This window comes from Phoenix dactylifera, chromosome 18, assembly GCF_051530095.1.
Source record: "Phoenix dactylifera cultivar Ajwa chromosome 18, Ajwa_hap1_PhDact_Kaust_v1.1, whole genome shotgun sequence".
Lineage (NCBI taxonomy): Eukaryota > Viridiplantae > Streptophyta > Magnoliopsida > Arecales > Arecaceae > Phoenix > Phoenix dactylifera.
In genome coordinates, this window is record NC_143207.1 from 15,707,248 (window position 1) to 15,779,336 (window position 72,089).

A 72,089-nucleotide genomic window follows, 5' to 3' on the forward strand; every position below is an offset into this window, starting at 1 on the left:
CCAGGCCGGATGGCTTCCCCCCTCTTTTTTTCAGGAGGTACTGGCATATAGTTAGGACAGATGTGACAGAGGCTATCATGTTGTGTTTTAGCTCAGGCACTGTTCCTAGTGAGTGGAAACAGACCCTTATTACTCTCATTCCAAAAAAGCCGGATGCTACAGAGCCGAGCCATTTTCGGCCCATTAGCCTTTGCACCACCCTCTACAAAATCATAGCCAAAATTCTGGTAAGGAGAGTGAGAGGGTTACTGACTGACTTGATTAGTCCTGAGCAGGGGGCTTTTGTTGGGGGCCGGAGTATTTCAGATAATATATTGATAGCTCAGGAGTTTATGTGTGATCTCAGGCAGGCCCCACGTAGGCGGGGGTTGATGGGCATTAAGTTGGACATGGAGAGGGCGTATGATAGATTGGACTGGCACTTTGTGGCACACTCCTTGGAGGCTTTTGGGTTTCATCACCAGTGGATCAGATGGGTGCTGAGTTGCATCAGGGACCCCTCCTTTGCTATTTTAGTGAATGGTACGCCTACGAGTTTCTTCGGGTCCTCTGTGGGTTTGCGGCAGGGTTGCCCGCTGTCACCTCTGCTTTTTATTCTCTGCTCAGATGCTTTATCCCGTGCTCTTCGACATGTTGCTGAGACCCCTGAGCTGGAGCCCTACTCATCGAGGTCAGGTACTTTTCAGTTGTCCCACTTGTTATTTGCTGATGACTGCTTCTTGATGTCACGTGCGAGTACGAGGTCGGCAGGGACAATCCGGAGGATCCTTTTTGAGTACTGTAGTGCTTCCGGGCAGAGAGTCAACTTAGCAAAGTCGTCCATCTCCTACAGTCCGAGGATTGATCCTCAGGTGAAGGCAGCCATCGCAGAGATTTTGGGGATTGAGGAGCAGGACGGTTTTATGCGGTATCTAGGGGTTCCCATCACCGGTCGGCGACTGCGCCGAGCAGACTGCTCCGGGGTGGAGCTCAGACTTCGACAGCGACTGGAGGGGTGGCAGGCGAGCGCCTTGTCCATGATGGGCAGAGTTTTATTGGTGAGGTCAGTATTGAGCTCTATTCCTTTGTTCCTGCTTTCGAACACTATGGTTCCGATAGCATGTCTACGGCATTTGGAGCAATGGATGCGGAGGTTTGTTTGGGGTGGGCGAGCACCGGGAGGCGGCATTCATCTGCTTGCTTGGGAGGTTCTTTGTCAGCCGACGGCTATCGGGGGGCTGGGCATTCGCTCCCTTATTACTAGACGGGAGGCATTGGCATCGAGGCATGTGGTTAGATTCCTTCTGGAGCCGGATGGGCTGTGGAGCAGGCTGATGAGAGCGAAGTATGGGGAGCGGTGTGCTGGAGACTCCTTCAGACCAGGGCGCCAGTGTTCCTACATCTGGCGTGAGATGTGCACCCGAGCTCCTCGGGTCCTTCCTTATATCTCTTGGGCGGTGGGCGATGGTCGCAGTATTGATGTGGTCGAGGATAGATGGTTGGCCGGATTATCGCTATCCAGATGGCCCACTATGTTTGATCCGGGAGCTATAGCCGGGAGCAGAGTGAGCGATCTTCTAGTGTCCGGGGAGCCCAGATGGGATGTTGATCGGATCCATCTCCTCTTCGGTGACGACCTAGCCGAGAGGGTACTGGCCACACCTATACCCCTTGAGGGGATGACAGATAGGAGGGTATGGAGCTCGACTGGGAGGGCGAGAGCTACAGTTAGTGATCTCCAGGCGATAGTGTACATAGGTTCTGTACGCCGGCTGGAGGGTCGCTGGATTTGGCGATTACGTGTGCACCCACGTGTTGCCCTATTTCTGTGGAGGGTGGCATGGGGCATTCTACCTACCCGTGGGACCTTGGTGAGGAGGGGGGTGCCGATACCAGCTGATTGTGAGGGATGCCCGGGGGAGGAGGAGACCATCGGTCATGTTCTGTTTACATGCCCGCGGGCGCGTCAGGTGTGGGGCCTCGTAGCGACCCGCCGCCAGTCTTTCATCTCTACTGAGGCCTTTTTGAGTCAGGTGAGGGACTCAGCTCGGAGAGTCGACATGGCAGACAGGGGAGTAGTATGGGCTCACGTGGCATATCACATCTGGCTAGATAGGAATGCGAGGATATTTGAGGGTAGAGGTTTCTATCCGCGATCGGTGGTTACTAGAGCTTTCGCACATGCAGCTGAGTTGGTGAGCGCTGCAGCTGACTCTTCATCTGGAGAGGATAGGGATACCTGGGGCGCCTTTTCTTCCCCGCATAGATATGCGATGATACCACTGGTATCCTGGGCGCCCCCACCCCCTGGTTCTCTCAAGGTGAATTTCGATGGCAGCGTAACGGAGGGCAGGAGCAGATGTGGAGTGGCCTTTGTTATCAGAGACTATGACTCCAGACTGATTGCGGCCGGAGGCCGGCGCACCTTTGATGGATCCGTCCATGTGACGGAGTTGCACGCGGCATGGGAGGGTCTTGTATATGCTAGAGTACACCTGGGTGCCCGACGGATTTTTCTAGAGGGTGACTCGACCACAGTAGTGGACTGGATTCGTTGCCGACATGCCAGGTCGGATTTGCACCCATTACTTCGGGACATCCGGAGCATGGGGGAGGAGCTAGACTTACTCCGGGTTTCACATGTGTTTCGGGAGGCGAACAGGGCTGCGGACTGGGTCGCCTCCTATGCTGCCCACCATTCTGGTTTTGTTTTTTGGGGTTCCCCCGACCATGTGCCGCAGGCATTTGATCGTGTTTTGCTTTGTGACAGTTCTGGGCTCTCTCATCGTCGTATGTAGTGAGAAGCCGGTTTACCAAAAAAAAAAAAAAAAAAAATGCTCATATATCATATATCCATTCATAATGCAATTACTGCAATTCTCTGAATAGTAGGAGTATGCTTCATATTATCCATTTCAAATGCCTTACATATCAAGGATATGGTAGAGGTCATTCACGCAATCTTCTTCAAGTGAAGCATGCATTTGAGCTGATCAGAGTGATATTTGAGCTACTTTTAGCATCAAAGTAAGCATGCCACCCCTTGTTCATGATTGCAGGGGTATTCCTCTAGTACTTTAATTTTCATAGATTATCGTATGATGTTATACTGATTTTGCCTATGCCTAAGCGTGGTTCTAGATCTTCAGATGATTTTTTGTTAGATTTAATTTGAGTAACAATAGAAGGATTTGGATCCAAAGATGATATTCGGTATATGTTTCTTTGCTTTCTTCTCCTTTAAGCTCCGAATGAATTACAAGATTGCAGAATATGACTTCAATAATTGGGTTAAAAATTCATGCATGAATCCCTCAAACCTTCCCTTAGTATTTCCATATATGTTGAATTTTGCAGGGATGATACCTTCATGGTCCTGGCAGCGGCGGCTTATGGCATGGTCTTTGCTGCTCACCATGAACAGCCTATCAAGAATGCAACGTTGGAGGCAATGTATGACCTCCCCACAAGATCCCAGCTCTTACAGATAGCAAACGAAGATGGTAGGTTCATGCACTTTGCACTTCATTATAATATCACGACTATCAATCACAGTCTTGGAATGAACTGGAGATGCAATTTTTTAGCACTAGAAAGTTTATATTTCATACATGTGCTTTACACTGATGCGCTAAGTGAATCAAGATTATGAAACGACGCATTGTTTAAAGCTTGCAGGGGAGTCAGCTATATTGATGAGCAGTTCACCAGCAAAGGATTGGGCACAAACTGGTGAAGAAGGGAGCTGTTGGCTTGGTTAGGTGTGGCAAATCGGTCTGACTTGATGTTTTAAAACTGGGTTATTTGTCCCCCTGCCCACGTTGTTATCTTTCTCATGTTTTAAATAAAGCAGTAGCCTCATCTTTCATAGATGCAGAAGAGCAGAACTTGGATGTTTGTGTTGCGGATCGTTTAGTTACTGTTAATTTCTAAAGAAACATCTACTCTATTGCTTCATTTGATGCTATGGTTAATTTTACTTGTCGATTATTTATTACTTTCTGTCAGATCTTTAACTCAGTAAACAACATTTTTTTTTGTTGAATGTTACAGTAAATAACAATATTAAACACTAACATAAATGAGTTTTCGTGCCAAATTAGCTATTAGATTAGTGCACTATAATTGTCAATAAGAATAGATGAGTAATGCGCAAAATAAGGGTTTAATATGGAAATCATGCAAGAAAAATATAATTATGAAAACAAAGTGGCTGGCCTGGGATCAAGGTGTGTATTCTGTGTCCTAAAAATTCATCGCTTCAATGACTGGGGAACACCTTATTATCATAAATTTCTCTTACACTTTGGAGGAATCTGGTCTAAACCCCAAGACTGCGGTCAAGTAATTAAAATCCCAGCTCTTTAATGGCCTCTGTCGCTCCTCCATTCCTGTCAGACTACAATTGCAGTATGCCCAGACCTCAGATGTTGCTGGCCGAGAAACATGCAAATAGGAATGTAACAACCCAGGATCTCGCCCAAAATGGCTAGCCGGAAGTTATTATTTGGGTTCCTTGATCCGATATAAGTATCCAAGATCTACCCAGCGAATAACCGATGTGGGATTAAACACACGCCCGTACGGGTTCTCACATACTTCCTTCGTTCAAGCCCTGACGTCCTCGTCAGACTAAGGGTTCAAATCTGTCACGCCCAGGATCCGGATCTGTGACACAGCCGTGCCATTGCCGACTATCGCTCACAATAGCACGCAGCCTCATATAGGGATAACAGGTAGCCATTAGAATTCAAACTTTCATATATTAAAATACTGCAGTACAACCTTTAAGGCTGATACAAAATACAGAACTTCTATACTATTCGGATACACAAAAGTATGTAGCCTTCTCCAAAAATAACGAAGCTCTGTTACAAAAGAAAAATACATATGATGGCGATCACTGGTGAGGATCTGAAAACAAAAGTGAAAACAAATGGGCATGAGCTACACGGCTCAGTAAGTAATTCTACATAATCCTATCGGATCAACTAAAATGCTAAACATGTTTAAACAGGGTTTGAGAAGCTGACATGCATACTATCTAACGATTTATCATGACAAAATATGTATGCTGGGTATACAAAGCAGTATTTTAAGTCAAACAAAATTTTCATAAAGTATACATATGAAACCGTGCCCCCGGCATGCCGTGGTCCATTCTTTCGGATGCTACTGCGAAGTCATTCTCGGCCACTGGCGGGGCCAGCTCAGTTATTAGTCAGTCACTGGCGGGGCCAGCTCAGTCATTCTCGGCCACTAGCAAGGCCAGCTCAGTTGCATTCGTTCAGTAGCATCTTTGAGCCCATTTATAGTGCCTTTTAGCTAAATAAGATTTTGCTATACTAACTTGCATGCATGATGTAAAAGATCAGCATAATCATGGTGCAATACATGGTCATAATTTATAAAATCAGGCAAGTTACTTACTTATCATAACATATCATCCATGACGTATGTACTTGAATAACACTTAGGAAATATTAATAAACATGACATGATCCAAAATAGGATTAGAACAGGTTACTTACTTTTTATAATACACCTATTCATGAAATATATACATGAATAACACTTTAAAAACTTAATAAACATAATACTCATATGATCCACAAAAAGATTAAAATAGATTACTTACAGTGATTCGCTTTCCAAATTTCTCGAGTTCAGGTGACAAATCCTTAATCACCTAAAACAACATCATAGGGATTATATTATTCTCCATTTATTTATTATAAAATTTCTTAGTTCATCATACTATGAACTTACTTGCTTGGATCCCATCCAAGGATTTAGCCCAAGTCCAATTTACCCAATTTAGAGCCTTTGGGGCTCAGTTTAAAATCAGATTGGATCCACATAGGTTAATTGAGTTTTTAATTAAAGGATTGGGCCTGGTTCATGATTGGGTCTAACCTTTTCTAGCCAATTGGGTCCTTTGATTTGGTCAATGTGCTTAATCCCAAGTTTAATTGGGTTCAATTTTGGGTTTAGGGTCAGTATGGCTTGTTTGGGCCTGAGTTAGGGTCAGTCCGAGGTCAATTTGACCTACTATCTGTTAAATCGGGGTTTGAACTGGGCTTTCTTTATGATTAATTGGGCCTGCTGAGACCCACATACTTAAATGGGTTCGGACCTGGTTTAAATTGGGCTCGTCCAGACTTAGCCCAATCTGATTGGGCTCAGGTTTATGTTCAATTGGCTAAACCAATTTCTTATTATTGGGCTTAACGGGTTTCGGACCCGAACCCGATTCCGACCCGTTAACCCACTCTTTTCTTTTCTCTTCTCTCTTTTTTCTTCTTTTCTTTTCTTTTCTTTTTCTTTCTCTTTTTCTTTCTTTTTCTTCACTGTTTCTTTTCTTCTCCTTCCCAAAGCTTCCCCTCCTCCTCCCGTTCTTTCTTCTTCTTCTCCCCTTCCCCTCTCTCGCCTTCTGTGACTGAAGAGGGGCGACCCCTTGCCGAGGCTCAAGAGGGGGGGGGGGGGGGGGGGGGGGGGGGTGGCGGGGCGGCTTGAGGCCGGCTGCGCCCGCGGCGGTCGGCCCTCTCTTCTTCCCGTGGAGGAGAGAGAAAGCTCGGGAGGAGAAGAGCCCGCGGCGGGGACCAACGATGCCGACGATGCTCACGGCCGCACGCGGGTGAGTCCCCTCTTCCTTCTCTTCTTTTCCTCTCCTCTTCTTCTTCTTCAATCTCCCTCCTCAAACCTCCCATATTCTCTCTCGCTCCCAAGCCCTCTCTCTTCCTCTCTCTATTCTTCTCCTGTGAAGGAAGAAGGGGAGTTTGGGAGGGCCGAGCCACAGCCGGCGGTGCCGCGGCCGGGCTCGCGGCGTCCTCAGCCGTGCCTGCGGCTGAGCCCACGGCCGTGCCCTTGGCCTGCCAGCAACCGACACCCGCGCCGACGGTGATCGCGGCCGAAGCCGGTGGCCGTCGCCGGTAGCCCTTGGCCTGCCAGCAGTCCCCTTCCTCCCTTCTTTCTTTGTTTCTTTCTTTGTTGTCCTGAATGAATCAGGGGGGTGAGAAGGCAGGGGGCTTACCTAGCTTCCGGGAGGAGCCACGAGCACCTTCTTTGGCGACGGATGTGGGTTTGGCAAACCCTCTCTCAGAGAAAAGTGGAAGGAAGGAGGAAGGGGTACAGTGAGTGAGAGAGAGAGAGAGCTCTAGGAATATACAATATTAGGGTCTTTAGCTGGGGTGAGGTGTCACCCCCAGCTTCCTCCTCGTGAAGGGCTTAATAGCTAGGTCTTCTCTTGATCCCCACCTGGCCCTAGTCAAATCCATGCATAAAGCGTGAGGTGGCAGCCATCAAACGGGCTGCCAACCATGGGCCCAGTTAGCCTATTAGATGTCATGGCCCAATGTTTAAATATGGGCCCAAAAAGGAGTAATTGGGCCCAGTTGATTTTGGGCCCAGGTATTACAAAATCTATTCAGATCTAATCACAAACACCACGATTGGCTCGTGGTCAGCCCCAATGGATCCGTGCTGCAGTGTCCCCTAGTGCACATAGGTTATGGGCCGAGTCCGCTCTGATATCATTTGTAACAACCCAGGATCTCATCCAAAATAGCTAACCGGAAGTTATTATTTGGATTTCTTGATCCTGTATAAGTACCCAAAATCTATCCAGCGAATAACCGATATGGGATTAAACACACGCCCGTATGGGTCCTTACATACTCTCTCCGTTCAAGCCGTGACGTCCTCGTCAGGCTAAGGGTTCAAATCTATTTAAATCTAATCACAAACACCACGATTGGCCCGTGGTCAGCCCCAATGGATCCGTACTGCAGTGTCCCTTAGTGCACATAGGTTATGGGCCGGGTCCGCTCTGATACCATTTGTAACAACTCAGGATCTCATCCAAAATGGCAAGCCGGAAGTTATTATTTAGGTTCTTTGATTCTGTATAAGTACCCAAGATCTACCCAGCGAATAACCGATGTGGGACTAAATACACGCCTGCATGGGCCCTCACAAGGAGAAGCAGCGAAGCAAATGGGGGATCCGCCCAGGTTAGTGGGGCTTGGAAATATAGAGAAAGAGCAGAGTTTTCGGCCGCGTCCTTTGTATCTTCACTCAATTTCTTAGATTTGGAGCATGGGGCCGGTTTCCAGAGGATATACTATTTGATGATTGACCAATTTCAGTTGGAAACAATTATTGAAGTCAATGTTTTTAACCTTAAACCCTTTTAGCCTTTCCGATCGCTCTTACCTTGCACCAACTCTCTTGATGTACTGTAACAGTTCCTTGCTGCTGTTTCTGAGTCTTGAGGGGTGAAAGTGCCATGTCTCTGCTGTAAATTTTTCAAATTGAACCAGTAATAATGAAGGCCGGGTGGCTTTTGCCTCCCTTATCTCGATATATATATATATATATTTGAAGCTTCTTGAATGATGGAGTTGCCTCTGCCTTTTTTTTCAGTTTTTTTATTTGTTATGGAATCATTTGAGCTATCATCCAACTAATAAGGTGGTTTAACATTCCAAGAGACATGATAACTGACAAAAATTCACAAGACTCTGCTGGAACAGGCCTTCTTGTTGGAGTCAATAAATATATATATATATATATATATATATATATATATATATATATATATATATATATATATATATTCATGGTTGGCTTCCATATCATTTAGACGGGCAGCCTTATATTAGTTATCTTTTATGTAAGATATGAACCTTGAATGAACGAGACATGAGATTTCTTTTTTTGTTTCAATGAAGAAACGAGATGTGAGATTCCCTTCACAAAGTCTGAACCTCCTATATATAAACTTGAGCCGCCAAGCAACTCCGTTCCTTGCGGTAAGTGCAACTTGCACCTTATCAAAAAGAGAGTAAAAACGAAAGAAAGAAAGATTCCGGTCTTATCTTGGTTGTAGTAATTTTTTTTAAAAAATTATGACTACGACTTAGAAAAGAATAAAGGAAAAGACAGAGGATGATCAGATGGGAGTTGGTAACCGGCTTTTTTTTATACGCGGCAAAGCTCGCTGCGCACCAAAAGATAAGGATCGAATTGATAAGAATACTTCCCATGAGTTGCCGATTGGATGCATTCATTCTTCATAAATGCATGCACGTTAGTTTGGAATCTGGTCATCGATTTCAGTGTTCAGCTGCTTCAGAACCCAAGTAAGTTCATGCGAATGATGTTAATGATCCAATCCATGACTCATGCATTCACCTGGAATGTTATTAATGTCACGTAGAAGTCAAGAATGAAACGTGACATCGTTGTGTGAGCTCTCAAGTACATCTCAGAACAACTTGATACTGATTGTAAATATATTGGCCACATAAGAGTCAAGTCAGGTCAATTGTGTTCTCACTGGACTTTCGACCCAGAGGCAAAACTTTATGGGTCGTCTCAAAAACTTCGGTTTGATCCAATGGCAGCGTGAGTCTGGACCCTGAACTCTGGAGGCATTCGTGGCAGCTTTATGAGCTATGGATTCTGAGCACCAAGTTACCAACTCCAAGGCTTCTGGTATGGCATATTTACTACTATGTTTCCCACTTTTCCTTCAACTTATGATTTTATCTTATTTTTCATCAAACGAGTTTCCTTCATACATACATGTTGAGATAGACATATCGAGAAAGTAATGACGTTTTAATTATTTTATTTAATTAAATATGCAAATGCTAAATATTTATATTATTCTCCTTATATAACAATCGTTATATTAAAATAATGTTTAATAATGGTGATAAAAAATAAAAATCATTTATCAGGTGTCCATCCTAGGCATTGAAAACTTCGTAGAGAGTGATCGAAGTCATTGGCATTTAAAATTCTATCAAAAACACAAGCGGACTTGAGGAACTGATGCCCTTGAGCTTAGTGTTTTACACGAGATAGGCCTTTACCCGCTGGAATTCTCTCAACGGGTTCCTCAAGCCCTAGAGCCGGTCGCTATCTGAAGTGTAGCCAGGGCCGGCCCAAGCCTTAGGCGACCGAGGCGGTCGCCTAAGGCCCCGGCCCAAAGGAAGGCCTCCACTCTGCATGCTCCTGTCTGGGATCGCCATCGTCGGAGCCGGTCGGAGGCCTACGAGCTGCTCCAGCCTGCAGCTGCCCATCATAGGATTCATAGATTAGCTGCCGCCTGCCAGGCATCCAGCATCCAGGCTTGGCCTGGTGGCCAACGGGCAACGGACAACGGGGCTATGGAGCCCTACGCCCCTACGATCCATAGCTGATAGCCTGTCTTCTCCAAGACTCCATCCGCCGTCCTCAGCAGCTCGGCTCGGCCGAAGACTCTTCTTCGGTGAAGAGTTTAAAACTTTCGATTCTAAATTCTTCTTCGTTCTTTTTTCCCTAATCAGCTAATCCCTAGTTCCTCCTTACTCTTCTTCGGTTCTTCCTGCTAATCCCTAGTTCCTCCTTATTCTTCTTCGGTTCTTCCTTCCCTAATCTGCTAATTCCTAGTTCCTCCTTACTCCCCAGTTCTTCCGAGTTCCGTCCACGGTCCATCGCCCGTTCGCCGTCCTCGGCAGTCGTTCGCCGAAGAGAGTGACGAGGGAATCACCGAATCAGGGAGGCGGCGTCGCCGGACGGCGTCTCTTCTCCTTCTTGGCAGTCGGCCCAACCCTCCGGGCTCCATCCACACCGGAGGTGAGCTTCCGCCTTTACTCTTTCGAGTGTTCTGTTTTCTTTTTTTAGCTATGGGTGTTCTGTTCTCTTCCGCCTGATGGGTTATTTATTTTTGTTAATTTATTCTGATTCAGTATATTGGTTCAATACCTCAATGGTTCTCTCCCTCTGTTTTGTTTTGTAGCGGGAAGGGAAATTATAGAGATCTTGGGGTTTATTTAATTGTTTTTTACACATATCCAGCTTTTTTGTTGTTTCCCCTCGTAACATTAACAGGGTGGGTAATGCTTGAAATAACTGATCTTTCTAGAGGAGCAAAATTAGACTCAAGAGATTGAATTTGGCAACCAGGCCTCTCAATGAAAAAAGAACATTTTTACGGCCGATCATCCCGTTGTTATCCATGAAAATCATGCAACTTTCGGAATTTCTCCATATAGAAGAAAGTAGGGAAAAAAAATAAAACAATAAACAATAAAACAACCACCCCTGGAAATTACACCCCTAAAATGAACCGGAGAACAAGATCACAAAGCAAATATCTATACAACTTCAAACCAAGGGCCTCTTTTCTTCTTCTTGTTCTCGAGATCCTTGCCGCTGCTGTTTGAATTTACGAGGAATAGGATTATAGGGTCTTTGTATTCTGGAAGAAGTTTCAAGATGATCCCCATGGAGATCAGTAAAAGCCCGGTGCTGTGCTGCCCCGTCAATGACTTTGTGAATTATCAGATAAGATAGCAGTAGTGTGACTGCCTTCCTTGCTGTAGTTACCTAACAAAACATGAACACAGGAAAGACTTAAAATGTGAATCATGTTTCTAAAATCAGCTGCACGGATACTACAAGATGTCAAAAGAGAGACTAAAAATACTGAAATGTACCATTGCAGTAGTTGCTGCCCCAAAAATTGCAATGAGGGAGAGCACAAAGATCTGACCCACAAAGGTGGCCATTGCTTCAAACACGAGCACAACATAGACATATAGATGCTGCATCCATTAACAATGAGAAGAGACTCTCATCAGACTAATAGTGTCCAGCTTTACATCTTCAATAACAAGCGATCCAAATCAAGCTAGTATTATTCAGCGAAAAAACTACAAAATGTTTCCCTTTGAGTATAAATATAGCACACAAACACATACGCATGGTTGCATTATTATTGATTCGGAAGACGGAGAACCTGCTGTATAAGTGATATTTGTATGGTTTCTTAACTTGGATTTTGTTGGTTGTTAAAAGTATTTGTAGGTTTAACGGGCATCTGACATTCCGCATATTTTTAAATAAATTTTTAAAAGTATTTTACACTTATTAAATTTTTTTATTTTTCTAAAAAAGGCCTCCTTTAGTAAGTTCGCCTTAGGCCTCCAAATACATTGGGCCGCCCCTGAGTGTAGCCAGTAAAGAACCACCAATCTAACCTTTATATTAGGGTTAGGGGACACCTAGTAGTCCCAACTGATCTCACCAATTCCAAAATCCTTGTAATTTTGAACAATGCTATAGTGTAAGTTAAAGGGCCTCCACAAATGGACACCTCAGTAGTAAGTGGTCCACTCTGTCAGAGTTGCTCCTACAGGGTTTGCTTATAATTTTTAAAAGAAAACAAAAGAATCATATAATTTATCGCATGAACTTGATATTATTAAAGGGGATTCCAGATCCCTACACTATCTTAATCTATCCAAACTTTGATTCTCTATTTACTGATTGATTTTCTATTTGCAAAACATCATCTTAATCCACAAATTTATTGAATTAATTAATCTAAAATTATGCTAATAATCCATAGATCGTTTCCTGAGGAATCGACCTCGGACTTTCGAGTTATACTACTTGTGCGATTCTTCTGCACTTGGGAGAATAATTTTTCGAGAGCACCAAGTTTTTGGCGCCGTTGCCGGAAAACGGCTGAGTTATTAGTATAATTTTAGATTTAATTTTTACCTTAGTAGTTAGTATTTTTCTTTTGAAAAAAAAATAAATCTTTACTACTATTTTTAATTCCCTGTACAGTTTGCATCAAACTCTGATATCATAGAAATTAGCCGTCTGATTGGACTCAAATTTGGTCAGCTAGTGCAAGACACATTGTTCGATAATCTGAACGGTCTGTTTAAAAATCTTGCTGATTAGATTAATATAAAACCTTGCTGATTTCTATTTTGAATTTTTCGTGTTTAAATTTTTAGAATCAGAATTTTATTGTTATTATATCTCGTTAACCCTTGTTGCTAATTGAAAATTGAAGAAAAAAAATTTTAAGAAAAAATCAAGGGTGATTATTCAAAACTTAAAAAAAGAGGAAAAATCTAAAATTTCAAATTTTAAATTTCAAATTTCAGAATTCAAATTTCAAACTTCAACTCATAAAATTTTTTAAAAAATAAATAATTTGCTTTATCACCTATTCAATGAAATTTAATGTTATGTCATAAAACATTAAAAAAATTTTTTTTTGATTGTTGCATATAGTATAAGGCATCACCATAAAATATTCTAAGGGCTGAACCCATTAAAAAAGATAAGGTCGGGATTTCATCACTCGTCCTTAGCCCAAAAATCACCCAGTGCATAAATATACTAAGCTTAACTAAAATCAACTAGACGTTGACCCCTAAGGACATTCGAGCTCAATAGGACGAAGACTACAGAAAATTGCACCAATTTCGCTTTATGGCCCAGTCGATGTCTAGGCAAGCTTTGTCCCTCTAAGGGAGACAGTCTCTGTTCAAGGAAAGTGAGTTTTAAGTGGGACCCTTGCTAAACATATCGTGACCCCTCCACTTATCTGGGAGCTTACCTGGTCGACTAGGTTACCAGACCGGATTGGAGGCTTAGGTGTCCTCTTCAAACCAGTTAGGAGCTGTCTAGAAATTTAAGAAAAACATTAGGAATTGAGGTGTAATGTTTTGATGCATGCTTGATTATGAATAGATTTTTGTTTTACTATATTAGGGTATCCTTTTAGATATCTTTAAGTGGTACTTATATTTAAAAAAAAAAGGAGAAGGAAATATTTTGCATGCTAAAGTGGAATAGGGACGACACTGGTCGATTAAGTCGTACAACTTTAGATCATCCCTTAGGACACATCCCTGAAATTCCTTCGCAGTATCTCACACCTTGTGAGATGGCTGATTTAAATGAAGATGCGGGGAGTCACCACAATCGAGAACGAGAATCCCATGTTATGACTCTAAGACAATACCTACAACCGGCTAGGACTAGTCAGCCTTCATGCATAATTTTTCCTGATAATGTAGGACATTTTGACATCAAACCAGGGGTAATTCAATTGCTGCCTAAGTTTCACGGGTTAGAGTCCGAAAGTCCGTATCTTCATTTAAAGGATTTTGAAGAATTGAGCATTACATTTAGAGTGCCGAACGTCACCGAGGATGTCCTCAAGCTGACATTATTTCCTTTCTCTCTAAAGGATAAGGCCAAAACATGGCTAAACTCCTTGCGACCTAGATCAATAAGAACTTGGCAAGATATGCAGAGAGAATTTTTAAATAAGTTCTTTCCCGCACAAAAGGACCAACTTTTTGAAAATATATATCAGCAATTTCCAACAAAAAGATAATGAAACATTTTATGAATGTTGGGAAAGATTTAAAGACCTTCTCTCATGCCCTCATCATGGGTTTGAAACTTGGAGAACTATTAGCTTCTTTTATGAAGGTCTATCTCCACAGTTGAAACAGTTTGTAGAGACCATATGCAATGGTAGATTCTTAGAAAAACAACAGAAAAACAACTTGCTGAGGCATGGGAGTATTTGGATTCCTTTGCTGAGACTGCCCAACTTTGGGATAACGGAGATAGAAACAATAAGTCTTTACCTAAGCCTACTAGCTCTGTACAGGAAGGCCTTTACAACCTCAGAACTGAGGATGATCTTCATGCTAAAATGGCAGCCCTCACTAGGAAAGTAGAAGAAATTGAGCTTAGGAAGGTTGAGCCTATCAAGACTATAGAGCTTAGAAACGAGTGTTGTGGTATCTGCGATATGTCGGGTCATACCACTACAGATTGCCCCACCATACCGGCATTCAAAGAAGTCTTGCACGATCAAGCAAATGCTATGAACTCCTACCAAAAGCCTTATAACGATCCATACTCGAATACCTATAATTCTGGTTGGAAGAATCATCCAAATTTTAGGTGGAGAAATGATCATCCTCAACAGTCACACCATTCAGCTCCTCCACCTGCACATCCTACTTTTGCATCACTACCCTCCCAAAAGCCGAATATCGAGGATACCTTGCAATCTATACAAACTTTTCTACAAGGTCAAGCTAATATCAATGCTCAAAATACTCGAAATTTTGAAGATATAAGGAACTAATTGTCAATGTTGACTACCGTCCTAAGTACCCAAGAGAAGGGTAAGCTTCCAACTCAACCCCAACTTAACCCACAAGTGCACGGTAGTAATAATACGGCTCCTTCTAGTTCGCATACAGAACATGTAAAGAGCATCATGACTTTGCGTAATGGAAAAGTCATTAATCAGATCGTCCCATTGAGACCGCAGGTCACTTCTAATTCTGATGCTCCCAAAGCCGATGAAAGGGACAAAGAAGAAGTTGAGGTCCCAACTTCTACCGAGAAAGTTGAATGTCCTTTTCCTCCACCTTTTCCACAACGGTTAAAGCCGTTGCAAAAGCTCGAACCTAATTCTGAAATTCTTGAGCTTTTTAAGCAAGTAAAGATCAACATACCTCTTCTTGATGCAATCAAACAAGTATCCTCATATGCCAAATTTTTGAAGGACTTGTGTACTGTCAAACGCCGATTAAATGTTAAGAAGAAGGCATTTTTAACTGAAAATGTGAGTGCTATTTTGCAGCACAACATGCTCCCTAAATATAAGGATCCAGGTTGCCCAACCATCTCATGCATCATAGGCAACTTTAGGATAGAGCGAGCATTGTTAGATTTAGGGGCAAGTGTGAATTTGTTGCCATATTCTGTATATGAGTAACTTGGTCTAGGTGAGTTGAAGCCAACCTCCGTCACTTTGCAATTAGCTGACAAGTCAGTTAAAATTTCGAGGGGGATTATCAAGGATGTATTGGTCTAAGTAGACAAGTTCTATTTTCCTGTCAATTTTATCGTATTGGACACACATCCGGCTTCGAACTTACAATCTCAGATTCCGGTTATTTTAGGACGTCCATTCCTTGCAACTTCTAATGCATTGATTAATTGTAGGAATGGCGTCATGAAGCTTTCTTTTGGTAACATGACCCTGGAACTTAACATTTTTAATATTTGCAAGCAACCCAATGATCATGAAGAGAATAAGGAGGTTGATTGGGTTGAAACCATCGCGGAGGAATATTTGTTAGCTGAAGCATTTAACGATCCATCCGGCGATAGTTTAATTGATTGGTCAAACTGATGACCCAAAGATTGATTCATAGATTGATTTTGATGATCACAAAACCTTGAAGTATAGATACTAATGTTTATGTTGCAAGGAGAAAGATATTTATTTTGCAAGGAACATAGCAAGTTGGGAGAACACAAGAAGGCCTCCAAAGCTCTCAAGTTGGAAGAAAGCTACAATTTATTGGCCCAAGCTTAAAGTTCAAAGGATTCAAATTGGAGGAGTAAAATCAAAGGAAAAAATTCAAAAGAATAGTCTTCGAGTCGACTCCTGAGGAATTCGAGTCGACTCCAATGTTTACCGAGTCGACTCCGGGAAAGTATGAGTCGACTCCTAGGAGTCACAGGCAGAAAAGTCAGAGAGCAGTTTTCGGGTCTGAGATTCGAGTCGACTCTAGTGGAACGCGAGTCGACTCCGATGGTTGGTAGGTCGACTCCAAAGAAAGCAAGAGTCGACTCTCAGCGGAACACAAGGAAAAAGTCAGAGAGCATTTTTGGGACTCTGAGATTCGAGTCGACTCCCGCATTGCACGAGTCGACTCCGAGACTCCGCGACCATCAACAGACAGAAAACCAAGTTACTGCCTCTGAGATTCGAGTCGACTCCCAGACAGCTCGAGTCGACTCCAAGGCAGCGCTACACCAAGATGGCAGAAGGCTGTGTTTCGCAAACTGAGAGCCGAGTCGACTCCAAGGAAGTTCGAGTCGACTCCAAGACTGGACGAGCCAAAAGACAGAGGATCGGGAGTTCGGGCTCTGAGATTCGAGTCGACTCCCAGGACAGTCGAGTCGACTCGAGAGGACAAAATTCAAAATTGGATCCACGGACTTCAGTGGATGAGCCGACTCCGAAATTGCCAAGTCAGCTCCAGAAGTTGGCGAGTCGACTCCAGGTTAAGACGAGTCGACTCCCAGTCGAGGCAAGCACATTAATTCAAATTTGGAACAGTGAGCGAGTCGTCTCCGGTAAAACACGAGCCGACTCCTGCAACAGGCGAGCCGACTCCTGATCGCGCGAGTCGACTCCGATCCCAACGGTCATATTGTCAGGAGGTGCAGACTGGTTCCAACGGCTCTATTTTTGTCTCTAACGGCTATATTCTTGTTTCCACGTTATCAAAAGCTATAAAAACAAGAAGAGAGCTAGGAGAGAACTTATGGAAGTGGGAGAGATCATCTAGGAAAGAGATCTCAAAGAGATTACAAAGGAAATCTCCCACAAGCACAAAAGGGCCATCCAAAACGAAATAGAGAGAAGAAGAGCATCCAAGTGAATCCGAAAGCTTCCTCTCCATCCGTGTGCTGCCTCGGGGATCCTCTACTTCATGCCAAATCAGAGGAGAATCAAGTAAAGAAGAAGCCGAGCTCCTCCATCTTCAAAACTCGTTTGAGGGCTTCTCTTTACTCTATTTGTTTATATTGTCATATCTGCTTGTTTAAGAAGCTTTGATTTGTTTTTATTCTTTGTTTTAATATCTTGTAACTTGATTCAATCAAGGAATTGAATCAAGGGGTTAAAGGTTTGTTGGTGAGCCAAAGGAAAAACCAACGGTGTAAGGTTTGTTGGTGAGCCAAAGGGAAAACCAACGGGGTTTAGGTTTGTTGGTGAGCCGAGGGTAAAACCAACGTGTAAGGGTTTGATTGTGAGCCCGGGAAAACAATCGGGGTTGGTTCTAGTCGGTGAGCCTGGAAAAACCGACCGAGTTCGTTGTGCGCTCGTAAAACAACAAGTTGGGTTGTGAGCTTGTAAAACAACCGGCTGTAATCGGTAGGATTATAGTGAAATTCCCAAGAGGTCTTGGGGAGTGGATGTAGGTGCTGGGGTGCACCGAACCACTATATGTCCTTTGTGTTTGTAATGCCTCTAGTTATTGTCTAACTAACACACTTAGTTACTTAGATAAATTGCTTGCTTAATTCTTATCCGCACATCCTTTAGTTGCAAGCATATTTAATCAATTCGAAGTCTATACATCAAAACCTTGCTAAGTTTAACTTTTACTGTGCATCTATACAACTTAGTATAGTTAATCAAAAAGTTTTAGAAGTAGCATAAAAGTTTTTAAAAGACCCAATTCACCCCCCCTCTTGGGTTGTATCTACTGGGCAACAAGTGGTATCAGAGCAGGTGCTCTAAGTGTAATTATTGATCTCACGATCAAGAGCCAAAGATCATGACAAGTCAAATAGATAGTTTTCTAGGAGAAGGACAATCAATTGATACACCTCCACTATTTAATGGCATAAACTATACACATTGGAAAATACGCATGCGCATTTTTATTCAATCACAAAACTATTATTTATGGAAAATCATAACAAATGACCTTCACACACTCTCACAAACTATTAATGAAAAGGACTTAGCACAATTAAACGCTAATGCTATGAACATGTTATATTGTGCTATTCAAGAAACGAAGTTTAATGAAATTTCTGCATGCTTATCTGCTAAGGAGATCTGGGATACTTTAGAAAATATTTATGATAAATCTCAGACTAGCTCACATGTGCTTCAAATATATACTAATAATGAGACTGCAGAAAAGGGTGTTGAATCTCCCTCAGTCGAGTCGACTCCAAGTATCTCAGAGTCGACTCTCAAGTTCACCGAGTCGACTCCAATAAGGTCCGAGTCGACTCCGAGGCAAATCAGCTTCCTAAAGACAAAGAAGAAAAGGAAGCAAGAAGAAAGGAAGAAAGAGATAAAAAGGAAGAAAGCCTTGACCAAGAAAGAGTCAAGCCAGAAAATAAAAGTTAGGAGCGACAATGATGATATTAGCTCCAAGAAACTACAAGAGGTAACTGACTTGTGCTTTATGGCGCAAGAAGACAAGGTAAAAACTGAATCTACTCTTACATCAAATAATTTTCAAGAAGAATTTTCTTATGATGAATTATTAAATGCTTTTCATGATTTGTATGGTGAATGTAGAAAACTAGCTGTAAAGAATAAAAATCTTAAGAAACTAAATCTGAAAATTTCAAAAGAAAGAAATTCTAATGATGAAATACAAGAGAAACTAAATTCTGAAAATGAATGCTTAAGGTCATTTTCAGAAGAATTGATTCAGAAAAATCATAGCTTAATTAAAGAAAATCAAAACTTAAGCAAAGAAATTAATCAATTAAAATCTTGCATTAACAAATTCACCGTAAGCTCAGAAAGATTAAAAATGATGTTTGAAAGCCAACATGCTGATTTTGATAAATCAAAATTTAGCTTGACTCCTTCACTTAGCCATAAATCTCTAGAGAAAAAGGTTATCAATTTACCAAGCAAACCATTAAATAAGATAACTTATTTCAAAAATGAAAAGGATGGGAATAACAACTTTACCTATCGTTCTAGTATAATTAAATCAAATGGTAAAGTTATTACTATTAAACAGATATGGGTTCCAAAAGGAACCATATGTCCTAACTCTCAAGGACTCAAGCAAGCTTGGGTACCCAAAATGAGAAAATGAGGATGTACACATAGGTGTACCAAGGTACCCATGGAACATAAAGAAGCTTAAAAAGTTATTAACAAAAAAATAATAATGAAATCAGTAATTCTTGCATCTCATCATTATTTGTGCTTTAGTATTTGATATGATTTGCTAGTAGTGATCAATTTTGTGATATAGAAAATACTTTTGGAAATATAATCAAATCATTTCATTTTACTCACTAGTGGATAAGGTGCTAAATGATTAATCAACTTATTAAGAATAACTCTATGAATTCTCTATATGCTTGATTGAGAGTTTTTATCTATGGCATTATTGTTTATTGATCATAGATATGATAATGTGTACTTGGTATGCTTTTGAATATATGCACTATGAATACCAAGATTAAAGAAACCATATTTGGCATATGAAATCAGCTCATGCTAGTATGTACTTAATCTCAAAAGACCTTGCCATAGGCTTACTTAGATTATCCTCTTAAAGGTCAAAGTTTTACTATGCATGCTAACTAAGGAAACAAACAAAAATAATTTCTAAATCTAGAGTTGTTGTTTCCAACACTAATTTTTTCAAAAGCTTACATTAGCCTTGTTCTTGGCACTCAAATTAAAATATTTTCTGCATTGGCACAAACTCACAAGAAGCGATCAAATGATAAAGGTTTGCAAACTATGAAATCATGGCATAGTGATTGAAAACCAATTTTGTGTTAAGTTGTGCACAGAAAAATAATATTTTCAGCACCAAGGACACCTTAAGTAAAACAGGATTAATAGAATTCTTGAAGAAATGAAAAAGACAATTGTGTATGATAGTCATCTACTTAAATGATTTTTTTTAAAAAAAAACTATCATCACTGCTTGTCATACATATGATTTCTATTAGATCTATTTTTGATGAAAACTCCTTTTGATCTTCTGAAAAATGGAAAAGGAACCATTGCATATCTTTCATATTTTTCAGTCGTACATGTTATGCTTGATATGTTCTTATGAAAAATAATGCCAAATCTGATAGAGATATGTCTATCCTTGGATATCATTCATCAAGCAATGCATATAGAATATTCAATGAAAAGATTTTAGTTGCAAAAATATCAAGTCATCTTATTCTCTATGAAACTAAGGATTTATTGTCAAGCTACTAAGATCAAATTATATATGGTTAATCTTTTACCTATAACAAACTGAAAACTTGTTAATAATTATAACAAAATTGAGTTTTTCAGAAATGCACTTAATGAAGGAAAATTGATAACTACTAAAAGACTAAATCAAGAAAAGATGTAATAGATCTTGATTCTTGCATGATTAAAAGGAAAGATCACCACTATCATTTGCTTGCCTCATGAGCTTTATATTCTGTCAAATGAATGTGTAGAATTCACTCCTATGTGGTTATTTCATTAAAAAGGAGATCTAAATAAAATAACCACCATATTTAAAGATTACACATTACATATATGATAAAGCAATATGTGATTTGGAACAAGCATCAAAAGCATGATAGCTTAAGTAACCTTTTTGATAGAAAGTAATCGTGATAAATCTATGCATCAAAAAGAAGAACTTGTGATGTCTTATTTGCTCAAAGTATACATAATTTCTGGTTCTACTAATGAAAAGTTATATGAAGATTTTACTTAGCTCATGTTAAGTGAGTTTGAAATATATATGATGAATGAATTAACATCTTCTCTCAAACTCCAAATTAAGACAAACAAGAAAGGGGATCTTCATTGACCAACATTAGTCCACAAGAAAACTCTGATAGAAGATTGGCATGAAGAAGGTATGTCTATGACCCCATCTTGTAGAATTTGTAAAGGATGAGCAAAGTAGATCTATTGTTTAAAGCTGTATTGAAGTATGATAGAATAATTATTTTATCATACAGCTAGTAGACCAGATTGTATGCTCATTATGTGACCTTGTGCAAGACTTCAATCTAACTTTAATTAATCATATTTTATTAATAACAAATACGTCATAATCTGAATTTTGATAGAAACAAACGTTTAAGATAAGTTGATTAAAACTTAGTTAACACATCTTATTGATAATTATCTTAAGCAAATAAAATCTAAACTAAATTGATTTGACCTTGATAAATCTGTCTATTGCCTCACATGCTTGTCCTTGAACTATCTTGGTTAATGAATTTATCTCTTTAGTTCAAGTGATATGTGCTTGCTTATATTTAGGCAATCTCTTGTGTAAAGTGACTCAACATGCAACTATTGTCATATCTCATATTGAGTCATCTAATTAAAAAATATATATATATGTTGGATGAATGCTTTGTATCTTAAAGAAACTAATGACCTTCCTTCAAGAAAGAAAAATGAGAAATTTCAACTTGAAGGATATCTTCATGTAAGATACACTAAACATTCACATGCAAACAAGAGAGAGGACCTTCTTCAGCCAAAGGTTCATACATAAGAAATCTAGTAGGTATTTGATTGAAGAATGCAGAATGAATTGGTAATTCTAGATACTTCTTGAGCAAAGTCAACAACTTAAACCTTATTATGGCATGATTAAGGTCTTTAATTATTAATTTTTGATATCATGGCTCTATATATATTGATTGACTTATGCTCTTAGAAATTGTTTCATGGTTTGCCCAAACTAAATGATTTCTTTGCCTATATCATAACCATGAAATACACAAGTATATGCTTAAAATTTTGATGTAAAATAACTTGTGAGAAGTTATGAACCCATGAGCATAATGAAAATGTTGTTTGCATGATACACATATATATGATACACAAGATTATTTCTTTATTCTGCTCCTTCATGAAAATTACTTGAGAATAACAAAAAGAGAGAGAGATAAAGAAAAGAAAATGGATATTATTCAAGAGAAGTAAAATCTAAATAAAGGCAAATACTCCAATCTTAAGGAAAAACAAAACAAGCATAATATATTCGGCACATTTGTGAGACTTGTGTGAGCATTCTTTTGGAAGGATAAAATCCGTAATGAATTACACTTAAATAGAGAAAATTTGAAGTGAATATTTTAACCTTTCTATATTGCTCATCATAGGGATGGTGCCAATGGGGAGGCTAGTGGTAGTACTCGGCACTATTTGACCCAACTATTCGGTGTAGGGTATATTAGGGACGGCACAAGAGGGAGGCTAGTGGTAGTACCTCGTGCCCCTTCCCAACTCCAACGGATAGGGAGCAAATAGAGTATAGAGCATAAGAAAGTTAAAAATGAAAGACAAAGTAAATGAAAGTATATAAGAAGAATCAAGTCAAATTTTTAATCACTTGAAAACACACTTTAATGATGAAATCAGTGCAAAATTAGAAATATTTCAGTTCACTCAAATGACTCTAAAAGAAAGAAAATGTAAATGCTTTTGAAAGAAATTGAGCTTCAATTGAATCATTTTCTGATTAATACTTTTATACATTTTCTCTAAGATTAGGAGAAAGCATAACTTGTTCTTAAAGGATTAGAAAGAGTGATTACTATAAATTCTGAATAATTCTAGATCACTCTACATTCTTGATATTACAGAATTTCAGTGTTATTCACGTTTATCACTAAAATCTGAAATTCAACAATTTAAAATGATTAAAGAAGAATGCATCTTTTGAGGGGGAGCTTTAGATATTCAGTATCTTATCCCAAAGACACTTTATTTTGATGCATACTTTGAATTTTATGGATTGATTTTGATGAACCTCCTTATATTGCAAGACATGCCTTAATTTCCTTGAGATGAGTTCTATAAAGGTTGTCTTATCTCAAACCTTGAGTCTTATGAAAATAAGCTGAAATATATTTTTGAGATTGACAATCTTATTGAACATTATCTTAGGATTCTAAACTCTTAAATGGAATGATCAATTGAGGGGAAGAAAGAAAATTTCAGAAGGAGAGGTCTTATGGAACTTAATCGCATAAATCTATAACTAAAGGAGAGAGAAAGAACACTAAATGAAAAGTGTTTCTAATACTCTCCAATATGTATCATCTGAAATTTAAATCTGAAAATCTGTATGATACACCTTGAGGCGTGTTATTTGGTTAGTATATCTCATGCATCACTCTTGAACCAAATTGCAAATCTTAAGAGCCTCTAATTTAATGAAAAAGGAGGAGAATAATGTGTTAACTTTTCTTGAGTATCTCTTAGAAAATCTATTTTTTAAACTTCACTAATGAGCTCTAATTGGCTTGCTTTTTGGAACTTCAATTTTGTGCAAATTCATTATTTTATGTATCAAATTGTGCTTATTTTCTAAAGAAATAAAAGAAAGTCTTTAAAAGAGCTCTAAGATGTATCAAAAATTGCATGAATGTATATTTTGATATTTGTGCCCCAATGCTCCTATTATCATAAAAGAACTTTGAAGTCATTAAGAAAATTAATTAAATTGCTCTCATGGTTGATAAAATACTTAATAGATTGGGCAAAAGGTCTTAAACGAACAAGCTTTCATACTCAGTGAAGAGAGGTTAGATTTCCACTCATGTTTTTCCTTGAATATCATTTGTAGTACTTCTTGAATTAACCTAAGGAAGATTCCACCTACACTTGATTAGAAAACTATCTGTGGTATCAAATTAGAAAACCTCTTGAATTCACACTCGATGTGTTCTGCTCTGATCTTTGTGCTTAATGTTTCACTATCTTTTTGATGTTGTCAAAAAGGGGGAGAAATATCTAAGTATATGCTATATATACTCATAATGCTTTATTACTTTGAATTGAATACAAATCAGCTTAAAATTTAAATATGTTAATTGTGTTAAGCTGATTAAATCTAAAGCATTATCATGAAGTATGTTTTTACATATATATGTTTTCTACTTCATGCAACTTAGCTATGTATTACTTCTAGAAATCAATATCTTTTATATTGCATATACTCCAAGTTTTGTCATCATCAAAAAGGGGGAGATTGATGACCCAAAGATTGATTCATAGATTGATTTTGATGATCACAAAACCTTGAAGTATAGATACTAATGTTTATGTTGCAAGGAGAAAGATATTTATTTTGCAAGGAACATAGCAAGTTGGGAGAACACAAGAAGGCCTCCAAAGCTCTCAAGTTGGAAGAAAGCTACAATTTATTGGCCCAAGCTTAAAGTTCAAAGGATTCAAATTGGAGAAGTAAAATCAAAGGAAAAAATTCAAAAGAATAGTCTTCGAGTCGACTCCTGAGGAATTCGAGTCGACTCCAATGTTTACCGAGTCGACTCCGGGGAAGTATGAGTCGACTCCTAGGAGTCACATGCAGAAAAGTCAGAGAGCAGTTTTCGGGTCTGAGATTCGAGTCGACTCCAGTGGAACGCGAGTCGACTCCGATGGTTGGTAGGTCGACTCCAAAGAAAGCAAGAGTCGACTCTCAGCGGAACACAAGGAAAAAGTCAGAGAGCATTTTTGGGACTCTGAGATTCGAGTCGACTCCCGCATTGCACGAGTCGACTCCGAGACTCCGCGACCATCAACAGACAGAAAACCAAATTACTGCCTCTGAGATTCGAGTCGACTCCCAGACAGCTCGAGTCGACTCCAAGGCAGCGCTACACCAAGATGGCAGAAGGCTGTGTTTCGCAAACTGAGAGCCGAGTCGACTCCAAGGAAGTTCGAGTCGACTCCAAGACTGGACGAGCCAAAAGACAGAGGATCAGGAGTTCGGGCTCTGAGATTCGAGTCGACTCCCAGGACAGTCGAGTCGACTCGAGAGGACAAAATTCAAAATTGGATCCACGGACTTCAGTGGATGAGCCGACTCCGAAATTGCCAAGTCAGCTCCAGAAGTTGGCGAGTCGACTCCAGGTTAAGACGAGTCGACTCCCAGTCGAGGCAAGCACATTAATTCAAATTTGGAACAGTGGGCGAGTCGTCTCCGGTAAAAGACGAGCCGACTCCTGCAACAGGCGAGCCGACTCCTGATCGCGCGAGTCGACTCCGATCCCAACGGTCATATTGTCAGGAGGTGCAGACTGGTTCCAACGGCTCTATTTTTGTCTCTAACGGCTATATTCTTGTTTCCACGTTATCAAAAGCTATAAAAACAAGAAGAGAGCTAGGAGAGAACTTATGGAAGTGGGAGAGATCATCTAGGAAAGAGATCTCAAAGAGATTACAAAGAAAATCTCCCACAAGCACAAAAGGGCCATCCAAAACGAAATAGAGAGAAGAAGAGCATCCAAGTAAATCCGAAAGCTTCCTCTCCATCCGTTGCTGCCTCGGGGATCCTCTACTTCATGCCAAATCAGAGGAGGATCAAGTAAAGAAGAAGCCGAGCTCCTCCATCTTCAAAACTCGTTTGAGGGCTTCTCTTTACTCTATTTGTTTATATTGTCATATCTGCTTGTTTAAGAAGCTTTGATTTGTTTTTATTCTTTGTTTTAATATCTTGTAACTTGATTCAATCAAGGGATTGAATCAAGGGGTTAAAGGTTTGTTGGTGAGCCAAAGGAAAAATCAACGGTGTAAGGTTTGTTGGTGAGCCAAAGGAAAAACCAACGGGGTTTAGGTTTGTTGGTGAGCCGAGGGTAAAACCAACGTGTAAGGATTTGATTGTGAGCCCGGGAAAACAATCGGGGTTGGTTCTAGTCGGTGAGCCTGGGAAAACCGACCGAGTTCGTTGTGCGCTCGTAAAACAACAAGTTGGGTTGTGAGCTTGTAAAACAACCAGCTGTAATCGGTAGGATTATAGTGAAATTCCCAAGAGGTCTTGGGGAGTGGATGTAGGTGCTGGGGTGCACCGAACCACTATATGTCCTTTGTGTTTGTAATGCCTCTAGTTATTGTCTAACTAACACACTTACTTACTTAGATAAATTGCTTGCTTAATTCTTATCCGCACATCCTTTAGTTGCAAGCATATTTAATCAATTCGAAGTCTATACATCAAAACCTTGCTAAGTTTAACTTTCACTGTGCATCTATACAACTTAGCATAGTTAATCAAAAAGTTTTAGAAGTAGCATAAAAGTTTTTAAAAGACCCAATTCACCCCCCCTCTTGGGTTGTATCTACTGGGCAACACAAACCTAGTATGAATTTTTCGAACGCCATGATGATTAATGGGTGGAGACCAAAAGTAGAAAAATTTGAACAGTTGCCACCTCGAGAAGCAAAGATAATACCATCCCATTAGCAAGTGCCTAAGCTCGAGTTAAAACCTTTACCGAAGGAACTCAAGTATGCCTTTCTTGGACCCGAGGACACTTATCCTATAATTATCTCGTCTGATCTTAATCATGACCAAGAAAGAAAATTACTTGGTGTTCTAAAGAATCATAAAGGAGCTTTAGGGTGGTCTATTGCCGACTTGAAGGGGATTAGCCCTTTAATTTGCACGCACCAGATATACTTGAAGGACAATGCCAAAACCACAAGGCAAATGCAACGCAGGTTGAATCCTACGATGAGGGATGTGGTTAAGACGAAAGTCATCAAGTTGCTTGATGTGGGTATTATTTACCCAATTTCCGACAGCAAGTGGGTAAGCCCTACTCAAGTCGTTCCTAAGAAGTCGGGTTTGACGGTAGTAGAAAATGAACAAGGTGAACTAGTGATAAGTGCTCAATAATTTATAATTTAGTTACCTTTCCATGGCACTTATCAATATTTTTAAACTGATAAATACATATTTTACCATGAAATTGAACAAACATTGAAGTAAGTTTAAAATATGGTAATTATTTTCTTAAACTAGATTTTGAACTTTTCTTTCTCTTGGTTGCAATCTTTCATGAAAACTACAGAAAAACATATAAGAAGATTGTGTTGACCCGACTAAGGTTATAATTAAATGGGTTTTGGTCCTGGTTAGATTGAAAGTTATAATTGTATGGAAAAATATTTGATTAACCCTTTTATTAAGTCACGGTCTTATTTATCTGGTCGAGTTCAGTCTGAAGCGGTTTAGTAAGAATTAAATAATATTGGACTCGAGGATAAATCAACAACCATCCAAAGCCAACTCCCCTATCCTTCTCAGATCAACAGCCATCCAACATATATATATATATATATATATATATATATATATATATATATATATATATATATTCACAACGCTGAAACAGGAAAGTCATGCCGATTTTTCCCCCATCAAAGCAACCGATCCTCCATCCTCAACGGGACCTCGTATCAGCCGCGTGCCAAATCCATCTAAGAGGGAAATCAACCGCGTGACCACCGCATCCAGCTCCTCCGTCTTCATCCCCGGGTGTTCCGCCAGCGACCAATTTCCTCCACGATCCCAGTCCGCGGCAATCAATGAGCCGTTCCAACCATCGAGACTCATTTCCTCCGATCAGCTCGTTCCAGCCACGAGACCCACGGAATCCTCCACGCAGCCAGCAACCGAGTAAAAGACCAATCTCCTCCGTGATCCATGCAGTGCACCAGCGCCATCAGCCGGTAACCCAGCTCGGCATCCATCTCCAGCTCCATTCCCGTCTTCTCCGAGATCCCAAGACTTCCGTGATCAGCATCCTAGCCGCATCGAAATCCAAGGATTCCAGCTTCCGTCCGCGTCGCTCCCAGCGTCCGTTTCTCCTTCCTCCCATGATTCAGCCACCCAACCAGCTCGTTTCCGGATCAGCGCCTCCATCCCGCGGTCAGCTCCATCAATCAGCCGATTCCATGGATTTCGCCCCAACGATCATGCATGTGTTCTTCCTCCTCTCCACGCGAAATCATGGATCCTCCGCTGGCTAATCTTTGGTGGGATCTATAAAAGGGAGGGTGGCCATCGGAGGGAGGGGGGCTCGGTTGAGAAGAAAGAAACAGGGGAGACCCCTGTTTCGGTGAAGAAAAGAAGCCACCAGCCGAGAGGAAAGAGAGAAAAAGAAATAAAAAAAGAGAGAAAAAGGGGGGAAAGAGAATATTTTGTGATATATTGGGAATAATGGGAGGTGAAGGCTTTCATTTGAAGACGGGAGGTCGTCCGGAAGCCATGCTCGGCTAAACGTCCAATCTAGGGCTGGATGAAGCCCTAGCAATGTATGAGGGCATTGTAGTTCTTACTTTTTATTATTATTTTGGAGCTTGTTTAAATTCTTATATTCAATGAAATATTTCTTTTATGATGTTTAAACCTTGAGCATGCTATTTATTATTCATGTTTGCTAAAGTAGTCTAAGATGATCCATGCCTAGGAAGATGAGGTGTGCTGCACCCTAGATTAGCATACTTAGGTAGACACTTCATGCTATACCGAAGATGGATCTTCCTAAAACTCTTTATATTTTTATTTTAAAAGGCTTGTAGCCAATATTGCATGCCTCTCCAAAAGATAAAAAAAATATTAAAGAACACAGACCCTGATACAATGCTATGTGGTGGATTCCAAACCCTAGATCCATTTACTCTGATAAATTCCAATTCGCACTCATAGTTTAATTTAGTTTATTCGAATTAGCAAATTCTTCTTCTTGATTTATTTTTAAAAGAAAAATAACTTGTCTCCAATCCCTGTGGACCGACACCCGTAATCACTATCCTACAAGATACGTGCTATTGCGTGGTTTATTTTTGAAATTAAAAAGAACCGATCAATTTTTGGCGCCGTTGCCGGGGATTGCTTGCATAGTTATTTTTCCTATCATTAAAAAAAAATTAATTAATTAAAAAAATACTTTCAAATATATATATATATATATCTATATATAAAATTATTCTCTATTATTGTTACTTTTCTTATCTCCTTTTTCTCTTCTACTAATTTTTTTTTTTTAATTTTTCTTTTGGTCTTATTTGATCAGGAACCGAAGAGGAGATCTGGGCTATCAGAAAGGAATGCTTTGGAGGTTTGCTAAAAAAAAATTTAAAATTGCTGGGGAAATTCCCTTTGGTAATCTCTAAACCTTTCTTATTTAAATTAATTATTAGCTTGAAATTTTGTGGTGATTGTTTGATTTTAATTATAGCAAAATTGTGAATGCATGCTTGATACACATACACAAATCAATTTGCACATAGTAAGGGCAATCACCCCAACAAGATAAGAGCCGGATTTCATCACCGGACTCTTGCCCAACTTAGGTGAACTCAATCTCACATAGTGTCATCTTTAATTAGAATCAATTAGACGTTGGCCCCTAGGGACATTCGAGCTCAATAGGATGAAGATCACCGAAGGTTGCACCAATTTCGCTCTGTGGCTTAGTTGATGTCTAGGCAAGCTTTGTCCCTATAAGGGAGACAGTTCATCTGTTCGAGGCAAGTGGGTTTTAAGTGGGACCTTTGCGAACGCATCGTGACCCCTCCACTTACCTGGGAGCTTACCTGGTCAACTCGGTTCATTAGACCGGATTGGAGGCTTAGGTGCCCTCTTCAAACCAGTTAGGAGCTGTCTAGTGATTTTAGGACAAAGACTAGGATTGATATGCTTTTCTCTTTTATTGCATGCTTGATTGATCGAGTACTAGTGTATGCACGGTAGTCGTTCTAGAGTACGAAACCTATTACCTTTTGACCCTGAAATAGAACGAACCCTTAGGAACATTCGAGCTAAGATCAAAACATTAGAATCATCCTCCTGAGATGGCTGAAGAACAACCCAAACTCTTGAGGGAGTACTTTACTCCCACCATTTACACTTCCCCATCTTGCATTGGATTACCTGAAGTAGCAGCGGTACAATATGAAATAAAGTCTAGTGTGATCCAAATGCTTCCATCTTTTTATGGGCTCACCAATGAAGACCCATATAAACACCTAGATGAATTCCTTGAGATTTGCACCACTGTCAAGATTCAGAATTTCACTGATGATGCTCTGAAACTTAGGTTATTCCCCTTCTCCCTTAAAGATAGAGCCAAACAATGGCTGAATTCTTTAGAAGCTAACTCAATTCGTTCTTGGGATCAAATGCAACAAGAATTTCTTAAAAAATACTTTCCCAGAAGAACGAACCAGTTTAGACGTGCCATTACAAGCTTCTCCCAAACTGAGGGAGAAGAATTTCATGAAACTTGGAAGAGATTTAGGGACCTAATCCGTAAATGCCCACATCATCAAATACCTAAGTGGCAGCTAGTGCAATGCTTCTATGACGGATTGACTGAACGAAACCGTCAGATGATTGATGCCGCATGTGGGGGGACATTCATGCTTCAAAATGAGCATGAAGCATGGAAATTATTTGAAAATCTAAATGAAAACTCCCTCCACCATGCTTCATGTTCTCGTCAAGCACCCCCGAGTTCTCAAAGAAAAGGGACCATTTGTGAAATAAGTCATTCTATGGACCTGTCTAGCAAGGTAGATGCATTGTCCCATAAGATTGACCAACTGATGATAGGTGGGCATTACATGAACTCTTCCCAAGCACAAGTGTGTACTATTTGTTCTAGCCCATCCCACCCTATTCATGAGTGCCCTTCAGCGCCCCAATTCCCCGAACTCGTGCAAGAGCACATCAATGCTGCTCAAACACTGCCTACACCGGGTAATGACCCATTTTCCAATACATATAACTCGGGATGGCGAAATCATCCAAACTTTTCTTGGAAGCAGCAAGCTTCGAATACTGCCCAACCTTATTCCCAAAACTTTCCAAACCCTCAGAATTTTCAAACCCCACAAAATATTCATCCCTACCATCCCTCGACTCAATTTCAACACACTCCTCCTCCACCCCAAAGAAACACAGCCTTTGAGGAGAAAGTGTTGAACGCCCTTCAAGGTTTGGAAACCATTACACAATTAGTGCACTCTCATACGCAATCAATCGCCAAGCTAGAATCCCAAATGGGTCAACTAGCTAATGCACTAAACAAGCGAGAGGAAGGAAAGCTTCCAAGCCAACCACTAAGTAATCCTAGGGGACAATACATGGCTCAAGAAAATCAACTAAATGCAATTCATCATGAACAAGCCAATGCTTTGACTACCCTAAGGAGTGGACGTGTAGTAGACAATAAGATTGGGGAGGACAACAATAAGAAAGATGAAGAAGAGGATAGAAATGTGTCAAATGAAAAACCTTCTTCTTCTTCTTCACCTAGTCCACCTTCTGCCAAAACTCATATCCCAAAGGCCCCATATCCTGAAGCTCTTAATTCACCCTCTCCCTTTGGCAAAAAAGGAACTTCACTAGAGGAAATAATGGAGGTTTTCAAACAAGTGAAAATCAACCTTCCGCTTCTTGATGCTATTAGACAAGTTCCCTCCTATGCCAAATTCCTCAAAGACCTTTGTACACAAAAGCGAAAATCTAGGACACATGTGCCTAAAAAGGTCTTCCTAACTGATCAAGTGAGTTCTATTCTCCAACACAACACCCCTCCGAAATTCAAAGATCCTGGTGCTCCCACCATCTCCTGTGTCTTAGGAAATAATTTCATTGATCGAGCACTCTTAGATCTAGGGGCAAGTGTCAACCTTTTACCTTATTCACTTTATGAGAAACTTGGGTTAGGTGAGTTAAAACCAACCTCGGTATCCCTTCAATTGGCTGATCGATCTGTAAAAACACCACGTGGGATAATTGAAGATGTTCTTGTCAAGGTAGACAAATTCTATTTTCCAGTAGATTTCATTGTCCTTGATATGGAACATGAACCTAATCCTAGAAAACAAATCCCCGTTATCCTTGGGCGGCCCTTTTTAGCAACAGCCAATGCGTGCATCAATTGTAGAACAGGGGTAATGAACATATCATTTGGGAATATGAAGGTAAAACTAAATGTGTTCAATGCGGCCGACCAACCCGCAAGAAAAATTGAGTGTTTTATGATAGACAAAATAGATGACCTCATAGAAGGAGATGCAAAAACTATCTCACTATGTCTGGCTGAAGACAATAAACTTAGCGCTTGTTGGGAGGCAACCCAATTCTCTTAGATTATTTCTTAACATTGAGGACAATGTTAGGTTTAGGTTTGGGGGTATTCATCTTGATTTTCATCCAAAAAAAATAAAAAAAATAAAAATAAAATAAAAAAATAAAAAATAAAAAATAAAAAAATAAAAAATAATAATAAAAAAATCATTTTTTTAAAAAAAAGAAAAAAATAAAAAATAAAAATATTTTTTAAAAAAAATGTGTTTATTTTCATTTTTTTTAAAAAAAAGTTATTAAAAAAAAGTTTTTGTTAAAAAAAAAACCTAATTTATATACATTTATGCGAGAATGATAAACACACAAGGTATATAAAATCTAAAAAGCCCAATAACTAGTGGGAAGTAATACAAATTTAAGTTCTTTTTATTAAGTCTCTCTTAGGGAGTTGTAAGCTAATTAATACTTTGGAATTTCACTACACACTGGCCGACTCTTCTAAGGTCTAGGCTCGACATTATGTTGAGAGTATGGTAGCAACCTTGGACCCTGATGAATCATACTTATCTAATCCAAAAAAAAAAAAAACATCAATAAAAATGGATTTAGTCAGGAACATCGAAAAGGGCTACCTATTGTCAAAGATCAAGTGGGCTTGTGATGAGGACTCCGAGCATAAGTCCGTAGGGGAGTCTTGATGCCCGACACCTTATGCCAACTGGTGTGAGAATTGTCGACTGATTGCTCGTTACACGGAGAAATCACCACAAGAGTAAAAGTGCACAATTTATATATCTTTCAAAAAAAAAAAAAGGAAAAAATGCTGTATTGACCGAAAAGACAATAGTGTGAAAGCCGTCGTTGTAAAAATTCGAGTAAACTGGAATATTACAGATAAAGCCCGTGAGGTACTAAAGTAAACATCCACAACTCTCGAAATCCTGCAGATAAGATGATTTTGAATCAGTGAGTAGGTCTTTTCGACCAATCCTTGGAAACTACTAGTATTAACAATATTTTGGAGATCCGAACCCTTAGCTTGTGTACGGTCCAGATTTCATCGAGCACTCCAGTATAAATAAGTCTTACAACTCCCTAAACGGAAACTTAATGACTTTAACTTAGATTGCATACTAATCTAGAATTTGGGCTGACTTGGTAAATAAAACCGTGTGTGCTTTGAAATTCTTATCATTTATGTATCTTAAATTAGATTTTAATTAAAAAAAAAGTTTTTTTTTCTTAGCTAGTATGCACTTAGAATTTGAAGTTTCATCAATTGAATTAAAAAAAAAAAAAACAAACAACAACAACAACAACAAATTAATCATAACAATAAATGATATTGAAGTTTGTGGGTATCTTCACTAGAAACCCTCACGAGACTATAACTCGTCCACTAGGGTAACCTAGGGGTTTAAAGCCTTGTTGCGTATGGTAAATGCAATCGCGATGCCTGCGAAAGTGAGTTAGAGCTTTTCTTTAATTTCATTTTGCTCGAGGACTAGCAAAACATAAGTTTGGGGGTGTGATAAGTGCTCAATAATTTATAATTTAGTTACCTTTCCATGGCACTTATCAATATTTTTAAACTGATAAATACATATTTTACCATGAAATTGAACAAACATTGAAGTAAGTTTAAAATATGGTAATTATTTTCTTAAACTAGATTCTGAACTTTTCTTTCTCTTGGTTGCAATCTTTCATGAAAACTACAGAAAAACATATAAGAAGATTGTGTTGACCCGACTAAGGTTATAATTAAATGGGTTTTGGTCCTGGTTAGATTGAAAGTTATAATTGTATGGAAAAATATTTGATTAACCCTTTTATTAAGTCACGGTCTTATTTATCTGGTCGAGTTCAGTCTGAAGCGGTTTAGTAAGAATTAAATAATATTGGACTCGAGGATAAATCAACAACCATCCAAAGCCAACTCCCCTATCCTTCTCAGATCAACAGCCATCCAACATATATATATATATATATATATATATATATATATATATATATATATTTTCACAACGCTGAAACAGGAAAGTCATGCCGATTTTTCCCCCATCAAAGCAACCGATCCTCCATCCTCAACGGGACCTCGTATCAGCCGCATGCCAAATCCATCTAAGAGGGAAATCAACCGCGTGACCACCGCATCCAGCTCCTCCGTCTTCATCCCCGGGTGTTCCGCCAGCGACTAATTTCCTCCACGATCCCAGTCCGCGGCAATCAATGAGCCGTTCCAACCGTCGAGACTCATTTCCTCCGATCAGCTCGTTCCAGCCACGAGACCCACGGAATCCTCCACGCAGCCAGCAACCGAGTAAAAGACCAATCTCCTCCGTGATCCATGCAGTGCACCAGCGCCATCAGCCGGTAACCCAGCTCGGCATCCATCTCCAGCTCCATTCCCGTCTTCTCCGAGATCCCAAGACTTCCGTGATCAGCATCCTAGCCGCATCGAAATCCAAGGATTCCAGCTTCCGTCCGCGTCGCTCCCAGCGTCCGTTTCTCCTTCCTCCCATGATTCAGCCACCCAACCAGCTCGTTTCCGGATCAGCGCCTCCATCCCGCGGTCAGCTCCATCAATCAGCCGATTCCATGGATTTCGCCCCAACGATCATGCATGCGTTCTTCCTCCTCTCCACGCGAAATCATGGATCCTCCGCTGGCTAATCTTTGGTGGGATCTATAAAAGGGAGGGTGGCCATCGGAGGGAGGGGGGCTCGGTTGAGAAGAAAGAAACAGGGGAGACCCCTGTTTCGGTGAAGAAAAGAAGCCACCAGCCGAGAGGAAAGAGAGAAAAAGAAATAAAAAAAGAGAGAAAAAGGGGGGAAAGAGAATATTTTGTGATATATTGGGAATAATGGGAGGTGAAGGCTTTCATTTGAAGACGGAAGGTCGTCCGGAAGCCATGCTCGGCTAAACGTCCAATCTAGGGCTGGATGAAGCCCTAGCAATGTATCAGGGCATTGTAGTTCTTACTTTTTATTATTATTTTGGAGCTTGTTTAAATTCTTATATTCAATGAAATATTTCTTTTATGATGTTTAAACCTTGAGCATGCTATTTATTATTCATGTTTGCTAAAGTAGTCTAAGATGATCCATGCCTAGGAAGATGAGGTGTGCTGCACCCTAGATTAGCATACTTAGGTAGACACTTCATGCTATACCGAAGATGGATCTTCCTAAAACTCTTTATATTTTTATTTTAAAAGGCTTGTAGCCAATATTGCATGCCTCTCCAAAAGATAAAAAAAATATTAAAGAACACAGACCCTGATACAATGCTATGTGGTGGATTCCAAACCCTAGATCCATTTACTCTGATAAATTCCAATTCGCACTCATAGTTTAATTTAGTTTATTCGAATTAGCAAATTCTTCTTCTTGATTTATTTTTAAAAGAAAAATAACTTGTCTCCAATCCCTGTGGACCGACACCCGTAATCACTATCCTACAAGATACGTGCTATTGCGTGGTTTATTTTTGAAATTGAAAAGAACCGATCAACTAGTTCCAACTCGTGTCCCGACAAGTTGGCGTATGTGGGTCGACTACCGAAAGCTGAATTTGGTCACAAGAAAGGATCACTTTCCTCTACCCTTCCTAGACCAAGTGTTGGAAAGAGTTGCAGGGCATGATTTCTATTGTTTTCTCGATGGCTATTCGGGATATTATCAAATTGAGATTTCACCAGAAGACCAAGAGAAGACTATCTTCACTTGTCCTACTGGCACATTTGCTTTCCGACGAATGTCATTTGGGTTGTGTAATGCACCTGCAATATTCCAAAGATGCATGCTCAGCATTTTTGAAGACATGAACGAAATTTTTTTGGAAGTGTTCATGGACGACTTCTCCGTTTTTGGCGACTCATTTGATGATTGTCTGTCACATTTACAAGCAGTCTTAGCTCGATGTATAGAAAGAATTTGATATTGAATTGGGAGAAATACCACTTCATGGTACCAAAGGGAATTATCCTAGGACATATTGTTTCATCGAAGGGCATGAAAGTAGATAGAGCTAAAATCGATTTAATTGCTAAGCTACCTGCACCCAAGACGGTCAGAGATGTTAGATCATTTTTGGGTTACGCCGGATTTTACAGGAGGTTCATCAAGGACTTTAGTGTCATAGCTCGACCGTTATGTAACCTCCTATCCCTTAATACACCGTTCAATTGGACTGAAACCTGTCAAGAGGTATTTGAAAAGTTGAAATCTATGCTTAGCACTGACCCATCGTGCGACCACCTGAGTGGTCATTACCTTTTGAGATTATGTGCGACGCTAGCGACTATGCGATAGGAGCTGTCCTAGGACAACGCAAGAATAATAAGCCATATGTCATTTACTACGCAAGCAAAACCTTAAACGATGCTCAAATGGATTACACTACCACCGAGAAAGAATTGCTTGCAGTAGTATTTGGCTTAGATAAATTTCGCTCTTATATCCTTGGTGCTCCTATTGTTATCTTCACGGACCATGCGGCACTAAAATATTTGTTGGATAAGAAAGAGGCCAAACCACGCTTAATACGATGGATACTTCTACTCCAAGAATTTGACATCACTATCAAAGATAAAAAGGGAGTAGAGAATGTGGTTGCTGACCATTTATCACGATTAGTTTTTAATGATTCGGTACCACAGTTCCCCATCAAGGACTCATTCTCCGAAGAGCAGTTGTTTGCACTTTCTACTATGCCATGGTATGCTGATATTGTAAACTTTCTTGTCACGAACCGGATTCCGGAGCATTGGGGGTCGACAGATAGAAAATTTTTTTTGCGCGAAGTGAGAAATTATTACTATGACGAACCCTATTTATTTAAATATTGCAATGACCAAATTTTTAGACGATGCATACCGGATCATGATATACAAAGTGTACTTTCTTTCTGTCATACTGATGCTTGTGGTGGACACTTTGCTTTTAAGAAAACAGCAGCTAAGGTGTTGCAATGTGGTTTTTATTGGCCTACACTATTTAAAGATGCCCACGAATTCTGTAGGACATGTGACCCATGTCAACGTGTTGGAAGTCTAACTCGTAGGCAAATGATGCCTCTTCAGCCCATTACTGCTATTGAAATTTTTGACATATGGGGCATCGATTTTATGGGCCCATTTCCACCATCTTTTGGATAAGAGTACATTTTAGTTGGGGTCGAATATGTGTCCAAATGGGTAGAAGCTGTCGCTTGTAAGACCAATGATCACAAACCCGTCTTGAAGTTTCTAAAAGAAAATATTTTTTCACGATTTGGGATACCTAAGGTCATAATTAGTGATGGTGGAAAACACTTTTGTAATAAGCCTTTTGAGACATTATTAAAAAAGTATGGTGTCACCCACAGAGTTGCCACCCCATATCACCCGCAAACTAGTGGCCAAGTAGAATTAGCCAATAGGGAGATCAAGCGTATTTTAGAAAAAACAGTAAATCCATCACGAAAAGATTGGTCCTTGAAACTATCAGATGCATTATGGGCATATCGTACTGTATACAAAACCATTCTTGGCATGTCTCCCTACCGGCTAGTCTATGGAAAAGCGTGTCATCTGCCTGTAGAAATAGAACATAAATCGTATTGGGCAATTAGAAAATTGAATTGTGATTTACATGATGCCGGTCTAGCTAGAAAATTGCAATTGAACGAGCTTATTGAGATTCGCAGAGATGCTTATGACAATGCTAAAATTTGCAAAGAACGAATGAAGATCTTACATGATAAATCAATTTTAAAAAAATCTTTCGAAACTTTGCAAAAAGTTCTTTTATATGATTCCTGCTTACATCTGTTTTCTGGTAAGTTGCGATCGAGATGGACAGGTCCTTACATTATAAAAACTGTTTTTCCACATGCGGCGGTTGAGATTGAGAATCTACGGGATGGTAGAATTTTTAAGGTAAATGGACACAGATTAAAATCTTTTCTTGAGAATTTTGCAGATGAAGAGGACTCCTTTTCCTTGGGGGAGCCTTCTTATGACTGAGCATGAAGGCAAAGGTATGTGTATATTAGTTAGGATTATTTTTCTAGTTTTGTAGGTTTTATTTTCTGGATATCAACAGCTCAAGGTATTCTTCTTCTCTCCAATATTATTTTCTCTACTGTCTTTCATTATAGTTTTCTTGTATCTATTACATTGAGGACAATGCAATGTTTAAGTTGGGGGAAGGGAAGTATTTTGCAAAAAAAAAAAAATTGTTTTTGCATTCATTTCTAAGCAAATGCACATGTATTTTCATATTGAGTTTGTGCAACTATTAAGGCAAGGAATACATGCGTACTATGACTGATCAAAAACCTATTATTAGATCCCCGCACATGTATTTAATGATTATAGGTAGGCCTCAGGAGTTCACATTTGTTTAATGTATTTTTATTAAGCCATATCTGTAAAAGAAGTACAAGTATCCTTGTCCATACTATAAGGTTCTTGATTTGGTTTTCACATAAAGATAGAGGTTGAATACCCCGGCTAGATCATCTAAGTGCCTTATGTTCCGACCTTGGTTGACCTATAGTCACGTTGCATTCACATTATATGGTTCAGTTTACCTTCTCTATTTCGAAAAAAAAATAAAAAAAATAAAAAAAAATGAGGAGATGACAAGTCTAACCTCGTGGCGTAGTCTGGTTCGAGTAATTAAGCCCGAGTGGTGTTTTACCTAATGCCTTGAGCCAACTGGATCAGGAGTCATTGGCCGAAAACTCGCTACATGGACCTTGCTAGAGCCTCAGGGGGTTGGACTATTGTAATCACCATATGTGTTTATAAAAAAAAAAGCATGAATAGGGTTGGTCAGGCTGAACTCAGTGACATGTGGTAATGGCTGGTTTGACTCCATTGTATTGGACCTCTGTGTACTTTGGATATATAGGTGGGATTGATAGATCCTTCTTTTTATGCGAACCATTCTGGACAATTTTAGACAACATGAGATATTCCGAAAATTTGATGGATCAGGCTCTAATAAACTGTAGTAAACACTTGTGAACTTGAGTAGTACACCTAAAATTCAAGCGGTGCCATGTTGTGGTGGAGGTATTAGTATTCCGAGAAAGTCATACTATTTTATGCACACTACACTTTCATATTTTTCTTGCTTTGAAAGTTGCCGTGCTTGAAAATATATATTAATTAATTACATGTGTATTAGCTTAGGCTTTATTTCATATTTTTAGGATCTCATGTCATATCATTCATGATGTTTGTGGGTAACATCCCTGAAAACCCTCACGAGACAACACTCATCCACTAGGGTAATCTAGGGGTTTAACGGCTTGTTGCATGTGCTAAGTGCAGTCGTGTTGCCCTACGAAAGTGGGTACGTATCTTAGTTTTATGTCTTTAGCTTTAATAAAAAGTCAAAGGATTGACCAATACTTTTTGTACTCTCATGTTATTGTTTACTCTGAATTGCTAGAGACTAGCAATAAGCTAGTTGGAGGGTGTGATGAGAGTACAAAAGTACGATCTATATACTACTTAAATTAGTATTATTACCAACGGATAACGATATTGTCCCTAATTTAATATTTTAATTTTTGATTGGGTGCAGGTGATCATAAATCAAAGTTACAATGCGTATTTAGTATAAATTGGGCCTAGACAAATGCATAACTTAGACCACATACGCCCAACCTCGTCATGGTTTGATCGAACCCACCATTCTTCAAGCACACTTGCACTCGAGGAATATATGCCAGCCATCCTAAGGCAACACGCAATGGGACATCCGAGGGCTTAGATTTATCAAACCAAGAAGATCCAAAATGGCCACATCAGCGATCATCCCGTGATCAACGAGTCCCCTCCACATCGTCCGCACCCATGATGAGCTCCCACATCAACCCGCTTGCGTTCTCATCCTGCCCGAGCCCGTGAAGCTTCCCAGTATCCCTGATGATCTTCTTTCCCCCGTAATCCCAGCTTCCGGAAATTGAGTCCCAGCGATCCTAGACATTCGCGATTCACTCATCCACGCCCCTGCCGTCCGCGATCCATCCGCATCTCCCATCGGCTCACGCGTCCGTCCCTTCTCAGCCTCATAACCCGATCAACGCTCCTCCACAGTAGCCGTGATCAACTCCCAAGCATCCGCCTCCTCCACAGCGTCCGCGATCCCATTCCTTCTTCTGGTGTCCGCGTCTCAGCCTTCCTCTCAGCCGAGCCCAACGCCCATTCATCCACTCCTTCCGAATCAGCATCCGGATTAGCTAGCAATCAACCATCGGATCCCAACATCCCACAATCTTCCGTTTCCGAGCCTCAAATCCATTCCTCCATCTTCGTTCTCAGCGTCGTTCCAGCCGCGATCACCTCCCAGCCCCAACGCCCGAGCCCGTGAAGCGCCACAGCAGCCGCGATCACTGCCCAGCCGTCCGGCTCCTCCGTTCCAACGCTCGTGAGCATCTCGGCTGGGATGCGGTGAAGATTGTTATAAGAGGGGTTCTGGTTCCCACACAAAAAGGGGGGGAGGGGGAGGGGGGGGGGGAAGAAGAGAGGAGTCGGGTTGCTGCAGTGGAAAGAAAAAAAAAAGTAGAGAGAAACAGGGGATGCCCTGTTTCTGTTATTAAAAAAAAAGAGTGAGAAAGAGAGAGGAAGATGATGAGCTAAAGTCCTTGGTGATGGGTGAAGGAAGATCCTTTGGTGTACCAAGTGCATGATGTAAATTCTAATCCTTTGCTTTATACGATCTATCTTTTGATTATGTTATGATTCTTATATGTTGAAAATTCTTTTATGATTTATGCTTATTGATACATGTCTTCCTCAATTATTTGATTCATCGTAGACATTCTAAGGCACGTTGAATGCTTAAAAAGAGAATTCATGTTATCAAGAACATACTCAATAATTAAATTTTATCTGCTTATAATTTTTAAAAGAAAACAAAAGAATCATAGAATTTATCGCATGAACTTGATATTATTAAAGGGGATTCCAGATCCCTACACCATCTTAATCTATCCAAACTTTGATTCTCTATTTACTGATTGATTTTCTATTTGCAAAACATCATCTTAATCCATAAATTTATTGAATTAATTAATCTAAAATTACGCTAATAATCCATAGATCGTTTCCTGATGAATCGACCTCGGATTTCCGAATTATACTACTTGTGTGATTCTCCTGCACTTGGGAGAACAATTTTTCGAGAGCACCACAGGTTAGGTATGGGTCATTCCGTGCATAATGTTTAAGCTAATATAATGCTAAATACCACCTCACAATCATGATTATTTGATGTCTAATATATAGACATATTCAAATTAATTTATGTTAAAATAATTCAACATAATAATGCAATATGGTGGATCACGTAACTTTGCAATAACTGTCCCACAAACCATGGTTCTTTGTGGCTGGAACACAGTAATCTTCACATAGAGGAAGAAAGCAGTGCAAGGTTTTTTTTTTCTTTTGGCCCCTTCTTTAATTTGGTTATTATTGTTTTACTCTATCCGCCTGCCAACTACTACTATTCCAGCTTGTTTAGTTGCGCGGTACTTGTTTAGGTTCACTTCAAAGCTCTCTTATCCAATAGGAGGACCACGAGATGATATGCCACCGAACTGCTCAGGACTTGGTAGTACCAAGAAGAGCCCCATGCACATACTCCTAATTAAATATAACAGATTTATTCAAAATAGAATCATCTATTTGGTTTCTAAATTAACATAATGGACTAAGCTTACAGGATTTATTTGATCTCAAGCTCACTTCAAGTTGGAGGAAAATAAACTGCTTCTATTATAATCTTATAACAACAAAGGTAAGTAATCATTTCCTTGTACGAGGATTGTGATATATTGTTTTTCTTTTTGAGGTTCTTGAGTATAGCACCTTGTATGGATGGTACTATGTGTAAAACCTTAGAATAGCAATGTTCATATGTGGCATCTCTTTGCCAGCAAACTAAACTAAGCCTACAGGGCTAGATTCAGCAACATTTGTCACTAAGATAAGACCACTTGGATAATGAATCTTAACAAGCTTGCTTTAACTTCATGTTTTGGCATCTCTTCATATATACCCGGGACAAACAAAACTGCTTACCAAATTATACAAGATCAAAAGAGAAAGCAACAAAAATCATCACTTAGAAACGGAAAATGCTTCGGGGTTCATTGGATTCGCAACTGCTGATTTAATAACTCCACAATCAACAAACTCCCTTTTAAGAATGGCAACAGATGGAGTATCCACAAATTTTGCCCTATTTGTACCAAACCCATTTAAAAATATTCCACCACCCGAACTGTGTTCCAAAGCCAATTAAAAATTTGCCCAAAAATTTTAAACTTGTCCCAGCAAAAAACAGTAATTCCATTGGGAATCCGACCCGCCCGATTAATCTTTATTCGAGTCAAGTTATTCAGGTTGGATCAGGTACCCAAAAAAAAAAAAAAAAGAGGGGTAGGGGGGATAATATCAACTAAAAATGAGTATAAAGAATTTGGCAAACAATCTAAATAAAAATGATTTTTATAGCTTATAGTTAAAGATAGAAGTTAGATGCCTTTGAGGTTTGGGATTCAAGTCCTATCACAATATATATTTTTATAAAATTTTATAAAATTTTTATATGTATGTGTGCATGTATGTATGTATAATGTATGTTGGGTTGGGCCAGCAAGAAGATTGGAACTAAGGAGACAAAGAATGAAATTAAAGAAAGTATAGTCTGACATGACAGAATGGAACACCAACCAATAAGTGAGTAGGAGTTTTTCAACAAGTATTGCTCATACTCCTGGATCTTCACAGTGGCACCTCCACCACTATAGTGTAAGCTGGGAGCAACTCCAAAAATTCCAAGTGATGTCCAACCCCTTTGTCTCTCGGAAGCAAGAAAGAGAGCAGCAAGCATAGGCTTCGATAGTGCATTTTGAGGCGCTAATGCTTAATTGCCTTGGCTCGTCCTTTTTTTTCTTCATTTTTTCACTTTAATATATATATATATATATATATATATATATATATATATATATATATATATATATATATATATATATAACTCAATTCAGAAAAGAAACAGCGAGTTTCATTTATGTTATAACTTGTTGCAGTAGCTGATCTACGGTAATCTAGTTCCATTCAAATCGAAGTTATTTAGATCAGACCTAGGTTACAACTGCATTGCAGTTGTTGTTTAGATTTTTTGGTGCTTGTCCAAGAGAGAAACAAAGAGCTCGCTTGTTGTGCTATAGAGGATGTGCTGGCCTATTTGTTGTTGAGAATTCTTTGATTGCACTCAAGCCAATGGCACCAGAATTCTTTGATTGAACCCTGGGTCTTCAATTATGATTGACTGATCACTATAGCTGATTTGCTCCACGATATACGAGCGCCCATGCCCATAAAAGTGGACGATTGTTGCGGAGTTCTCGCAGGAGATCCTATGATGCTCCCTGCATTTAGGAGGAGTGGAGTCTGTGTGGAAAGGAAATCTTATGTCAATAGGAGAACTACCGCATGGTGGATTCGGTGGGCATGGACAAGAAAACCAGCATGGATGGCTGATGTAAATCGTGAACATTTTTTCTTACTTGGGTGTCAGATTTAAAAAGACAAGGCGAGCATCGTGGAAATTTCGGCTCTTCTTTCGAAGAATTCTTCATGTTTGATAAGGAAAGATCAACGGAAACCCTACAGGTTTCTGGTCAACAGAAGACTTGGAAAATAACAAAATCTTTCACGGCAATTGAGAAGATTTTTCCTTTTGAGAAGAGGTGATTTGTTGGTTTAGGCGTACTCCTTTTGACTGGAGTGCTCTGTTAAGATTTTTCGTTCTAACTGCTATCTAACTGAAGATTTGTATTTTTGTTGGCATTGTTGCAGTCCATTTAATCTAAGATATAGCCTGATTCTAATGGAAAAATTCTCGTTTCTATGCGAGAGCATTATTGGCTTTTCCCTTTCTGCTTACAAATAGAGGCTTTGAGGGTTTGAGTCTTAGAGTAGTGGTATCTCTCAAAAGTCCGCCCCAAATATGGGTAAAAATTCCTTTAAGGTGAAAATCCCTCATAGTCTAATTAAAAATAAAAGCTCTTATCTTGGATATAGTTTATTTTTTTTTATTAATTTTTTTTTAAGAAGTAAGATGGTGAAATCCCATCCAAAATCAAAATAGGCTCTAACTGGTTTTTAAAAAATATTAAATATAAATAATTAAATATTATAATAATCTACAATACATCTATTATCCTATTCAGTTCACATATCAATAGAAATTGTCAACCGGCAAGGCAGAGGAGTGTCTGCTTCCACATCCACTTTCCCCTTTCCCCTTTCCCCTTGCCATGAATCTCCTTCCTCTGAGCGTAATCCTTCAATTCTTCGTCCGACTCTGGAACGACTATGGGCAGCCCATTCTAGATGCTGCTGATGTTGCAGGGAAGGTGATAGCTCTCGCGGAAGCTATAATCCCGCACATCAGAGATCTCAGTGGAGAAAATGTGAAAGCTCTAACCGACGCCATGGATAAATTGAAAGCTACGAGAGCTGGCATCCTGGAAGATATCAACATCGCCGAGAGAGAAAGGAGCAAGCGCACTCCGGAAGTCGACGACTGGCTCAAGAGGGTGGAAGCGGAAGCAGGTGAAGCGGCCAAAATGGAAGAAGCCTGCCGGAAGAGGAAGAGGGTGTTGGGAGTCCCCCTCAACTGGCTCTACAGCTACAAAGACGGCGAGAGAGCTACGAAGAAGGCTAAGGTGGTGGAGGAGCTGCAAACTGAAGCACGTTCTATCGTCGTCGCGAGGAGGTTGCCGCCGGCGTCGGTCCAGGAGATGCCTCCAATTCCCGGGTTGGTAGCAATTGAGTCAACTGTGAACAAAGTCCTGCTCCACCTCGATGATGATAGCGTGGGAATCATCGCGATTAGGGGCATGGGAGGGGTCGGAAAAACCACTCTCCTGAGCCGCGTCAACAACAGTTTCCTCCTCGGCAGCGACAGGAGCTCGGCGTTCGGCCATGTGATATGGACGGTGGCTTCCAAGGAGTGTACTCTGGAGAAGCTTCAGAAGGGAATAGCCCAGAAATTGGGACTGAATCTGGAGGCCCACGGACAGCCAGCGAACACGGTCCTCTTCGAGTACCTCAAGAGCAAGAACTTCCTGCTGCTGCTGGATGACCTGTGGAGAGGCTTCGAGCTGGAGGATGTGGGGATCCCGCGTCCCGGCACCGGAGGGAATCAATATAAGCGCAAAGTCATACTCACCACCAGATTGCAGGACGTGTGCAGCAAAATGAGCGCCGACGTCCAGATTGAGATGAACTGCTTGGGGCAGCCAGAGGCGCTGGATCTGTTCAAATTTCATGTCGGTGATCAGACCCTCGGCTCTCACCCTGACATACCTGATCTTGCAGGAGAGGTTGCGAAGGAGTGCAGAGGCTTGCCGCTTGCCCTCAAGACCATAGGAAGGGCCATGCGCGACCGGAGGGAACCAGTATACTGGAGGCACGTAATCGAGTTGCTGAAGGACTCTAAGCATGCTGAGATCCAGGAAATGGAGATCCTACTAGAGGAGGGTGAAGAAAGAGATTTGTTTCGCGTGTTAAAGCTCAGCTATGATAGCTTGCGCGATGACCGGACGAGGCAATGCTTCTTGTCCTGTTGCTTGTGGCCCGAAGACTATTTAATTAGGAAAGATGAACTTATAGACTGCTGGATGGGTCTAGGCTTAATTGATGTATCATATGGGAACTTGTGCTGGGGTCTCGAACACATTAGAATCCTGGAAGGAGTTTGCTTGCTGGAGCCTGGTGAATATGAAGGGACGGTGAGAATGCATGATGTTATTCGAGACTTAGCACTATGGATCGCTTCCGACTGCGGGCAGAAAAAGAATAAATTTGTTGGTTCAAGCTGGTGTTGGTCTGAAGAAAGCAATAGATGTGAAACAGAAATGGGTTGAAGCAGAAGCAACAGAAAGAATATCGCTAATGAATAATTATATAGCAGAATTGCCCCAATACCTTCCTGATCGCCCGAGTCTCAAAGTCTTGATGCTCCAGAGGAATTGGTCTCTCAAATGGATCCCACCTAACCTTTTCCAATGCATGCCTGCTCTAACTTACCTAGATCTATCCAATACCGAGTTGGAGGATTTACCGAAAGAGATTGGCAGACTAGTTCAGTTGCAGTATCTTAATTTATCCTCTACATATATCGAAGCATTGCCGAAGGAGCTGGCATGTCTTAAAGAGATGAAGTACTTGCTACTGAGCTTTGTACGTTCTTCTCCCTTGAGAATACCTCGTGGTGCGATATCAAATCTTTCTAAACTGCGGCTGCTTGATCTCTATGGAACCGAGTATGAAGTCTGGCAAGTTGAAGGTGGCAGAGGTCATGGTAATGAAGAGAATACAGCAAGTTTGGAAGAGCTGGAAGAACTGAACTCAAAGGTGATGTCGTCGACAACTCTTCAAATTACGGTAAATGCAGTGCCGGCCCTCAAAATGCTCTCCAGGTTTGACAACGTAGTTACCCGGCAACTCCACATAACGAGGATGAGCAGCTCGGCATCCATCCAGTTGACACCATCCATCGTCAAAGCCCAACTTGGAAGCCTCAAAATATTGAAGAGCCTGCAGAGCCTGACAATCGAAAACAATGAGTCCTTGGTGGAGCTGGAGGTGGATGGCGAGGATCGGGATCATGACATGGATTGGCGACTTCCAGATCTTGCCTATCTCGAACTCCTGAACCTCAAAAAATTAAAGGTGGTAAATTGGACGAGCGTATCGATCTCAAATTTCCTTCCGCAGCTGCAGTCTGTGACGATTTTAGAGTGCCTTGAGTTAGAGAATGCTAATTGGGTTCTGCTGCTCCCACGACTTGAGAATTTAAACATAGAAATCTGCTGGAAAATGCAGCGAGTGATCGATGATTCAGTAGGTAACCATGTTGGCTATAACTTGGCACCTGCCTTTCGTTGTCTTAGGGAAATGAAACTTTCTCAATTAGGGAGCTTGACTAGCATATGTAACGACGCAATCAGTTTCCCTTCTCTGGAAATAATTGAAATTCATTATTGTCACAAGCTGAAGCAGCTGCCTGTCAAGATCATGGGGAGCACCTTACGGGAGATACGCGGTGCTAAAGAATGGTGGCAAAACTTACAGTGGCAGGATGAGAACGTGAAAGCCTCCCTTCTCCCCTATTTCAGGAAATGGCCAAGTAACTAGGGTGAGAAAGGGGGTTTGCTCAGAATGCCTTCACGAAGATACGGAGCATTGAAGGACGGTTGGTTTGAGGGTAGATGGCTATTACCGAGTCTTCCTACCTTCTGCCAAGCATGCTGCCGCCTGTGCCCAAATATCCTTGTTCCGCCAGAGGGGAAGGAGGTAGACTGCTGGTCCACCTAATAATTTCTCGAGGAGACGATCACTCCTTCTCCCTAATGATTTATTATATCTGGTTCAGGTTGACGCCAGGGATCGAGCACAAGTTTGGGGTGGACTAGTACAGGGCCAAGGTCTCTCTCTCTCTCTCTCTCTCTCTCTCTCTCTCTCTCTACAGCTGAACGGTATACAGTGAATGCTCATATATCGTCCATTCATAATGCAATTACTGCAATTCTCTGAATAGTAGGAGTATGCTTCATATTATCCATTTCAAATGCCTTACAGATCAACGATATATTAGAGGTGTCACAAGCGGCATCCACAATACCGGATTTGATCGATGCCAACATCCGAAATAATTGCGCTGCGCGTTCGGGCAGTCATTCACGCAATCTTCGTTGAGTGAAGCGTGCATTAGCTGATCAGAGTGATATTTGAGCTACTTTTAGCATCAAAGTAAGCATGCCACCCCTTGTTCATGATTGCAGGGTTATTCCTCTGGTACTTTAATTTTCGCAGATTATCGTAAGATGTTATACTGATTTTGCTTATGCCTATGCTTGGTTCTAGATCTTCAGATAATTTTTGTTAGATTTAATTCAAGTAACAATAGAAGAATTTGGATCCAAAGATGATATTCGGTAAATGTTTCTTTGCTTTCTTCTCCTTTAAACTCCGAATGAATTACAAAATTGCAGAATATGACTTAATAATAGGGTTAAAAATTCATGCATGAATCCCTCAAACCTTCCCTTTGTATTTCCATATATGTTGAATTTTGCAGGGATGATACCTTCATGGTCCCCGCAGCGGCGGCTTATGTAACAACTCAAAACCTCATCCAAAATGGCTAGCTGGAAGGTATTATTTGGGTTCCTTGATCCTGTACAAGTACCCAAGATCTACCCAGCAAATAACCGATGTGGGACTAAACACATGCCCGCACGGGTCCTCACATACTCCCTTCGTTCAAGCCTTGACGTTCTCGTCAGGCTAAGGATTCAAGTCTATTCAAATCTAATCACAAACACCACGATTGGCCCGTGGTCAGCCCCAATGGATCCGTGCTGCAGTGTCCCCTAGTCCACATAGGTTATGGGCCGGGTCCGCTCTGATACCATTTGCAACAATCCAGAACTTCATCTAAAATGGCTAGCCGGAAGATATTATTTGGGTTTTTTGATCCTGTACAAGTACCCAAGTTCTACCCAGTAAATAACCGATGTGGGACTAAACACATGCCCGCACTTCCTCACAGCTTATGCCATGGTCTTTGCTGCTCACCATGAACAGCCTATCAAGAATGCAGCGTTGGAGGCAATGTATGACCTTTCCACAAGATCACAGCTCTTACCGATGGCAAATGAAGATGGTAGGTTCATGCACTTTGCACTTCATTTTAATATCATGACTATCAATCACAGTCATGGGATGAACTGGAGATGCAATTTTTTAGCACTAGAAAGTTTAGATTTTATACATGTGCTTTACAATGATGCACTAAGTGAATCAAGATTATGAAACGACGCATTGTTTAATGCTTGCAGGGGAGTCGGCTATATTTGACGAGCAGTTCACCAGCAAAGGAGCTGTTGGCTTGGTTAGGTGTGGCAAACCGGTCTGACTCGATGTTTTAAAACTGGGTTATTTGTCCTCCTGTCCATATTGTTATCTTTCTCATGTTTTAAATAAAGCAGTAGTCTCATCTTTCATAGACGCAGAAGAGCAGAACTTGGATGTTTGTATGTATTGCAGATCGTTTAGTTACTCTTAATTTCTAAAGCGGCATCTACTCTATTGCTTCATTTGATGCTATGGTTAATTTTATTTGTCGATTATTTATTACTTTCTATCAGATCTTAAACTCAGCAAACAACATTTTTTTTTTGAGTGTTACAATAAACAACAATATTAAGCACTAACATAAATGAGTTTTGTTGCGAAATTAACTATTAGATTAGTGCACTATAATTGTCAATAAGAATAGATGAGTAATACGTAAAATAAGTGTTTGATATGGAAATCATGCAAAAATAATATAAATATGAAAATAAAGTTGCTGGCCTGGGATCAATGTGTGTATTCGCTGTCCTAAAAATTCATCGTTTCAATGACTGGTGAACCCCTTATGATCATAAATATCTCTTACACTTTGGAGGAATCTGGTCTAAACTCCAAGATTGCTGTCAAGTAATTAAAATCCCAGCTCTTTAATGGCCTCTGTGGCTCCTCCACTCCTGTCAGACTACAATTGCAGTATGCCCAGACAGAATGTGTGTATGTATGTGTAATGTATGTTGGGTTGGGCCAGCAAGAGGATTGGGACTAAGGAGACAGAATGAAATTAAAAAAAGTATAGTCTGACATGAATGGAACACCAATCAATAAGTGAGTAGGAGCTTTTCAACAAGTATTGCTCATACTCCTAGATCTTCACGGCAGCACCTCCACCATTATAGTGTATGCTGGGAGCAACTCCAAAATTTCCAAGTGATATCCAATCCCTTTGCCTCTTGAAAGCGAGAAAGAGAGCAGCAAGCAGAGGCATCCATAGTGCATTTTGAGGCACTAACGTTTAATTGCTTTGGCTCGCCCTTTTCTTTTTTCATTTTTTTCATTTTAATGCGCGCGCGCATATATATATATATATATATATATATATATATATATATATATATATATATATATATGTATATAACTCAATTCAGAAAAGAATTAAACAGCGAGTTTTATTTCTGTTATAACTTGTTGCAGTAGCTGATCTACAGTAATCTAGTTCCATTCAAATCGAAATTATTTAGATCAGACTTAGGTTACAACTGCAATTGCAGTTGCTGTTTAGATTTTTTGGTGCTTGTACAGGAGAGAAACAAAGAGCTCGTTTGTTGTGCTATAGAGGATGTGCTGGCCTATTTGTTGTTGAGAATTCTTTGATTGCACTCAAACGAATGGCAGTAGCATATTATTCTTAGAAGAGAATCACAGTCTTCTCTCAATTTTCTGTTAATGTTTTCTTCATGTCATATTATCCGTAAAAATATGTTGCAGATTTGAGCAAGAGGTGATTGGTTGTTTCAAATTTATAAAGAAAAATGCAATCTGGTATCTGCAAGTAATTGCCGAACCCTGGGTCGTCAATTATGATTGACTGATCAGTGTAGTCGATTTGCTCCACGATAAACGGGCGCCCATGCCCATAAAAGTGGACGATTATTGTGGAGTTCTCGCAGGAGATCCTATGATGCTCCCTGCATTTAGGAGGAGCGGAGTCTGTGTAGAAAGGAAATCTTATTTCGATAGGAGAAATACCGCATGGTGGATTCGGTGGGCATGGACAAGAAAGACTGGGGAAACCGAAGAAGATGAAGAATGGGACGATAAGGCAGGAAAAGAAAGACCCATAAGAAATTAACGCTAGCCTTGCACCGCACAGCACCGGCAACCCCCAGCCCAGTTTAAGCTCTATACCCACAATGACTAGAAGCAAAAACAGTTTATATTCCAATATTCTCCTCGCAAGACCAGTTGTTGACTTGGACTGGTAAGACCCGAAAACAGCCCTCTCATACCATGTTGAAATCATTACTTATCTTAAAGCTTAAGTTGATAGGATGAGGTAGATTTATTTATATATTTTATATTTTCTTACAAACAATTCCGGATAAAAATATGCTGGGAGGGGGATGGGGTCGCGCCAACTGAGGATTCACCTTTTTTCGCACGATCCACCTTTGGATCACCCACCGCATAGAAATCAAAGCATCCGAACTCTGTAAACCATCAGCCTGCATGCCTTTCAAAGCACTCGGTGGATTTGCACGAAGGAAGGTGAACCCTTCTTTCTCGCAAAAGATATGGCCCGACCTGCTGGAAGGGTAGGACGCTTCCATAAAGTCGGAGAAAAGCAGCATGGAAGACTGATGTAAATCGTGAACATTTTTTCTTACTTGGGTGTCGGATTTAAAAAGAAAAGGCGAGCATCCTGGAAATTTCGGCTCTGTTTTTGAAGAAGTGGGGGGGGGATGGACCGTCCTGCTCAGGACAAAGAGTCATCCCACTCCGGCTGGACATACTTCAGCACCGATCAGGCTAGACCTCGATCCTACTAGAAGCCAGTCCAATCACGGACTTTGCCGAAGGCTCAGCCGACCTCAGTCGGATCTCTCCGCTACTACGACCTGCGGCAACCCCTTTCTGATGCTTAAAATGACGTTCCAGACCCGAGCTCAGAGCGCCCTGCTGCGTCGACTGCGAGCCAAGGAGCTTTTTCGACCGCAGGACTATACGACGACGCGCCCCGACCAAGCTCGGGGCGTCCTTATATTCGCCAACACGCCCCGGCCAAGTTCGGGGCGCCTTTATATTCGCCGACACACCCCGAATTGAGCTCGGGGTGCCTTTATATTCGCCGACATGCCCCGACCCGAGCTCGTGGCGCTCTTATACTCGACAATGCGCCCCGGCCGAGCTCGGGGTGCCCTTGATATTCGACGACGCGCCCCGGCCAAGTTCGGGGCGCCCTATACAACAACATGCCCCAACCCTCGAGTTCGGAGTATCCTATAGAGCAGACCTTAGAATCGGAGAGGCTAAGCCAACCTCACTAAACATATGTCGCGGCTTCCGAGCGAGCCTGACCTCAACGCCCACTAGGCTAACCTCGCCGAGTATATGATGCGACCTCTCATCGAGCTCGACCTCGCCTACGACCGCATCCACGTGCGCACCCACGCCCGCATACGTGGTCGTACATTACAACTTCATGGCGCAATACTTTGCTTGCTGGCCAACGACAACCAAGGACGACGCCATGCTGCCCCAGCCATATCCTGCCACATCTACCAATGCTTTACTGATCACAAGAATGGCCTATGCCGTGCACCTCAAGCAAGCTCTAGTTGCGCACCATCTAGCTAAAAGCCATCTCCTTCCATGATGAGGACGGGCCATACCTCCGCCACCTGAGCAGCTCTACGGAGACTATAAATAGCCTCATCAGGTAACGCCAAAAGGACCTTTTGGACCAAAGATCTTCTTAGCTAATACGTCTAAACATACGCTCGCACATGTCCTCACACTCGAAGAATCTCAACAACTCAAACTTGGTTATGGCTAGTAAAATTTTGATCCAATATGCGCTCTAGTTGACCCAATATAGGTTGGAACTTGGAACGCTAGATCCCAAATTTATGGCTAACGGATAAGAACATCTGTTTGAGCAGTGCTAAATACAACCTCACAATCATGATTACTTGAAGTCTAAAATATAGACATGTTCAAGTTAATTTATGGTAGGATAAATCAAAACTATCATGTATTATGGTGGAGCAAGAAACTTTTGCAACATCTATTTCCCATAACATGGTTTCTTTGTAGCTAGCACGCGGTAATCTTCAAAAAGAGAAAAAAATAGTACAAGTTTTTTTTTTTTTTTTGGCCCCTTCTTTTGGGTGGTTATTATTGCTTGGTACAATTTTTTGTGGCCCTTTCCTTGGATACTCCTGAAAAATCTCTATTCAAAATAGAATCATCTATTTTATTTCTAAATTTACATCATGGGCTAAGCTTACATGATTTATTTGATCCCGCGCTCACTTCAAGTTGTAGAAAGATAAACTATTTCCATTATAATATTGTAACAACTAGAACAAATAGTCATTTCGTTATACGAGGATATATAGTGACAGATTTTTTTTTTTTGGTTTATGTTTTTTGAGGTTCTTGAGTGTAGCATCTTATAAGTATCTATAGTGTATATATATATATATATATAAACCCTTATAATATCAATGTTCATATGTGACATCTCTTTGCCCACAGAGCTCGATTCAACAACATTTGTCACTAGGATATGACCTCTTGTATAATGAATCCTAACAAGCTTGTTTCAACTTCATGTTTTGGCGTCTCTTGATACCCAAGACAAACAAAACTCTGTTCCAAGTTATACAAGCTCAAAAGAGAAAGTTGCAAAAGTTATCATTTAGAAATGGAAAATGCTTCTAGGTTCATTGGACTCACAAATGCTGATTTAAGAACTCCACAATCGACCAACTTTTTGTATTCGGCAACAAATCATGCATGTTGTACCAAACTCGTCTTACCATATGGTAAGAGAATTGTTTGTATGCACATAATGAGAAACTTGTAGCATTACTCAAAATTGCGAGGATAACATCACGTTTTTAGTTATCTCAATAAAAAAAATTCGTGCTTTTATTATCTTGTCTTTCTTGGTTGTTTATTCAAAGAAGTTATTATAAACATGTTAAGAAGAGTACTGGGATTGCTTAAAGTAGGTATGTAAATGGCATACTCTCAGAAGGAATAATTTAAATTAATTTTGATAATTTTGTTGACCTCGACTAAATTCTTTCGCATGCATGTGGTCACTAGCCCAATCCCACGGAGCCCAATTTGGGCTTTTTGGGAAAGAAATTCTATTGAAGCAAGAAGAGTTACTTCCATATATCCGATGTGAAACAAAAAGAAAAAAGTTTCAGAGCTAAAATTATTTTTTTATTTTTTAAAATTTAAATAATTTTATAAATTAAAAACTCTTAACATTTCGGGCATGATACATTTTTTTCATATACATTGGTTGTAAGACTTGGTGTTCATCCTAGGACTTAGATGAGTCCACTTAGCTAGTTTCAAAATTCAACCATATTTCAATACGTGAAACAGGCTACATGCAGTCGAGATCATCTGTTATATGTTTTCCATTTCGAATTGTAGATAGCTGTCCTTGCGACACGTCTGGTCATTGACATATATGTCTTTTACCTTTCTTCAAAAAAGACTACCAGATGAGTGTAAGCTGTTGAAGCTTAAGTCAGGACAGCTGGATGAGATTCATGGGGGCAAGGAATATGATGCTGCTATCTTGATCACTACGCCTCACTTCTCCATGCGAACAATCAAACATGCATTTGTAATCAGAGGATATTCCATGAACAAGTCTAAGGTGAGGGCAGGAACGCTCAAAATGTTTCGGGCTTAAATGGGTTAAGTAGGTTGTCCGGCCCGTGAACTGATCTAAGATGAGAGCAGTAATTGCATCGAAGTCTTTTGTACCAATTTTAGGAGATTTATCATCTTTACTAATTGGCACCCTCAAGTTAAACTCCATAATATTGTGATAATGGGGTCCACAACATTCATCTAATGCTCTCCAGCTTTTGCAAACTGTGTGTATCCCACTTCATCAACAATTTAACACTAGTTCACACTTTTTTACTTCCTGGCGAGAGGGTGGTTCTATATACACCCCCCCTATTGCTCAGGACACCCCCCAAAAATTAAAAAAAAATTAAATACTCTCTGCACCCCCCATTTGCTAAGGACACCCCTAAAAAATTAAAAATTCCTAAATTACCCCCCACCCTTCGCACCCCCTCACCTAAATTGCTCTCTACACCCCCCCAAACCCCCCCACCCCGCTCTTCCCCTCCAAAACACCCGCCGGCTTCTCCCTTCCGCCCAAAAAACCTCGCCTCAAGCACCTCCCCGGCCATCTCCCGAGCAACGAGCACCTCGCCGGCGGAGGAGGAGGGGGGAGGCAGAGGAGGAGGACGGGGAGGCGGCGGGGAGGCGGAGGGGGAGGTGGGGGATGGGGAGGAGGAGGAAGGAGGACGGGGAGGTGGGGGAAGAGGAGTGAGAGGAGGTGGCGGAGGAGGAGGGGGGAGGCGGAGGAGGAGGACGGGGAGGTGGAGGGGGAGGTGGAGGGGGAGGACGGGGAGGTGGAGGGGAGGAGGGGGGGGAGGTGGGGGATGGGGAGGAGGAGGAAGGAGGACGGGGAGGTGGGGGATGGGGAGGAGGAGGAAGCGGGCGCAGGGGGGAGGGGGGGAGGAAGACGAGGCGGAGGGGTGATGGGGGAGGCGGAGGAGGCGGAGGAGGAGGACGGGGAGGTGGGGGATGGGGAGGAGGAGGAGGAGGGGGAGGGGTGATGGGGGAGGCGGGGGATGGGGAGGGGTAGGAGGGGGGAGGCGGAGGAGGAGGACGGGGAGGTGGGGGATGGGGAGGAGGAGGAAGCGGGCGCAGGGGGGAGGGGGGAGGAAGAGGAGGAGGAGGGGTGATGGGGGAGGCGGAGGAGGAGGAGGAGGAGGCGGCAGTGAGGAGGAGGGGGAGGGGAGGAGGCGGCAGTGAGGCGGAGGAGGAGGAGGAGGAGGCGGCAGTGAGGAGGAAGGGGGGTGTACTGAGAAAATTTTAAGGACAATATGGTAATTACACTAAAGGTTAGTTTGGGTATTTTTTTTTTAGTTTTTGGGGTGTCTTTAGCAATAGAGGGGGTGTATATAGAACCACCCCTGGTGAGAACAGGCCACCCGATTTTGCATGAAAAGAGGGGAGAAGGGCCATCCGTATCTATAGCCATCCCATCATCATTAAAAGCAACTTGACATTCCACCCCCTCAGGTGGTGAGAACAAGGAAGGCCATCCGATTTTGCATGAGAAGGGAGGAGAGGGCCGCCCGTATCTATTGCCGTCCCATTATCATTAAGTCCGACATGACATTCCAACCCAAAAAAATCTTTTCACTTCGTAGTGAGAACAGGAAAAACCACCCGATTTCGCATGGGAAGGAGATAGAGGGGCTGCCTGTATCTATAGCTATCCCATCGTCATTAAGAGCGACGTGATATTCCACCACCTCATGAATAGGTGGCGAGAACAAAGAAGGCCATCCGATTTCGCACGAGAAGAGGGAAGAGGGGCCACCCGTATATATAGCTATCTTATCATCATTAAGGGCAACATAACATTCTGCCAGTAGTGTAGTTCTAGGGAGTGGGGAGGCGAGATCTAAAGCTTGGGCAAGTACATTGTACCACTCCCCCCACCTTCTGCTTTTCTTTTTTTTTTTTAATAAAAAATATTTTTAACTTGATTTTCACTGGTAGATTGTGGGCCTGCGGGCTATGGGCCTAAACGGATAATTCATGTTTGGTTCGGATCAAATTGTTAGATAAACGATCTAAAATTAATCAAAAAAAATAGATCAGGTCGTGTTTGGATCGGATCGAGATTCAGTATACCCAGAACGGGCCGGGTTTACTGAATCTTAGCTCGACCCGGGCCTGACCCAACTCATTTTTTGGATCAATTTTGGTTCGTTTATCCAGCAACCCGATCCGAATTATCTGTTTAGGCCCGCAGCCCGCAATCCACCGGTGAAAATCAAGCTAAAAATATTTTTTTATTAAAAAAAATGCAAAAAGCGCCGCGGGGGGGGGGGGGGGGGGGGGGGGGGGGGGGGGGGGGCGCGGGGGTGGTGGAGTGGTACAGCAATACTTACCCTAAGCCGTAAATCACGCCTCCCCACTCCGCCGGGGGGGGGGGGGGGGGTGGAGTGGTACAGCAATACTTACCCTAAGCCCTAAATCACGCCTCCCCACTCCGCAGGGCAACAATCGATAGGTGGCGGTATGCCATCTCACCCTTAATGATGATGGGGTGGCTATAGATACGGAATAAAAAAAAAAAAAAAAAAAAGGAAATGGAAGGAGCCGCAGTGGCGACGGCTGCTGCTGGGGTGGTTCTATATACACCCCCCCTATTGCTCAGGACACCCCCCAAAAATTAAAAAAAAATTAAATACTCTCTACCCCACCCCCCCCCCCCCCCCCCCCACCCCCCCCCCCCCATTTGCTAAGGACACCCCTAAAAAATTAAAAATTCCTAAATTACCCCCCACTCTCCCCACCCCCTCACCTAAATTGCTCTATACACTCCCCAAAACCCCCCCACCCCGCTCTTCCCCTCCAAAACACCCGCCGGCTTCTTCCTTCCGCCCAAAAAACCTCGCCTCAAGCACCTCGCCGGCGGCCAAACCCCCTCCGTCTCCCTTTGAACTGTTCCGCCCAAAGCACCTCGCCAACGCCCAAAACCCCCCCGTTCCCCCTTCTCCCTCTCGTCGCCGGCATTCTCCCGATCTCCGACCACCTCGCCGGCTTCTCCCGGAACCACCTCCCCGGCCATCTCCCGAGCAACGAGCACCTCGCCGGCGCCTCCACGACCACCTCGAGGTAGCTCCCCCCCCCGCCTCCCCAAATCGTTCGGCACTGGTTCTTTGAACCAGTGCCTTTTGTTCGGCACTGTGCAGCCGAACAGAAGGCTTCTGTTCGGTTGAGGGTTGCCGAACAGAAGGCTTCTGTTCGGCACTGTTCAGCCGAACAGAAGCCTTTTGTTCGGCGATCCAGTGCCGAACGGAGCACGAACCGTGAAAAAAAAAAAATTTCGAAACAAGGTGGAACACGTACCTTTGCGGCCGATTCTTCGTCCCAAATCACTAGTTGCTTGTCCATGCTTCGAATGGGGCTTAAATCTCCTTCAAAGATCACCTAAACGATGTAAATGGATCGAGGGGTTTAAGGGGGGTTTGAGGGGTGTTTTTTTTTTTTTCTTTTCAAAACGAAACAGAGGAGGAGGAAGGGGGGGTGTAATGAGAAAATTTCAAGGGCAATATGGTAATTACACTAAAGGTTAGTTTGGGTATTTTTTTTTTGGTTTTTGGGGGTGTCCTTAGCAATAGGGGGGGTGTATATAGAACCCCCCCTGCTGCTGTTGCTTTGATTCCAGAAGGACGGAGGATTCACTGAGGTAGGGAACTTATGGACCTTATCCGAGAGGCAACAACTCCATATCTAGCCTTCATTCATAAATTAAAATAGCAAGTCCGGATCCGATCCGGATCAAATCTAATCCAGACTTAAATTTTGAAAGTCGGATTTCGATTATACATAGATCTGATCTGAATAATCCGTTGGATCAAAAATTATAGCCGTAGACCTGACTCGATCCTATTGAAGATCGGATCGAGTTTGGGTCCAAAATTAGAACCCAAATAAAAAATCGGATCGGATCACGGTCACTCAAAATCTGACTCGACCCATTTGCTGTTCTTTTAGACTAAAAAAAAAAGAAAAAAAAGAAAAAAAGAAAAAAAAAGAAAGGGGAAGCGTCTGCTTCCATATTCACTTTACCCTTTCCTCAAACCTTCTCGCCATGAATATCGTTCCTCTAAGCGTAATCCTTCAATTCTTTGCCCCATACTGGAACTCTTTAGGGCTGCCCATTCTCGAAGCCGCTGATGTTGCAGGGAAGCTGATACCTCTCGTGGAAGCTATTATCCCGCACATCAGATATCTCAGCACGAGTGGAGAAAAGGTGAAAGCCCTAACCGAGACCATGGATAGATTGAAAGCTACAAGGGCTGGCCTCCTGGAAGATATCAACATCGCCGACAGAGAAGGGAGCAAGCGCACTCCAGAAGTCGACGACTGGCTCAAGAGGGTGGAAGCGGAAGCAGGTGAAGCGACCAAAATGGAACAAGCCTGCCGGAAGAGGAAGAGGGTGTTGGGAGTCCCCCTCAACTGGGTCTCGAGCTACAAAGACGGCGAGAGAGCCACGAAGAAGGCTAAGGTGGTGGAGGAGCTGCAAACTGAAGCACGTTCTATCGTCGTCACGAGGAGGTTGCCACCGCCGTCGGTCCAGGAGATGCCTCCAATTCCCTGGTTGGTAGCAATTGAGTCAACTGTGAACAAAGTCCTGCTTCACCTTGATGATGATTGCGTGGGTATCATCGCGATTTGGGGCATGGGAGGGGTCGGCAAAACCACTCTCCTGAGCCGCGTCAACAACAGTTTCCTCCCTGGCAGCGATAGGAGCTCGGAGTTCGACCATGTGATATGGATGGTGGTTTCTAAAGAGTGTACTCCGGAGAAGCTTCAGAAGGGAATAGCCAAGAAATTGGGACTGGATCTGGAGGCCCCCAGACAGGTCCTCTTCGAGTACCTCAGGAGAAAGAACTTCCTGCTGCTGCTGGATGACCTGTGGAGAGGCTTCGAGCTGGAGGATGTGGGGATCCCGCGTCCCGGCACCGGAGGGAATCAATATAAGCGCAAAGTCATGCTCACTACCAGATCGCACGACGTGTGCAGCAAAATGAGCGCCGACGTCCGGATCAAGATGAAATGCTTGGAGCAGCCAGAGGCGCTGGATCTGTTCAAATTTCATGTCGGTGAGCAGACCCTCAGCTCTCACCCTGACATACCTGACCTTGCAGGAGACGTTGCGAAGGAGTGCAGAGGCTTGCCGCTTGCTCTCAAGACCATCGGAAGGGCCATGAGCAACCGGAGGGAACCAATATACTGGAGGCACGTAATCGAGCTGCTGAAGGACTCTAAGCATGCTGAGATCCAGGAAATGGAGATCCTACCGGAGGAGGGTGAAGAAAGAGATTTGTTTCGGTTGTTAAAGCTCAGCTATGATAACTTAAGGGATGACACGACGAGGCAATGCTTCTTGTCCTGTTGCTTGTGGCCCGACGGTTATCAAATTTGGAAAAATGAACTTATAGGCTGCTGGATGGGTCTAGGCTTAATCGATGGATCAAATGGGAACTTGTTCTGGGGTCACGAACACATTAGAATCCTGGAAGGAGTGTGCTTGCTGGAGCCTGGTGAATTTGAAGGGACGGTGAGAATGCATGATGTTATTCGAGACTTAGCACTATGGATCGCTTCCGACTGCAGGCAGAAAAATAATAAATGGTTGGTTCAAGCTGGTGTTGGTCTGAAGGGAGCAATAGATGTGAAACAGAAATGGGTTGAATCAGAAGCAACAGAAAGAATATCGCTAATGAATAATGTTATACAAATGTTGCCTGAATACCTTCCTGATCGCCCGAGTCTCAAAGTCTTGATGCTCCAGAGGAACATCTTTCTTAGGTGGATCCCATTTGACCTTTTCCAATGCATGCCTGCTCTAACTTACCTAGATCTATCCGATACCATGTTGGAGGAGTTACCGAAAGAGATTGGCATGCTAGTTCAGTTGCAGTATCTTAATTTATCCTTTACATACATCAAAGCATTGCCGAAGGAGCTGGCACGTCTTAAAGAGCTGAAGTATTTGCTACTGAGATCTACAGCTCGTCTCTTAAGAATACCTCATGGTGCGATATCAAATCTTTCTAAACTGCGGCTGCTTGATCTCTTTGGAACCAGGTGTGTAGGCTGGCAAGTTGATGGTGGCAGAGGTTGTGGTAATGAAAAGAATACAGCAAGTTTGGAAGAGCTGGATGAACTGAACTCAAAGGTGATGTTGTCGACAACTCTTGGAATTACGGTAAATGCAATGCCGGCCCTCCAAATGCTCTCTAGGTTTGACAATGTAGTTACCCGGCGCCTCTACATAAAGTGGATGAGCTTCTCGGCGTGCATTCAGTTGACACCATCCATCGTCAAAGCCCAATTGGGAAGCCTCAAAATGTTGAAGAGCCTGCAGAAGCTAACGATCGAACATAGCGAGTCCTTGGTGGAGATGGAGGTGGATGGCGAGGACCGGGATCATGACATGGATTGGCGACTTCCACATCTTGAGGATCTCCGACTCCGTTACCTTATGAAATTAAAGGTGGTAAATTGGACGAGAGTATCGATCTCAGATTTTCTTCCGCAGCTGCAGTCTGTGATAATTGAATTCTGCGATGATTTAGAGAATGCTAATTCAGTTCTGCTGCTCCCACGGCTCGAGAGACTAGTGATATATTTGTGCGCCAAAATGCAGCGAGTGATCGATGAATCAGTAGGTAACCATGTTGGCGTTAACTCGGCACCTGCCTTCCGTTGTCTTAAGAGAATGACTCTGTATGAATTAGGGAGCTTGACTAGCATCTGTGACCAGGCAATCAGTTTCCCTTCTTTGGAAATCATTGAAATTGGTCGTTGTGACAAGCTGAAGCAGCTGCCCATCAAGATCATGGAGAGCAACTTACGGAAGATATGTGGCGAGGAAGGATGGTGGCAAAGCTTAGAGTGGCAGGATGAGAACGTGAAAGCCTCCCTCCACCCCTATTTCAGGGAACAATATATTAGAGAAGGTGGCTCATATTCGAGTGGTACATTGGTATTCTAGAAAGGCAGGCAAATGCTGGAGCGAAACGGAGTGGAGTGAAAGGAGCGTAAGCCCACTGAACGGAACGAAGTGAAGTGACGGCATTTGCATGCCTTTGGGGCAATAATCTACTAGTAGTTTACCAGGGACGTTGATAGGGGTTGGGGGTGCGGGGGCAACGCCCTGTGATACAGTACAGAGGTATTTTGGGAGTTCAAAAATACATGTATCGGGCTAGGATTAGTATAAATATGTTGTAAGTTACACTACTTCCTGTACCCGGTTATTTTGCTGGCACTGACTCATGCACCTTTGTTGCAGAAGTACATACACATGAAATTTGTCATGATAACATGCAAATTGATCCTTTTGGCCTCACTTGGCTCTGTAGATGTATATTGTTTAGGAAATTGAACAGATACCATGTATTCTTCTTTCCCATGATTAATATGAAGAGGGGAACTTTTGTCTTCAAGAAATTGCTTACGCAATCTTTCTACAGGACATATTGCAATTACTTCTGTGTCTATCCTTTATTTTAACCCTATCATGGCAATTTCTAATGCAACATTTGTTTAAACTACTTGCAGGTCTCGGTCTCCATTCATTAAAATGTTCTCCATTGTTAGTGATTGTTAGAATTTTGTTGCATCTGAAAGTTTTAAGCTACCTGCAGATGAGATCGGATGGATTTCATTTTTCTGTATCTAATATAATGATGTGATTGATTAGGAATTCTTCCAGTAAATGGGGATTCCCATTCTATTTTCATTCAGCAAATTGATTTGAATTTGTCCAAATGCACGAGTAATTCTCACACTGCAGGGTCCAGGTACTACATGTTTGATGTATATGCATATTTTGTATAGATGAGTTTGTTTCCATTTATTCATGATGCGAGGACAAGCTTGAATGATTAAGCCAGTTGTGTTTCTCTGAGTTTATTTATCATATTGCACTGTTAAATTTTAAAATGAAAAATACCGCACAATGGATGTAAGATGATTAATAACTTTGGTTATCTCCGAAAGTTCTATATTTTAATATCTTTGTTTTTACCTTTTCTCTAATGATGCCATCATTGCACATAGATCATTTGAGTAGTTTGCTTTTCTCTAAAGAGGAAAATAGGATGCTGAATTAAGCATGTTCTATATGGCCTTTTCTGGCTTGAGCCATCTAAGCTTGTGATGGTGGATAAATGGTTGGGTAATGATGTTTGACATGCTTTTGATGCCCATGCCTCCATTATAAATTGTCTAAGACATAGGATACAATAGTATCATATTTGGTGAGAGGGATAGACTATATTCTTATTTAAGGTTGTTCTCCTGACTGGATTCATATTCGCTTTTTTTTTTTTCTAAATATGATGCTGGTAGATGGTTTGATTATCTTGTAGCTCATTTTTAAGTATTATACTTACTGCAGACACTGTAACCTTGGAATCTATCAGAAATTTGCTCAGATCAATGCTTGCATATTTTCTTGTGGAGTGCCAGTTGATTTATTCAGAAAGAGTGGTAGTGCATTTCCTCATCATTCATTTACTCTGAGGTAATTTTGAGGGACTGCTATGGGGAAGTGGCTTTATTGTTGAAAGTGCTTATCTTCAATGCTCCGAAGTAATTTTTACATAAAGAAAATCAGAAAGTGGCATTGGGTTACTGTGGTCAGGTAGTGCAATAGTTTTCCGAAGAGAGATGCTGTCATCAGAAGAGGATATTTGATTTGCTCTGCTTAATAATGTCCTCATAATTCTACTAGATTTCTGGGCCTCCTATTACTTTCTATCATATATCATCAGCTTCAAATGAAAATTTTGGTTTGCTGGAAAGAAGATTGGCGTATCACTGCTATTGAAGTTTTGTAGTGTATTTTAAAAGGTAGGAGACGAGATGTCAAGGCTTCGGGGATTAAACATCAGAGGATAGACCAGACCTCTGGATTGAACATGTTTGACATAATTGTCGAAGCTAGAGGAAGTGGGATTAAAGAGATGTACAAGTTGTAGGTTTTAAGTTCAAAGAACAAATATATGTGTGCATATCTTTGAAGTAAATGGGGCCAGTTTTGGGGTTCAAAATAGGTCCAGAAGGTGGGCCAAATTCAATGGCATATATTTAAACACCATTGAGTGCATGGCACGGCAATGTCATGCGCACATGGAAAATGATGAGATGAAAATATCTCATCAGGGACCAGAGTAAATAGCATAGGTACTATTAGTGACAGCATATGATTTATTTGTCTGTCCTATTCTAATTTAGTTTTGACCCTTGGTACAGAAGTTCATCCTAAGTTGGCTTTTGAATATATTTTTTCCCTAAACATCCAACTTAAACAGGTTAAGCTGGTTGCGTGGGCTGCATTTCCTATCACCATTCATCCAGGGAGGTGAATGTTTCATAGGTTCTCTGATCAAGTTGTAGCCATCTAATCAAGTGAGTGCATGGTTCGTTGGTGTTAGTCTTAATACAGTGGGATAGTATCTTCTGTTTTTTCTTTTTGCTTGCTTCTATGATTTCCTTACATAGGGATCAATGTTTTTAGTTGATATCAGCCATTATGTTTGTTGTCAAGGATCACAACAAAGCAGATGTTTTATGTTGATTCACCAGGTTTGAGATGTGGTTTTTTATGTTGATTCACTTGGTTTGACATCTGGTTTATGGGGCAGTATGCTGAGAATTATATCATGACCCTTCTTATGCACCATTCATGCAGCACTGATTTGTGTAAAGTTGTTGACAGTATTGATTCAGTATGAAAAGGTATCATAATGTTCTCACAACCACACAGAACTGAGGTCTAAAGCAAAGAATATGAGTGGCATGTGATTCCCATGCACCTACAACATGATTTACCTTTACTAGGATTCTTATTTGAAAACTGCAACTAGATGTAGTTCACTACCTTCATTTCTAAGCTATAATGTTCATTGTCACACTACCTAAGTTTGCTGTGAATTCTTACAAAAAGGACTGTAGAAGACACTACATTGACTCCTGCCTTGTAAACTTTGCCTTTCTAAAGTTTCTTCTGTACAGTGTTTCACCAATGAAATCTGCTTATTTTTCGTTCTGTCCACAAATTACTGTTAAAGATTTGAAAATTTAATATACAAATCATACGCTTTCACTGTGGCTCCTGTATGTCGTGCAGTCATGAAAAGTATGGTTCATATTCTGACCTTTATATGCCGAACTTTTAGTTATTAGACAACTTCAAGCCCCTACTTAATGCTTTAATATCATGAATACAGAACATACATTTGAAGAGTCACTTTAAATGTAGCCTGTTTTACATAAGTGTAGTCTTTCGTTGATGGTCCAGATTGACGTTCCCATGTTCAGTCATCAGTGGAGACTGTAGAATCTGGGATATTTAGATTTCAGCTGTTGTGCAAGTTAGTTTTAATCCAACATCTTCCCATTGGTATCTCTCATGTTTTTATTGGTAATGAGATGGCTAGATGTTCATTCCAGTTCAGCTACCAAGCTGAATGTCAAGGTCTTGGTACGATAAGGTACATTCCTATACCTGGAGGACCGTCATTCCATAATAGTTACCAGTTTTCACTATGTGAAATTGTCGCGCGCTCTGCTAGCCATTCTATAATTGCTCATTTTTGGATGGAGAAGATTGTTCGGAACTAAAAACATTATATGCTAATTTCTACAATATTACTCATGGGGTCAACCTGAGTCACTGATGGTTGCTCTATCAATCAATTTCTTCTTCCTTCTTCATCTAGTAAATTTTTACCCTCTGTTCTTAGGACTAAAATTTGGTGCTGATCTCTTTGTCGTTTTCTTCTTCTTCTTATTCTTCTTTCATACCCTCTGCAGAACTAAATTTTGGTACTCATCCTCATTCTGAAGTTACTGTGTAGTAAATGATGTTAGATTGTAAGTTCTTTCTGGTCTCTTAAGACTTTAAATTGACCTGATGGTCCAGGTCAATAGTGTCATTTTCAGTATGGCTGTAATCAGGCTCCATGAACTAATTCTCTCTCAATGCCTTTGCCTTTTTATTTTTGTTTGTGCTCAACTTGCTGACACTTATCATGCTTTCAGTCGGAGTATCTAATGACATCTAGGGTGGTACTTTTTAGTTTTGAGCTGGTGGTCACCATCATATATACTGTTCACTTTTTAATAGTGAAAGGTTTTTGGTAGGATTTACTCTGGCTTCCGATGGTTAATCTTTTATAAACTATATCCCTTGAATTTTTGATATCTCACTTGTTATAAATCATCTCACATATTTTGAATTTTTTCTACCTTCCATCTTGGCAGGCATAAAACAATCTCAATTCATCTTTATATTATTCAATCACCTGCATACACAGGTATGACCTTTAAAGTTTTGTTTGCTATTGATAATTACTTTAAAGGAGCTTGGTTGCTAAGCTCTCTTGTCTTATACAAAATCTCAATGAAAAAATGGAGGTATATCTATTTCTTAAATATGTTAAAAGTAGGTATGGTGTGATCCCAAAACTTCTAGTTGCCAAGCAGAATTGTGTCATTACTGGGACAAGCCTGTACTCAGAGAAAAATAATGTGATTTTATAAGGTTGTTAGATCAATTTTGCGAACTGCATTGTGCTATACCAACTTTATGGATCGCAGTAATGCAAACCACATCCACCACCTCTCAAAATTATGCTCATTTCTGGGGCCACATCCTTTGTCTATTCCTTTATTCCTTGTTTCCTTGGTCCTCTGAGGGATGGAGATGCTGCTTACCTTAACCTGGCAATGAAAACGATCCTCTCTTTCTCTCACACACCCGGATAGCTATCATCTTGGTAGGTTGGATGTTTGTGGGGAGGCTTCAATTTGCCTGCAGACAACAGATGTCATTGACCATCAACAACCAGTGAAAGTATGGCGATCCACATCATGAACTCTCTATGAAGCGAAATGTTTTATGGAAATTGATTTGCTTTTGTTAATGTTAAAAGTGGACAACAATAACTTTACTAAAAACATCCCCCTTTATCCTAAAATATGATTTTTAAACTTTAAATAAATAGTATATTAGTCCTAGTAGTTGCTTTTAACACAAGTAGTTTAGAGATGATAACTACTTATGTTTGTGAATGTGAGATAGAGAGAAAGAGGGGCCAAAATCTTTTCACTGCTTCTCTCTTAATATAATTTAATAAGCTGGACGTTAACACCATGCTTCTAAAATTTATTTATGTTCCTGGGATTTTTTCATCTTGGTGCTTCTAGTACATGTTGGCAAACTTCGTGTATCAAGCTTAAGAAAAAACATGCAAAATTAGAAATTAATTTATGCTAGGCGTACCATTTAAGATATTTATTTTAGGGACAATAATTTTTCCATCATACAAGTGGTTTTGCGAAAATATTGTTTTCAAGACACAAAACTCACACTTTCTACATTTTTAGGCTGCACCCCAAGTATAGCACACTAATGTCCACATACTTGCTAAGTTGTAAGAGAAAGAATGGTTGTAAAAACGTAGAGATAAGTTGTAAGAATAAAGAGGAGAGTTATCATTATGTGCCAAAAAAATAAAAAAAAAATGCAACTCTTCGTCAAAAAAAAAAAAAACTGCCAATAAAAATTTCAAATTTTCTCATAATAAATCATAACTCTATTTCTAAAAGAAAACATTTGGTCAAAATTTCAAAACAAAACTGTTGCTGGTGGTCCAAACCGAGAACGATTGGCACAGCGGTGTGAACGGGGTTCCGTTTGGGTTGCCTTGGTTGGTGTTGATTGCGCTCCACTTTCCACCGGGAAACCTGCAAGCAAGCCTCGCACCACCACTGGGGTAGTGGGGGCCCTCCGACGATCAAGTCAGAGGAGATCGGAGGAGAAGGAAAGATAATAGTAGCAAGTAGGAGAATGCTCTGGAAGTTCTTGCTTACCCTCCCCCTTCTCCCCCCAGCCGCATATATACCAGGCTGGGGGGTCCTTTTGGGGGGTTGGTCATCGTGTAGCACGATGGAGCTGCCACTGACATGGCCGTTACAGGGCGTCGTGGGGCAGCGCTGGGTACGACCATGACAGGGCGTAGTGGAGCTCCGCTTTGTACGGCTGTTACAGGGGATCGTGGAGCAGCGCCGGATACGACCGTTGCTGGGTGTAGTGGAGCAGAGGGCCGCGGCGTGCCTCTGGGGGATAGCCGGTCGTTGTCGAGAGATGTCCGACTCGGGGTCGGGCTGCGGAGACGAAGATGTCCGACTCGGGGTCGGATTGCTGGATCAAGGGGCAGCCGACTCGGGGTCGGGCTGCGGAGACGAAGATGTCCGACTCGGGGTCGGATTGCTGGATCAAGGGGCTGCCGTAGTCTTCCTGGGCGCGCGTGCCGGTCACGTGGGGCATGGTGGCTAAGTTCCCCCGTAACAGTAGCCCCCACTTCCGAGCCTGGAACCAGAAGGGGACGGGTGAAGGGAGTGATGTTTCGAGATTGCCGCCATCCCTCGGAGATGCGCGCGCGCTTCGAGCTCCCCGCCTTCTTTATGGCGTATGGCGGTTGTTGCTGACCTGGCAGTCTGAGGATTTCGGCGGACATCCTTCCTTAATGGCGTCGATTCGCCTTTGGGGCGCGAGCGACCCTTCGGCAGCCAGGCGTCCTCTGGCGTCACCGAGGCGTCACCCACCTTTCCGCCTATTTAACCGGGGCCCTCCTCCGTCCGCCTTTCTCTTTACAGACATCTTCGAGTTTCTCCTTTGCGCTGCCGTCATTGCCGTCGGACTATTCGCTTGCTCCTCCTTTGACGCTCTCGGAGCCGTTCTTCCTTCTCTTCCGGTTAGTTGCCCCATTCTTCAATTTAAGGCTCTCCATACTTTCTCCTTTTGTATTAGGGTACTCCAGTCGTTTCGGTCCTTTCCCCCTTCCTGACCCCGTCCTGTAGATTCACTGGCCATTAGGGATGGGCGAAGTGAGAGCAGACTGCATTAAGTCGGAGCTGGTCGCTGAAGACCTAGATAGGTTCGTGGCTCGATACCACCTTCCCGAGGCCTGCAATGTTACGCTCCCGGGGCCTGAGGAGAGGATGTCCCATCCTCCTCCAGGGAAGGTCGCCATCAATGAGGGCATTCTTCAGGCTGGGTTTCGCTTTCCCCCCTCGGATTTAGTTGTGCAGGTGCTTCGGGGTTTAAGAGTGGCGCCGACGCAACTGGTGCCGAACTCATGGCGCGCCCTGACGGCCTTCCAGGTTCTCTGTCGCATGCACGAGGTTCCCGCCACCCTGAATGTCTTTTGGGAATGCTACGGCCTGAGCGGCCACCCCCAGGACAAAGGGTGGTGGTGCTTTGCGGCGCGGCGAGGGTGCGGCCTCGTCAAGGAGGCTCCTTCCTCCATTCACGGCTGGAAGGAGCGTTTCTTTTTCGTTGACGCAGATCCCTCTTGGGGAATCAGGGCTACCTGGGAGACGCCGATGAAGTCTCCGATTGGCCTATCGAGGTTGTCGAGGGAGGAATCCGATGGCGTCGCCGTCTTGAAGGGGTTGGTTGCCGAGGGCCGGCTCCCCCCGGTGGCTTGCCTTATTTCCGAGGATACCTTGGTGAACGTTGGTCTGAGCTCGGTCCCCACTGACCGTGAGCCCGCCACCATTTCTTTTTTAGCTCTTTTCTCCTCTTTCGTCTCGTTCTTTCCTTCAGTTTCTCAACCTCCGACCACCTCGTCCTTTTTGCAGAGATCGACGACGTCATGCGGTCGGACAAGGCAACGGCTGTTGGTAGGACGTCCCTACTGGAAGCAGTCCGGAGGAAGAAACGAGCTCCTCCGAGCGGGGCCCCACCGGCGAAGAAGTCCCGCCGGCAGGCGACTCCGACGCCGACAGACGGGTCCGGACCCACCGATCAGGGGGACGCCGCGGGCGCGGACCGGGAGTTGACGCTGTATCAGCCCTCCGATGCCGAGACTACCGTTTCTCCGGAAGCATCACCCGGGCGCGCCCGAGATGGACGGGTCGGACGTGATCGGTCCCCAGCCCAGCCTTCGACTCGGTCGGCTCCGGATGATACGAGGAGGGACGCGCCGAGGCCCCGGCCGAGCGGGACCCTGTCAATTCCAGGGGCGGTCCCCGCCCCGAGCATGGTCAGCATGACTCTTCCCCAAGCGATGGGTAAGGGTAAGGCTGCAGAACCACTGTCCGACTCCGGGGAGAAGTCGGGGTCGGCCTTCACTTTCGCCGGCGCCCGAAACCTCATCGAGACGGTACTGCTGGAGAAGGACCGCAGGCAGGTCCGGGAGATGAGAGTCCCTGACGTTGGGGCTGCCAGCTGCGTCTGTCTCATGTCGGTGAGTGTTTTTTCGGTCGCTTTCATCATTTATAGGCTCTGTTGATCCCCGCCTGACGCCCTCGTTTTTCCTATCTCTTAGCTCGCCCAGTACATGATCCGCCTGGAGGAGTGCTACGAGGAACAGGCGAGGCTTCTGGCGAGGGCCGAGAGCCAACTGAAGGCAGTAGAGGAGGGAGGTCAGGCTGCGGCGGGGAGGACGACCAGGGACCTCGAGATGAGGCTCCGGGTGGCCGAAGAGCGGGCACTCGGCTTCGTCACCCTCGAGAAGCAACTGTTGGAGGCTCAGGAGCAACTCAAGGTTGCCTCGGGTCTCGAGGGCGAGATCAAGAAGGCGGAGGAGCGGGCCGAGAAGCAGTCCCGGAAGGCTGCCGACTACCGGGAGAGGTGGGAGAAGGCCCAGCGGTCAGCCGACAACGCCCGCAACCGAACCCGGTCTCTTGAAGCCAAGCTGGGCGAATTGGAGTCGGCCTTGGAGAAGTCCCGCGCGAGCGACCGGGAGCTTCATTCGCGCCTGGAGGAGGCTGAGGCTGCTCGCATTGCTGCCGAGGCGAAGCACAAGGAGGCTCAGGCTGATCTGCTGAGGGTCTCCTCCGAGGCGGACGACCGGATTGTGGCGAAGGTCTTGGAGGCGAAGGCTCAGATTATGGAGCGGGCAGAGGCGGCGCTGGCCGAGAAGAGTGCGGAGATCGGGCGTCAGGCGGTACAGGCTTATCGTCAGTCCGCCGAGTTCACCCGTGATATGTCGGAGGCGGTACAGGCCTATCGTCAGTCTGACGAGTTCGTCCGTGACATGTCGGACGCGGGGTCCGACTCCTTTGTCTTAGGCTTCGAGGAAGGCCTGGCAAGGGTGTCGGCTAAGTACCCCGAAATTGACCTGAGTGGGATCTCCCTTCTCGACTCCCCTCCGGCGCCATTGCCTGCTACTTCTCCAACCGTCTCCCTACCCCCTGCGGACGTGGCCGGCGTTCCCGACCCGGGGGTTCCTCCAAGCTGACCTTCTGTATTTTCGTTCTTTTCTTTGTGTGTTGGCGTTTTGCCAAGTTGTATGGGTCTCGGCCCTGAAACAATGAAAGTTAATGCAAATAGAGTTTCTTCATTTCACTTTCGTCCTTCTTCTTTTTAACTCTTGGTAGCGTCTCGCTGACTCCCGACTCTTGAAATTCTTCTGGCGCTAGGCCAGGTATCTGAGGGTTAGGCCTCAGGAAATTCTTCCGGCGCTAAGCCAGGCATCCGAGGGTTAGGCCTCAGGAACTTCTTCCGGCGCTAAGCCAGGCATCCGAGGGTTTGGCCTCAGGAACTTCTTCCGGCGCTAGGCCAGGCATCCGAGGGTTTGGCCTCAGGAACTTCTTCCGGCGCTAAGCCAGGCATCCGAGGGTTTGGCCTCAGGAACTTCTTCCGGCGCTAAGCCAGGCATCCGAGGGTTAGGCCTCAGGAACTTCTTCCGGCGCTAAGCCAAGCATCCGAGGGTTAGGCCTCAGGAACTTCTTCCGGCGCTAAGCCAGGCATCCGAGGGTTAGGCCTCAGGAACTTCTTCCGGCGCTAAGCCAGGCATCCGAGGGTTAGGCCTCAGAAAATTCCGCTCGTTGGTCGGCCAAGGCTGGCGCAAGCCGAGGCGACCGGTCGGGGCTTCAGGCTAGTCTGCTCCCGGGATGATCATCGGGTTAGCCTGGCATCCGAGGGCCGAGCCTCAGGAGATTCCGCTCGTTGGTCGGCCAAGGCTGGCGCAAGCCGAGGCGACCGGTTGGGGCTTCAGGCTAGTCTGCTCCCGGGATGATCATCGGGTTAGCCTGGCATTCGAGGGCCGAGCCTCGGGAGATTCCGCTCGTTGGTCGGCCAAGGCTGGCGCAAGCCGAGGCGACCGGTCGGGGCTTCAGGCTAGTCTGCTCCCGGGATGACCATCGGGTTAGCCTGGCATCCGAGGGCCGAGCCTCGGAAAATTCCGCTCGTTGGTCGGCCAAGGCTGGCGCAAGCCGAGGCGACCGGTCGGGGCTTCAGGCTAGTCTGCTCCCGGGATGACCATCGGGTTAGCCTGGCATCCGAGGGCCGAGCCTCGGGAAATTCCGCTCGTTGGTCGGCCAAGGCTGGCGCAAGCCGAGGCGACCGGTCGGGGCTTCAGGCTAGTCTGCTCCCGGGATGACCATCGGGTTAGCCTGGCATCCGAGGGCCGAGCCTCGGGAAATTCCGCTCGTTGGTCGGCCAAGGCTGGCGCAAGCCGAGGCGACCGGTCGGGGCTTCAGGCTAGTCTGCTCCCGGGATGATCATCGGGTTAGCCTGGCAT

At 42.4% G+C, this 72,089-nt stretch overlaps 1 protein-coding gene, 1 long non-coding RNA gene, 2 other non-coding genes and 1 pseudogene across 5 annotated transcripts; 2 read left to right on the forward strand and 3 right to left on the reverse strand.

Moving 5' to 3' along the window:
* Positions 1-10,940: 10,940 nt before the first annotated feature.
* On the reverse strand, positions 10,941-11,608 carry LOC149750954 (uncharacterized). The gene is made up of 2 exons (XR_016399013.1): positions 11,469-11,608; positions 10,941-11,358 (listed from the first exon to the last, which is right to left on the reverse strand). It is a non-coding gene; the product is annotated as an uncharacterized LOC149750954 (long non-coding RNA).
* Positions 11,609-14,136: 2,528 nt separating this feature from the next.
* Positions 14,137-14,242, reverse strand: LOC149750955 (small nucleolar RNA R71). Its single transcript, XR_016399051.1, has one exon. It is a non-coding gene; the product is annotated as a small nucleolar RNA R71 (small nucleolar RNA).
* Positions 14,243-30,368: 16,126 nt separating this feature from the next.
* LOC120106619 (small nucleolar RNA R71) lies at positions 30,369-30,474 on the reverse strand. Its single transcript, XR_005508721.3, has one exon. It is a non-coding gene; the product is annotated as a small nucleolar RNA R71 (small nucleolar RNA).
* A 14,024-nt stretch (positions 30,475-44,498) lies between these two features.
* Positions 44,499-49,421, forward strand: LOC113462704 (disease resistance protein RPS5-like; annotated as a pseudogene). Its single transcript, XR_016398984.1, has 5 exons — positions 44,499-47,616; positions 47,696-47,747; positions 47,902-48,477; positions 48,875-48,988; positions 49,164-49,421. The product of XR_016398984.1 is annotated as a disease resistance protein RPS5-like (transcript).
* An 8,846-nt stretch (positions 49,422-58,267) lies between these two features.
* Positions 58,268-61,995, forward strand: LOC103706817 (disease resistance protein RPS5-like). The gene has a single exon (XM_089928361.1). The coding sequence runs from the start codon at positions 58,625-58,627 to the stop codon at positions 61,535-61,537; it is 2,913 nt and encodes a 970-aa protein (XP_089784487.1). The 5' UTR covers positions 58,268-58,624; the 3' UTR covers positions 61,538-61,995.
* The last annotated feature ends 10,094 nt before the right edge of the window (positions 61,996-72,089 follow it).

What these genes read in the sequence shown, in the direction of transcription:
- LOC103706817 (XM_089928361.1), top strand. Translation starts at nt 58,625, where the DNA reads ATGAATATCGTTCCTCTAAGCGTAATCCTTCAATTCTTTGCCCCATAC.